At 38.9% G+C, this 72,089-nt stretch overlaps 1 pseudogene; it reads left to right on the forward strand.

The window, feature by feature from the left end:
• Positions 1–13,587: 13,587 nt before the first annotated feature.
• On the forward strand, positions 13,588–38,698 carry LOC101835156 (annotated as a pseudogene).
• Positions 38,699–72,089: the final 33,391 nt, after the last annotated feature.

Genomic DNA, 72,089 nt, shown 5'->3' on the forward strand with positions numbered 1-72,089 from the left:
GGAAAAACCAAAGAATTGACCTTAGGGGTACAGACGAACTTCAACCTCTGAGCTAAATCATCCTCTCTTTAAAGGTTTCAGATTCTCACAGGACCAGTTTCTGTGTGTGCCAGATTGTGGATCAAAACACTGTGGCGATGGGCATCAAATGAGTTAGCATGACAAGTGGACACGATTCAGAAAGAGTCAAAGTGAGTGCAGGTCACACCAATGGCCTCTCAGAGTGAAGTTCTTCTTCTAGGAAACGATAACAACATCTTCACTTTGGGAGAAAGTGGGTTTGATTAAAATAGTTACCAAACAAATGTGTCAGTGAAAAACAGTAAGAAGGGCTGGTGAAGGGTAGAGCCCAGAGATACTGCAGGATGTCATTAAACAAGATCAAGCAAGAGCAGTTTGAGCCACATTAAAATCAGGCAACATGATAAGAGACCCAAAAGGTCAAATGGCATGGCAAGGAGAAAAGAAGCCCATACAAATACTTCCTGTTTGAGCATCCGGGGCTGGAGTCAGCAGAAAGCGACTTTAAGGTTTCAAGTTCAAGTATGTTCAAAGAACTGGGGAAAAACTGGCCTTAACAAAGTATGACCACCTTTCAACGAACATTTTAAGTACACTGAAATCATACTAATAAGAAAAATAGGGAGTTAGAAAGCATAGTAACTGAAATAAAAATCACAGAGTGACACAAAGTGATGGACAGTGGGGTCACAATGGGTTTGATGTGCGGGAAGAATGGATTGGTCAACAAATGTAGAAATGTAGTGACATATTTCCAGGTAATCAATGACAAAAATCACAATAAATCAGAAAATGCTTTCGGAGAGATGAATGTGTGGCTGTATTTGACATGGAGCTTAGAAATGTTCAGAACATAATGCCGCTGCATATGCTTGCTTTAAAACTGAAGAACAAAACTGGTGTTTTACCTTGAGACACAAGAACTGTGGGGCACTGTAGTTAGAGAACTTGCTGCTCTTGTAGAGGACCCAGGTTCTCTTTCTGACTTCTACATCAGGTACTTCAACAACCTTCAACAACTGCCTAGAACTCCATCCAGCTCTAGGGGATGTGATACGCTCTTCTGACCTCTAAGGACACTGCATTCATCTACATAAAACCACAAATACCCACAAACATAATTTTATGAATAAAAAAATAAAAATTTTAAATATCAACAACGTTGACAAGCTCACTGGAGGGGGAGGGGACAAGAATGTCCATCTCACAATATCTATTCAGCATTGTAGGGAGTTCCTAAGCAGAGTAAAACAAAGAAAAATATAAGAATTTGGACAGACACTAAACCATGCCTGTTAGCAAATAATAACATCATATACTGAAAATCCACTTCTAATTCATTCAAGGTTTTCATTTAAAAGACAAACACCCAAAATTCCAAGTTACCATTATAAGTTTGTGATAAGCAGTGTAAAAATAAAATCATGGTGGCAGCTTCATGCACATTAGCACAGAATGAACAGCATGCTAAGTCAGGAGTGGAAAAAGAAGCTGGAGTACTTTAATCTGAACATCAAAATGAACTGATAAAAGAAACTGAGGATCCAAAAGATGAAAATAAAACCACTCATTTCCTGTCTGAACATCAATCTGTCTCCATGCAAGGCTCAGAGGATATGACCTAGAGAGTAAGAGAAAGCTTAAAAGAGCCAGAAAATGGGGAAGAGGTCTGTGAATTGTCTTCTGGACATGATTTGATTGATGCATCATTAAACTCATAGCATCTTTTGTTCCCCCGCACAAGACCTGTACAAGACCAAGCCAGTCTAAATTCTACCATGGGTAGAGAAGGGGCTCCTCAGGACCCACCCCAAGTCTAGGGGATATTTGCAGTTCATGGTTTCTTAGGGAAAGAAACTCACTTCTCCATGGGGATGTGAGTTACCCATGACCCAACAAAGGAGCCCATACTCATTTACACATGTCATCACAGATTGGACTCAATGGGATGATGAAGATAATGATGGTGATGATGATAACGATAATGGGAATGGTAGTGATATTGGTGGTGGTAGTGATAATGATAGACTGAACTTAGAAAGGAGAGGTTTGAGGTATCCCAACAGACACTGGATGGAAGCACTGGGGAGTTGAAAAGATAGAAAAATAAGCATTATGTATAAGCAGGATATTCAAAGAAACAAAAAAGCAAATATTTTTAAGTAGTGATGGTGTCACATATCAAAACGGCTGAGACTGCTTTGAATTGAATAATTGGCTAGGGATGGAAAGTTCTGGATGGGTTGTCATGAAAGTGTTTTTTTAATCAATATTGAACACAAAATGGATTTATGATAATGTTCACAATTATGACAGGTGATTTCCCTTTGTTGGGATGAACTTTTAAAAGCTTTGTCTGTTGCCATGGTTTGTGTTTTAAAGTGGAACATTAATTGGAGATAAGCACAATCTCTATTTAATTTTCTGTTCATACTGAAATAAATGAAGTATAAATCCAATGTTTGGATAGCCTGTCTGTTAATGGTGCTGGCTCATTAAAAGCTTTCATTTTACTTATATTTAAGCACAAAAAGAACCCTCATTATGATTTTCTCAATGAAAAAAATGGCTTCTTATGAAAGTCTGGGATTTGAAATGGTCTTGCCAATGATGGCTCTTCAGCAGATTTATATTCTGGTTTCCATCCTTTCAATGACTCAACTATAGCCCCAAAGGCAGACTTTTAAATGTCAGTGAATACATTATGTAAATTACACCTTAATCACCACATTACAATTATTTAAAATGCAGTACCTAAAGTCTTATTTTTAGCTTACTATCTAAAAGTGTGAATGGTAGAATAAAAATGTTTTCCTAAAAACTAAACTAAATCATGCTACAAAAATGATCAAGTACTATTTGTGAGATCTATAGTAGACTATTTCTCCTTAAATTTCATGTAAACTCCATGTGTAAGCATGCCTTTAATTCCAGTACTTGGGAGGGAGAGGCAGGCAGATCTCTGTGAGCTCGAGGCCAACCTGGTCTACACAGGAAGTGCCAAGATAGGCTACAAAGCTATACAGAGAAACCCTGTCTTGAAAAAACTAAAAAACAAAACAAAACAAAACTCAAAACAAAAAACCTCAGTGTGTAATTTCCCTCCTTCCCCTTCAACTGAATAAGAGTCTGGGGCATTCGGACCCTTTGAAAATTGTAACCTGTGACAAACCTGTCAATTATTGAGCAAATGTCAATAGCACTGTACCCTTCCTTAGGTCTCTGAACTTACTGGACAGGCTGTGTCTAGAATAGTTGGAAAAAAGGATGAAGTTGTTATTGTTGTCTGGACAACCACCCTCAGAGAAGCTTGCCTATAAAAGCCTTCAGAGTACAGGTTGGTTACTTCCATGCAACTTTACGGACATACCTTGTACCCAACCGTTCTATGTTATTCAACAGTGAGATTTTAGGAAATGTTAAATTGGACATTTCCTAGTACAATGGTTATAACAGGCAAATGGTTTGTATGGATATATTAATATTGGAGAAATGTGTGAACTCACTCAAAATATTTAATCAAAACTGGCACTTATTTTGAAGGCTAGAGAATGAGCCAACAGAATTGAAGAGCACTCAAGAATGGACTTGAGCTTCCAGAGGGGCTCAGTCTAAAGAGGCATACTTCTTTGCCTGCCAGCTCCCTGTAGGATTTACACTGTTAACTTCTGAATGCTTGACCTTAAGAGGAATAATCGCCCTGTGGTGACAGCAGAGGCGATTTGAAAGCTTCATGTAGATGAGTTTATGAATCATGTTAAAATATTTCAATTTACCCTACAGGCAATAGGGAAATAAGGAGATGGAGGCATGAAAATCAGCTTCAACTGAAATGTCAGAAAGATGACTGGGACTGTAGGGGATTTAAAAAAAAAGGCCTTGAGATTTTAATTTTCTAGCCTTTAAAATCAAGAGAATAAAACACAATGTTTCTTTTCCCCAGATTTCTCGTGCCTCAGCACCAGCCGACATCCAGGAAGTCAGTTGCTTCCAGGAAGTCAGTGGCTTCCCAAAAGTAGACGTCTCAAGTGTACAAATTAAGTATTTCTTCCTATCCAATCTCACTGGCACTAAAAACAATCCTCAAAATTGTACTAGTGTTCTCCATTATGACCCAGGTGTTCCGATTAGAGGGAAGCAGCTTCCTGTGTGAAGAGAATTTGGATACAGAGCCAACCAGGGATACACAGAGTGCCGGAGAATGCAGATGTTTCCTGAGAAGAAAAATTTCCCTTAAGCAAAATCAGATGAGGGCTTGGAGTAAAATTGCCATTATGTGAATGCAAGCATTGTTAGAATACAGAGGGGATGGCACAGTATGCATAATTATTAAAATTTAAAGATGTGACTGCTAATTATGAATGCTAGGTACTGGTTTCTGTCCTGTATTTTGTCTTTTTAATATTTCCCTTAGAATTTGCAATTCAACTTTGTATTTCTTGTATACTTCAATCACAAAGAAGACATGGTGGTCACAGGAGACTGTAGTTGTAAATCTTCTCTTTCAGATTTTGTTACTGGACACGGTGATTATTTAATTATATTCATTCATGAGGATACATTAGGGGAACTCTCTTCAAATATTAAGCACCGGGAATACTTCACAAGTTTTTGTTTTTGAACATGATGATGTAACATGTTTGTCAAGTAATAATGAACAATATATCAGAATATATACTATATGTACATATATGTATACTTACATATATATATTTAAATATTCTGAAATGTAAGGTAACAATGACTGTGTATTCTGAAAAAACATCACTATTACACACACACACACACACACACACACACACACACACACACACCATCTGAGCTGCTACTTAGTAATCACATATTTGTCCATAAATTTCTTCTCCTCAGTGCTTCTAAGTCAAATGTAAAACTGGAAATGTCAGGTTATACATCATAGCAGACAGTGAATCAGAACACACAGAAACCCTTTGGCAACCAAATGCAGAACCACTCATATAAGATTTAGTGACAGTTTCACAGAGACACTCTGGCCTCAATTGTGTCTTGCATGATGACTAAAGGGAGAAGTATGTGGGCATCAAAGCCAGGACAGTGGAAAAGACTATGGGGGGAAGGCTTCATGGTAGACTACTCTGTAATCTGAGCAACTCTGGAGTGAGGCAAGAGTATCCCAAACTCAAGGCTAGATTTCTCAAAATAGAAAGGAAACAGTGCCAGAGGCATGACAGTCGCATTCATAGGGGCCAGGAACACACAGACGTAATGAAACAGCATGAACACCTTCAGTGTCACATAATGAACAATCACATTCAAATTCGCCTGTGTCATTATTCCCCTATTTGGCACGCACACAATGCAACCTTGTGCTACTCTTTTTTGCTGCAGTGGCATAAATACTTGCAGAGGTTTTATTTGTAAGACGCAAATGGAAACACCACTGAAGTCAAACTTGGCAGAAGAACAAAAGAGATGAAAAAAACAATTAAAACCTAAGTAAGGTGTTAGAGGTCGTGGTCTCTAGGAAGAGCGCTAATCATATTTTCATAGTATTTCCCAGGGGCTTCTTCTATTGATCCAGGGCAAAATGAGCAGGAACACGCATTAAGGAATGAAGACGGGGAATAGGACGATCAAGTTGTCTGTTAGGAACAACTGGAGATTTCCCTTTTATCACAGAACCCATTGGCTTTTGTTTCCTCCATCTATTCTTAACCTTTTCTAGAAAATAAAATTCCCCCTTACTACCACTGTGCTGTTTTTGGGATGTAATTGCAAGGTTGACTATGTGTCTGGGCACTTTCCTCTTTGAACCAAATCACTTAAGAATAAAAGGTACTTGCTGGCATGTAGAAGTATGCAGATAGATACATGTCTATCGCCATGTACAAAACGTAAGTCCAAATGGATCAAAGACCTCAACATAAATCCAGCCACACTGAACCTCTTAGAAGAGAAAGTGGGTGGTACCCTTGAACAAATTGATACAGGAGACAGCTTCCTGAACATAACACCAGTAGCACAGACAGTGAGGTCAACAATTAATAAATGGGACCTCCTGAAATTGAGAAGCTTCTGTAAGGTAAAGGACACAGTCAGCAAGACAAAAAGGCAGCCCACAGAATGGGAAAGATATTCACTAACCCCACATCTGACAGAGGGCTGATCTTCAACATTTACAAAGAACTCAAGAAGCAAGTTTTCAAAACACCAAAGGATCCAATGAAAAAGTGGGCTACAGAACTAAATAGAGAATTCTCAATAGAGGAGTCTAAAATGGCTGAGAGGCACTTGAGAAAGCGCTCAACATACTTAGCCATCTGGGAAATGCAAATCAAAAAAACTCTGAGATACCATCTTACTCCTGTCAGCATGGCTAAAATCAAAAACACCAACGATAATGTATGCTGGAGAGACTGTGGTGAAAGGGGAACACTCCTCCACTGCTGGTGGGAGTGCCAGCTTGTACAGCCTCTTTGGAAATCAGTATGGAGATTCTTCAGAAAAATGGGAATAAGCCTACTACAAGACCCAGCAACTCCACTCTTAGGCATATATCCAAAAGATTTACACTCATACAATAAGGACATCTGTTCCATTATGTTCATAGCAGCATTATTTGTAATAGCCAGAATTTGGAAGCAACCTAGATGTCCCTCAACCGAAGAGTAGGTAGAGAAAATGTGGTACACAATGGAGTACTATTCAGTAGAAAAGAAACAATGGAATCCTGAAATTTGCAGCCAAATGGATGGCACTAGAAGAAACCATCCTGAGTGAGGTGACCCAGTCACAAAAAGAGAAACATGGCATGTACTCTCTCATATATAGATTTTAGACATAGATCTGGGGAATGCCAGCCTACAATCCTATGACCAGAGAGTCTGGGAAACAGAACCTTCATTCAATGACTGATGGAAGCAGAGGTAGCCTCCCACAGCTAAACACTGAGCTGAACTCAAGGAATCCAGTGACAGAGAGGGAGGACTGATGAGCAAAGGGGTTAAGACTGGGCTGGTTTAACCTCCAGAAACAGCTGGTCTGACAAGGGTTAGCTCTTGAATCCCAGACTGATGGCTGGGATTCCAGCATGGGACTGATCAAGACCCCATGAACATGGATGTCAGTGAGGAGGCCTATGCAATCTATTGGGCCTTGGGTAGTAGATCAGTATTTATCCCGGGTATACAAATGGACTTTGGGTGCCCATCCAACAATGAGAGATGCACTCTCACCCTGGACTCCCAGGGGAAGGTCTAGGCCCTGCCCTGGATGAAATGACAGACTATGGACACCCCCATGGAGGACCTCACCCTCCCTGAGAGAAATGAGGGGATATTGGGGGGGGCTGGTGGGTTGGCGTGGGAGGAGGGGAGGGAAAGGGAAAGGTACCTGGAATTTATATGTGAAGCAACCTTGTTTCTAATTTAAATTTAAATTTAAAAATAAAAATTAAAAAAAGAATAAAAGGCACTTGAGTTCAATGGTGAGATTTCAGAAACTTCAAGGTAGTTTATCAACTTCCATGCTAGGGAATCTGAGTGAGGAAAATCTTAATCTTTGGAAGGAAATATGTGTCAAAGAGGGGAGAAATAGTTTAACTGTTTAAAGGGAGGGACGGGTCAAGCTTTGAAGAATTATGGATAGGCTAGTGTGTGCACAGATATTCATGTGTGTGTTCATTCGTGTTTATCTGAGCATTCGGCATCTGCATGTAACTGTTCAAGGGATTTGACATCATTCTGTCTTTCAAAAACTTGACAGTGATAATCATCAGAAGGCAAATATCTCTCCTGTTATTAAACTGAAGCTTTGAGTCCTATGCCTGTACTCGAAGAGGTATGATTAATATATTGATGGTTAAAGGTCACAAAAAGGTAGCTTTTAAATTAATACATTCACAAGACACATACATTCATTTGTAGAGAAGAGGAGGCATATATAAGCAGAGTCTAATGTATTATTATGCTCAAACCCTATTGAAAAAATTATAAACGTTATATAAGAAAAATACAGGCCTCTGTCTCCAGGAAGACACAAATAGGGAAATGAACTTGTTAACAGTATTGCAAGCAGATCGAACCGAGCCATCGGAAGCCTTGCTTAGCTGACTCCTGATTTACGTTTTCCCTCGAAGGGATAAGAAAGGCAATGCCGGGTAAAGAATGTGAAGGGGATAATTTATATAATTAATCACAGTACTGCGATCAATAGAGCATCAGAGGCCATTTTCGATACTGAATAGAATGGCTTGTCGGGTGTAATGGACCGCTTGGAAATCTATCCTTCTGATACAGCCTATAAAGAAGTAGCCTGGGCTGGGGAGCAGGAGCAGGAGGGGTGATCGGAGATACAGAAATAACAAAGCGGCCATAAAACAACAGCATTGTCCTTAAACACGGATACAAAAGAAGCCCAAGCCCATCTTTGCTCTAAGTGATCATGACGATGTACAGGCCTGCCTGTGCCCACTGATTTCCTTCCCCCTTTGTGTCCTTCCCTTTTTCTTCCTTGGCGTCCCTGTCTCCAGGGCGATTTTCAGATAGCGTGCCTCCCGAAAATTCTCCAGGTTGCAGTTTCTAAGCAGGGGTGAGCTGAGTTACACGTGATCTAATTTATCGAGTGGCTACTTTTGCTTTTCTTTGTTCTTTCTGGACCATTTTCACCTAAGGTATCAGTTAGTGTTTTCAAAATGAAACAGCTTTTGGAGTAGAAGACTGGCAGGCAACCAACGTGCTTTTTGACAACTCTTAGTTGAGAAATGTTACTTTTTACGGATACATGTGAAATGAGGCTTTAGGTGGTGGAGGTGTTGTTTCCCTAAGCTGAAAAGGGTCAACGCTTGTGTCCCTGAGGATTTCTGAAGAAGCTGATAGAAAATTGTACTGATGTAAAACAGGTAATCTTAAGCTGTAGGGAGCTGCTTACATCCTAAGAACCACTGGGCTGACCAATGGGAACTGGGGTAGGGAAACAGAAAGCCTGTAGGTGAACTGGGAAAATAAAGTCAATACACCTAATCGCATTTTACCATGATCTACTCATATAAATGTGAGGCTTTACTGTTGTCTGGGCATTCTAAGTCTGCTTTTTTGTGATGTGATAAAGCATTGACTGAAACCAATTTGGAGGAAGAAAAGGTTGATTATGACTTACAGGGTATTATAGTCCATCACCAAGTGAAGCAAGTCCAGGAACTCAAACAGGAACCTGGTACAGGACCTAAACCAGAGGCCTTGACAGACACTGCTTATTGACTTGCTCAGCCCCTTTTGTTAGACACTCCAGGTCCACTCAGCTTCCTGGGGATATTTTTGCCCACAATGGACTGGGCTCTTCCACATCACACAACAGTCAAGAAAATGCTTCCACAGTCATAACCACAGAGCAGTGGGATGGAGGCGATTTTCAGCTGAGGGTCTCTCTTCCTGAGTCACTCTAGTATGGGTTATACTGACAGAAACCAACCTGAGGATATGCTTACTAACTATGAAGTAACTGTCAAAACTTCTTTACAGAATACATTGGGAAATTTGCCCAATTTTAAATCAGTCTTTTTCACATGAGCCCCCCTTTTCAACAATAATGCTCTGTTTGCAGTCCTACTATATCCTAAAACATACATATGTATATGTATATGAGAGAGAGAGAGAGACAGAGAGAGAGACAGAGAGAGAGAGAGAGAGAGAGAGAGAGAGAGAGAGAGAGAGAGAGAGAGAGACTCAGAGACTCAGTCATGGTGACGTGTTTGTACATGTACATACGGTACCACATTAAATGCTGTGTAAGATGCACCATGGTCTGGGTGGCAATCAAGGCTTTCATAGCCTGGAACATTAACTGTTTCTGGGTTGGAACATTTCATTCTTCTGGTCACTTGAAATACAGCACAGATTATCATGAGTAAGGAGCACAGCTATGCCTTATATAGACAACCATAATGAACTTCTCCTGTCATTTGATGCCTTTTAACCCGTTATCTCCGTCCTTCCCCCTCCTGACCTTTCTGGTATCTAGAGGATTCTTCTTATGGTATCCTTCCATGAGATAGACATTTTGTTTTTCATAAATGTGCTCTATTTGTCTTCTTTCTTTTAAAGATTTGTTTTTTATTTTTTATTATGTGTTCCTGTGTGTTTGTATGTTTCCGTATGTACTCATGAGAGCCGGGGCCCTTAGAGGTTAGAGATGTCTGATACCCTTGTGGTTGGAGTTACAGGCAGAAGGAAGCTGCCCAGTGTGGGCCCTAGGCATTGAACCCAGGTCATTATGGGGTCTTAATCACTGAGCTGTTCCTCCAGCCACACATTGGTTCTCTTTTGTTTGTCTATAGTACCAACCCCTGACTTCGTCCCTGTCACTGTAAATGACTGGATTTGGTGTGGTTTCCTTCTTAAGGGTGAAGCACAGGCCACTGCAAACACACAGATTTAAATGAATTTAATGCAAGCTGCATGTATTTCTTTATCAAAAAGCACAAATTTGGAGTTTTGTGAAACTTGTTTATCGATTGAAATTGTAATGCATGGCTTAATGAAAACTTAAAACATCAAATTATCCTTTGGAGAAATTAAATTCTATACCATCTCCCACTACAGAAAAAAACGTGACCTACCCAGGAGATGGAAATTGTTTGTTTGTTTTTTGAGACAGGGTTTCTCTGTGGCTTTGAAGGCTGTCCTGGTGGCACTCTGTAGAACAGGCTGGCCTCAAACTCACAGAGATCCACATGCCTCTGCCTCCCCAGTGCTGGGATTAAAGGCATGCACCACCTACATGTGGCAGAAATTTTAACTTACATGTCAAGTCTTAACTGAAGACTGGAAACTGTATCAGGCCTCTAGACTTTGCATAGGTCATATAGATTCTCAACATATATAGATCACAGCAGAATTAGATCAGCTCTGAGAGTTCCATCCACCAAAAAGGTGGCCTGGGGTGGACACAACTGTCCTTGAGCACAGGCATCTGTTGGCCTTGGGCATGGAACTCAAGCACCGTGTCATGTTGATGACTTCTCTGGATTTTAATGAGTGCCTTCTATTAACCTGCTGAATTCACTTGTACCATAAAGTGCATGTAAAGTAATAAGAGAGGACACTAAGTCAGCCGTTGTGGGAGGAGTCAAGGAGCAGGTGATTTGAAACACTTCCTAAGATCAGGACACAGGCCTCAGTCTTTCAGTAGGAGTGTATAGGATGCAGTGTCCCGGAAGGCCACCATCCAAGGACTGGGACTGGAGGGGAAACTGAGCGTTATGGACATAGTGAGTCATGGACAGTGACATTGAAGCTTGACCTTGTCAACTATGGGATTTTCTCAGATTGTCACACAGAGATATGATAGGAAGGGATAAAGTTATCATTAAATATGTAAGCATTCACAATGGTAGCAAAGAGAAAGACCAACTAACAATCACTCTCCAAAGCACACATACACATAGACACACCTGTACACACATACCCTATACACACACACCCCTATACACACACACACCTACACACATGACACACATACACACTTACACGCATACCTATACATACTTATACACACACCTACACACACACACCTATAAACACACACCTATATACATACCAACATACACACCTACATACACACATGCCCACAAACACCTAAACATAGACCTAAACACATACATACACACACACACACACACCACAGCTTGGAAATCATATGGAAGACTTAGAAAGAACTGCAGTGCAAAGACCTTCAGGTCTTAGACCCAGGATACCTGTGAGCATCTCTCACTTTACCTCATGGAGGATGTTACAAACATGAGAGAAAATGTTCAAAAGTCCAGTCAAGATGACAACAGGCACTCTCTCCTGCTGGGGCTGTGACTGACCATCCATTCATGGATGACAGAGTCTCTCACAGCAAAGGATATATGCTTTAGCTCACTTGCAAATGATCATTTTTCCATACTAATGTGCAGCACTACTCCATATTTAAAATTTATAAATTGGTCTTTAAATCATATTTACAAGCACATGTATATACATGCAAATTTGTAAAACAAAAACACTCTGATCCTATTAATATTTCTCTACTTTTTTACTTTATTGTTATGTGCACTCTCTGGGAAAACAGGTATGAATTTAATATTCTTTTATTACCAATACATACTATTTCATGTTGTTTTTATGATGAAGGTATTAAGAATTTCCAGTTGGTGAATATTTGGCTCTTGCTAGTGTTTTCATGGAGAGCCATGATAAATAACTTTGTTGACATCATACTTTTTATAAAATAGATCATGTCTTTAGTATCCTCCCAGAAGAGAAATTGTTAGACAAAGTAGGTCCATTTAAAATATTCATATATCTTCACATTTTTAAAAAGGGATTGGTTCTTTTTCTCGATATACTTTGTTTGACTTTTGTTTTTTTGTTTTCTTTTCCTTTGGAGTCTTTTACTTACAAGAAACACAACCTGATTCTGACTGAGTTAAACAAGAACAAACTCACTAAAGATATTGAGTATCATAGTAGCACATGAGAAGAGTTAAGCAGCCAAAGACATTATTCTAAATCATTTCACAGAATTATAAGCAGTATGGAGATTCTGGTGCAAAACCAACAGAAAGGCAGGAACTTGTCTCTGGTACTGTGTGGGGAGTCTCATCCTTCAAGTTCCATAGTTTAGCTTGAGTGTGTCGGATTGGGGAGGTTAAGCCACATGAAAAGATTCCCAAAGCTCGAGTTCTAGAATGGCCCTACATAAATATGCTAGAGATGGAAGCAGAAGGACTAATGGAAAGGAAGTGACAAATACAACAGGAAAAAAGAAAGTGAGGGGTACCCCGTTTTAAGAAGCAGAAATCACAATTTTGTGTAAGACATCTATCTCCCAGGAGCTTCTTATGAATATATAAGCTTCTTATGAATATATAAGGGTAAGGGAAATTGAGGCCCAAGAATCCAAGTGCCACCCCCACCCCCCATTGTGCTCTTGCAGAATCACATTAAGTCAAAGCAGCCAGACTGAGAAAGACAAATACCTCAAGCTTCCTCCTCTACATGGAATCTGGGGTGGGGGAAGGGACAGTCATGAACCAGCAGGGGAGAGTAAGTGGGTGCCAGGAAGTGAATAAAAGGAAAGGATTCAAGAAAGTACATTGCCAAGGTGCACAATGTGTATATATTAAAATGTCACAATAGAACCATTGTTCTGTGCAACTAATATACAATAATTTAAAAATAAAGGGGAAATGAAGACTGTGACTCTCTGGTGGCACAGTACTGCCACCTGCTGGACAGAGTTTGTAAACTCTGTATCAGGATAATAGACCCGCAATGTTCCCAGCTGTGAGCCCTGAAGTAGGTGAGTCCAGTGGGGAAGTATGTCACATGCCCACAGCAGGCAGAGGCTTCCAACCCCTAAGAAATAAGTTGTGGATTTGGCTGAATGCCAGTATCAAGACCCTGACAAGTGTTGTTTTGGAGTTATGGAAGTAAAAGGCTAATGACTGTGTTTTGAAGAAAACTGGAGATAGTGATGGTTTTACCATGAACGGAAAGATGACTTGGACATCGTTTAAAGAGAGCCGTGTAGGAAAATCTGGTAATGAAGGATGAAGAAGGAAGGGTTGAGATGGCCTTATTCTACAGTACCTATGGTGAGAAGCAGAGCCCATTCCCAGGAAGAGGCAGGATGCCCGGGAAAGACGCAGGAAGAGAGAGGGTGCGATTACGAACCCCAACATCAGTAGAAGGTGAGGCCGAGGTAACGGATCGGAGAGTGCCCTGGCTAGAACATCTCACTTTTGCTATTGATACACCCACAAGAGAATCCCAAAGCACTTTAGCTGGTTTTTTTTCTTTTTAAAGTGATTATTGATTCACACTTTTCTGAGGCTACATTATTTAACAGAAATTGCTCCTATATTTTTAACCCTGCACTCCCAATATTGCATTTTCAGCTCTTATTTTTATGTAATTATTACAAAATTTTCCTATGAGAATATATTGTGTGTTGAGCTTATTTCATCCATGCTTCTCAGTGCTCCATTTTCTTCCCTCCCATTAGTCTCCTTTGTCCCCCACAGACAGCTTCCTTTGTCTCAAGTCGTATATACAGACATACATTTTTATACTTTTATATACAATCCAACAATCACAACTGATAGAAAATACATATTTCTGCCTGAGATTAATTTAACTCACTTAATATGATTATGACCAAGCATTATAGGACTCGCAGCAAAACAGTTTCAGCTCATATTTTTATCAATTAATTACCTTAGGACAATTTTACCATGATCACACCCTGTTAACTTCTCTTGTCACCATCTCGCATCTAGTGAACCCCTTTCCTTCCCAACAAGCACCCTTTTCTACAGTCTTACTGCGCGCACGTGTGTGTGCACACACATGTGTGCGTGTGCTATACTGCTTGTAATTAGCATGGCTTGAATGAGTACCAGAGCTGGAGGTGGTGGGGGTTGTGGGTGGTGGGTGGTGGTGGTGATGGTGGTTGTGGTGGCTGTGGTGGAGTTATCAATACCGGCACAGCAAATTGCTTGTTCTACACCACAGAAGATGGACCATTGCATCCATGGCTAACTACTAACATCTTGATGATTGCTTGTTTGAGACTATCTCGAAGCAGACTCCCTCTCCTCAAGTCAGGCATGATTATATGCTCTTGCCTGACTTTCTCTCATTATTTGAGGGACATATTACAATTCAATTGTCGAACACATGGGTGATAATCAGCTAAGCGATAAGACAATCGTTAAGCTGCCATGTCTACTTAGAAATGTAACTTGTGCCTCCTTTGTGTGATGCTAATCTCAAATTAAAATTAATTGTCTGCCAATTCTATAACCCTCCTCACGCCCAAGACAATGTGCTAGCTACATCATTGTCATCTTTTCCCTCGGTACTGTCTCCTGACTCCTCTTCCTTCTAAGAGGGATGACTTTCACACACTCGGAAAATATAAGATTAAAATTTGGTTGATTAAATAAATTATTAAATCAATACATATTAATCTATTCAAGGAGAGTCAATGTCTTCTTATCTCCTTTGCCAAAATGGCAATGAAAAAATCTCAGTGGAGTTTGTGACTCCAGATTTCACCCTTGAAAGCCGTAGTTCTCCACTATGAACAGTGTTGCCAAAAGAAGCCAGTTGTCAAAAATATCTAAGGACAATATTGGTAAATTACCCTGCCCATAACCTCCAGCCACATCTGTGTTATTCATAGTCACACATTGCTTAAAATTAATGTTTTCTTTTTAATTACAAAATTGAAATGATATGACCCAAATTTAATCATTATGGTCAGTTTTGCCATAATGTGGCACACTGTTACCACCGGGCAATATATGGAATTTTATAGGTGTTTCTCACACATACATTGTTTTTCCTGTCATTCTGTGTGTTCATCCTATGACCTGATGCTAGGTTTAAGTTTTCTGTCAGTTCAGTGTCTATGACCCATTTTTTGTTGTGGTTTTAGTTGGGAATTTCTGGGCTGTTTTCAGGTTTAGCTTTTGTATCTATTTCCGCATATAATCTATTGGTATTCCTACACATTTTTTCTCATTTTGCAGAAATTTTGTGCTCATAGAATAATCATCTTCTGGCAGTTTTTAATCTAATCCAATCTTTGGTTCCCTCACTTGGAATTCATTAGTGGACTTTATCTTATTTTGTCATATTAACCTGACATCAAGATTATGTCTTCTTAATCTTTCTTTCTTTCTTCCTTTCCTTTTTTCCCTGATTTTAATTTGTTGGTGGTAGGGGAAGGACACTGAATTTCTATGTTCATTTTTTTCCAATTATTTTTTATATTTTTAATTTAAATTAGAAAGAAGCTTGTTTTACATGTCAATCCCAGTTCCCTCTCCCTTCTCTCCTCCCCTCCCTCCCACTAATCCCCTATCCAATCCCCTTTCTGCTCCCTAGGAGGATGAGGCCTTCCAAGGGGGATCTTGAAAGTCTGTCATATCATTTGGAGCAGGACCTAGGCCTTACCCCATGTGCATAGGCTGAGAGAGTATCTCTCTATTTGGAATGGGCTCCCAAAGTCTATTTGTATGCTAGGGATAAATACTGATCTACTACCAGAGGCCCCATAGATTGCCAAGGCCTCCTCACTGCCACCCATGATCAGGGGGTCTGGACCAGTCCTATGCTGATTTCCAAGCTATCAGTTTGGGGACCATGAGCTCCCCCTTGTTCAGGTCAGCAGTTTCTGTGGGTTTCACCTGTCCATTCTTGACCCTTTTGCTCATCACTCCTCCCTGTCTACAACTGGATTCCAGGAGTTCAGATCAATGTTTAGCTATGGGAGTCTGCTTCTGCTTCCATCAGCTACTGAATGAAGGCTCTAGAATGGCATATAAAGTAGTCATCAACATCATTATCAAGAAGGGCATTTAAGGTAGTGTCTCCACTATTGCTTGGATTGTTAATTGGTGACATCCTTGTAGATCTCTGGACATTTCCCTAGTGCCAGATATCTTTAAACTTATAATGGCTCCCTCTATTATGCTATCTTTTATCTTTCCCCTATTCTTCCCCCAACACAACCTTCCTGTTACTTCATGTCCTCCTCTCCCCTTTTCTTCTCCCCTTTTCTTTCTCCTAGCCTCCTCCCCACCCCCTCCCCCATGCTATGAATTTGCTCAGGAGATCTTGTCCCTTTTCTCCTTCTCCTGGGACCATGTATGTCTCTCTTAGGATCCTGCTTATTTCCTAGCTTCTCTGACGGTGTGGACTGTAGGCTGGTAATACTTTGCTCTATGTCTAATATCCATATATGAGTGAGTACATATCATGTTCGTCTTTTTGTGACAGGGTTACCTTGCTCAGGATGGTTTCTTCTAGTGCCATTCATTTACCTGCAAATTTCAAGATTCCATTGTTTTCTTCCTCTGAGTAGTACCCCATTGTGCAAATGCACCACACTTTCTCCATCCATTATTCATTTGAGGGGCATCTATGTATGAACATGATTGAACAGCTGTCCTTGTATGAATGTGCATCCTTTGGGTATATGCCTAAGAGTGGAATGGCTGGATCTTGAGGTAGACTGATTCACATTTTCTTGAGGAACTGCCAAACTGATTTCTAAAGTTTACACTCCCACCAGCAGTGGAGGGGTGTTCCCCTTTTGCCACATCCTCTCCAGCATAAACTGTCCTTGGTACAGGTACTAGCCATTCTGACAGGAGTGAGATGGTATCTCAGAGTTGTTTTCATTTGCATTTCCCTAATGGCTAAGGATGTTGAGCACTTTCTTAAGTGTCTTTCAGACATTTTAGATTTCTCTATTGAGAATTCTCTATTTAGTTCTGTACCCCACTTTTTATTTGGATTATTTGGTGTTTTGGTGACTAGCTTTTTGAGTTATTTGTATATTTTTAGAAATCAGACCTCTGTCAGATGTGGAGCTGGTGATTATCTTTTTCTATCCTGTGGCCTGCCGTTTTGTCTTGTTGACTGTGTCCTTTGCCTTTCAGAACCTTCTCAGTTTTAGAAGGTCCCATTTATTAATTGTTGATCTCAGTGTCTGTGCTACTGGTATTATGTTCAGGAAGCAGTCTTCTGCACCATTTCTTTCAATGGTACCTCCCACTTTCTCTTCTAAGAGGTTCATTGTGGCTGGATTTATGTTGAGGTCCTTGATCCATTTGGACTTAAGTATTGTTCATGGCAATAGACATGGATTTATCTGCTGTCTTCTACATGCCAGCATCCAGGTATGCCAGCACCATTTGTTGAAGATGCTTTCTTTTTTCCATTGTATAATTTTAGCTTATTTGTCAAAAATCAGGTGTTTGTAGGTGTGCGGGTTAATATCAAGGTTTTCAATTCAATCCCATTGATCTACTTGTGTATTTTGGTGCCAATACCAAGCTTTTTTTCAGGGATATAGCTCTTTAATAAAGCTTGAAGTCAGGGATGGTGATGCCTCCAGAAGTTCCCTTATTGTACTGGGTGGTTTTGGCTATCCTGGGTCTTTTGTTCTTCCATATAAAGTTGAGTATTGTTCTTTCAAGGTATGCGAAGAATTGTCCTGGTATTTTGATGGAGATTGCATTGAATCTGTAGATTGCTTTTGGCAAGACTGCCATTTTTACTATGTTGATCCTACCTATTCAAGAGCATGGGAAATCTTTCCAACTTCTGGTATCTTCTTTAATTTCTTTCTTTAAAGATTCAAAGTTCTTTCTGTACAGGTCTTTCACTTGTTTGGTTAGAGTTATCCCAAGATATTTTATGTTGTTTGTGGCTATTGTAAAAGGTGACATTTCTCTGATTTCTTTCTCGGCCCATTTATCTTCTATATATACTAGGGCTACTGATAATTTTTTTTAGTTAATCTTGAATCCTGCCACTTTGATGAAAGTGTTTATCAGTTGTAGGAGTTCCCTGGTGGAGTTTATTGGGTCCTTATGTAAACTATATCATCTGCAAATAGTGATAGTTTGTATCCCCTTGTTCTCCTTTTGTTTTCTTATTGCTCTATCTAGAACTCCAAGAAAATTTTTAAAGAGATATTAAGAGAATGGACACCCTTGTCTTATTCCTGATTTTAAAGGAATCATGTTAAATTTCTCTCTATTTAGTTTGATGTTGGCTAGGTTTATTGTATATTGTGTTTGTTATGTTCATTTATGTTCCTGCTATCCCTGAACTCTCTAGGATCTTTATCATAAAGGGTTGTTGGATTTTGTCCAAGGCTTTTTGAGCATGTAGTGAGATGATCATATTGGGTTTCTGTAGTTTGTTATATGGTGGATTACATTGTTAAATTTTCATATGTTGAACCATCCCTGCATCCCTGGGATAAAGCCTTCTTGATCACAGTGGATGATTTTTCTGATGTGTTCTTGGATTTGATTTGCTAGTAATTTATTGAGTATTTTTTTATGCCTGACTATTAATCTGGAGTTAACTTTAGAAAATCTGAGACCTGCTGTAATACTCAAGGTGATTTAGCAAGAACATACATGAAAAATAAATACGTATTTTCTAAGAAATTGGTTTCCTCTATGACCCAGAAACACTTCATTCCATCCAAACACTGATTTTTTTTGTATTTTTTATTTCACCAGCATTTTAAAATTTAAATTAGAAACAAGCTTGCTTCACATGTCAATCCCAGCTCCCTCTCCCTCCCCTCTTCTCCTGCCCTCCTTCAACCCATTTCCCTTCTCTGGGTTACCATGCATATCTCTCTTAGGGTCCTCCCTATTTCCCAGACTCTCTGGTGATGGGATTTTATGCTGACACTCCCTGTTTCATGCCTAAAATCCATATACGAGTGAGTACATACCATGCTTGTCTTTTTGTGACTGGGTTACCTCACCCGGATGGTTTTTTCTAGTGCCATCCATTTGCTGGCAAATTCCAAGATTCCATTGTTTTTCTTTTTCCTCTGAGTAGTACTCCATTGTATAAATGTACCACATTTTCTCTATCCACTCTTCAGTTGAGGAGCATCTAGGTTGCTTCCAGGTTCTGGCTGTTACAAATAATGCTGCTATGAACATAGTGCAACAGATGTCCTTGTTGTACGAATAAGCATTTTTGGGACATATGCCTAAGAGTGGAATTACTGGATCTTGTGGTAGACTGATTCCCATTTTCCTGAGAAATCTCCATACTGATATCCAAAGTGGCCTTATGAGTTGGCACTCCCACCAGCTGTGGATGAGTGTTCCCCTCTTTCCACATCCTCTCCAGCATAAATTGTCATTGGTGTTTTATATTTTAGCCATTCCGACAGGAGTAAGTGAGAACTTTCTCAAGTGTCTCTCAGCCATTTTAAATTGAGAATTTTTGCATCAATGTTCTGTAGTTCTCTTTCTTAGTTGTATCTTTTGTGTGTCTTGGGTACTAAGGTTACTGTAGCCTCGTGAAAAGAGTTTGGCAATGACTCTTCTGCTTCCATTGTGTGGAACAATTTGAGAAGAATTAGTATTAGCTCTTTTTTGAATTTCTGGTAGAATTCTGGACTGAAGTTGTCTGTCCCTGAGCCTTTTTTGGTTGGGAGACTTTTGATGACTGCTTCTATATCATTAGGGATTACAGCTCTATTTAAATTGCTTAACTGTTCTTTATTTAAATTTGGTAAGTGATATCTATCCAGAAAACTTTCCATTTCCTTTAAATTTTGAATTTTGTGGGGTGTAGGTTTTCAAAGTATCTGAAAATTCTCTGGATTTCCTTCATGTCTGCTGTTATGTGCCCCTTTTCATTCATGATTTTGTTAATTTGCATGTTCTTTCTCTGGTTAGGTTGGATAAAGGTTTGTCTATCTTGTTGATGTTTTTGGAAGAACCAAGTCTTTGTTACATTGATTCTTTACATTGTTTTCTTTGTTTCTACTTTATTGATTTCAGCCCTCAGTTTGTGCTGTTAATTCTGTGGTGAGTATTCTCCAGTTTCTTCATGTGGGCACTTAGTGCTATGAACTTTCCTCTTATTATGCTTTCAAATTGTCCCTTAAGTTTGGGTATGTTGTGTCTTCATTTTCATTGAACTCCTATATTCACTTTTTTCTCAGTGGCTGTATCTGATTTTCTTACTACTTCAGTAGTGCTTTACTTATCTAGGAACTTTGTGTAAATTGAGATTCTACATACATATAAATATGAAAACTCCACTTCTGCTGGTTTCTTTGTTTTCTTCTTGATCCATGATGCTTGGCCAATTCTTCACTTATCTACTATTCAGAAGTCTTGAGAGAGTTACTGTCTCCTTCCCTACAATTAAAGATGGCTTTTTTGCTTTGCTATACATTTTTTTGTCTATAGGTCAGGAAATTATCTTTAATTCTGACTATTCTCAGAAATTAAATTATGACATTTGTTTCCCATTACAAACATGCTTTACCATGTTCACCACTGTAAGTTTTTAGTTTTCAGTTAACTACTTTTAAAACTAAAACAATAGATTTTGTGAAACATACTCATCTTACTCGAGAGGACATGGAGAAAGCAGAAAACTCCTCCACTTATGGTGGTAGTGCCAGCTGGTATAGCCACTTTGTAAATCAGTATGGCAGTTCCTCAGGAAAATGGGAATCAGTCTATCACAAGGTCCAGTAATTCCACTCTTAGGCATATACACCCAAAATTCACATTCATACAACAAGGGCATCTGTTCCACTATGTTCATAGCAGCATTATTTGTAATAGCCAAAACCTGGAAGCAACCTAGATGCCCCTCAACTGAAGAGTGGATAGAGAAAATGTGGTACATTTACACAATGGAGTACTACTCAGAGCAAAAAAAAAAACAATGGAATCTTGAAATTTGCCAGCAAATGGATGGCACTAGAAGAAACCATCCTGAGCAAGGTAACCCAGTCACAAAAAGACAAACATGGTATGTACTCACTCATATATGGATTTTAGACATAGATCAGGGGAGTGCCAGCCTACAATCCTACTGCCAGAGAGTCTGGGAAACAGGAAGGACCCTAATAGAGATATGTGTGGTACCCCAGAGAAGGGGAAGAGGACAGGATCTCCTCAGGTGATTGCGAGCATTGGGGGAGGGGAGACAGACCTGAGAAAAGAGAGGGGGAAAAGAGGAGGGGAGAGGAGGACATGGGGAAGCAGGAAGGTTGAGTCATGGGAAGAATAGAGGAGCAATACCATAATAGAGGAAGTCATTATAGATTTGAGGAGAGATCTGGCACTAGTGAGATTTCCAGAGTTCTACAAGGATGGTACCAACTGGAAAACTAAGCAATATTGAAAAGGCTACCTTAAATGCCCTTCCTGGATAATGAGATTGATGACTACCTTATATGCCATTTTAGAGCCTTCATCCAGTGGCTAATGGACTCAGAGGCAGACACCCACAGTCAAACACTGAACTGAACTCCTGAAACCCAGTTGCCGAGAGGGAGGAATGATGAGCAGAAGAGTCAAGACAGGGCTGGTGAAAACCACAGAAACTGCTGACCTGAACAAGGGGGAGCTCATGGACCCAGACTCATGACTAAGAGGTCAGCATAGGTCTGATCCAGACCCCCTAAATTTCTGTGTCAGTGAGGAGGCCTCAGCAATCTATGGGTCCTTGGGTGATAGATCCATATTTATTCCTGGCATACAAATGGAATTTGGGATCCCATTCCACATAGAGGGATGCTCTCTCAGCCTGGACACATGGGAGAGGGCCTAGGGCCTGCCCAAGATGAAATGACAGACTCTGGAAATCTCCCATGGAGGGCCCCACCCTCCTTGGGAGAGGAGTGGGGATTGGGTGGGGGGTTTGGGGAGTTGGTGGGGGCAGGGGAGGAGGGGAAGTTGAGGGAGCTGTGATTGACATGTGAAGCAAGCTTGTTTCTAATTTAAATTAAAAAAGATTAAAAAATCATCTAAAAAACATATTCATCTTTCCACTCCTGAAATTTGTGTCATACATATCTTCATTAATAATCTCTACATTTCAGGAAAACTTGTGTTTCATTAATGAGATATGAATGCAAGTGGCCTGTGGTATTCTTTCTCTCTGTGTTCTGATATATTATCAAAATCATACTGGCATAAAGCATGAGATAGAAGTTTGAGTACCATCAAATTTGAGACAATTTCTGGTCTCTATTCCCTTGTACTTGAGTTTGAATATGTGGTCTCTGTATGAGACACTATAGAATAAGTCTTGATAGGGAACCCTTAGCATTTCACTGGTACTCAGCACCTACCAGTAACCTCCAGCTCCTTTATGGGTTATGATTTCATTTTAGACACAGATTTTAAAACCACTCTCAAGATATGAATTGAGGTAGAGGTAAAACCCTGACTTGCTATATTTTGATAGTTTCAGCCAGTCTAAAACGATCTTATATCAAAAATATACAAATTTGCTTTGTGATTTTTGTATGAGACATTCATGCTTTTGAGTCAATGTTATAAAGTACTTCAGAAAATATTCCTTATTTCTATAGGTTTGGATCTGAACTGGAGGAGGAATCATTTTAAGTGTAACATCAAGTCACATGTGGCAATGACATTTGCTAAAATAGAGAAATGGGGAAAATAGTCATAATGTTTGATTTGAAGAGATCAGGGATCTGGGATCAGGTTTCTTGAGCAACAGCAGTAGGAATGCTTTGTGCATCCCCCAAAGCTAAGGCCATGCCAGAAGGGAGAACTATGATAAGAATCGTGTTTGGCCAATAAAAGTAAGAAATTAACAGACCAATGGGATGGATTGGGCTCATTCAAGAAAAATAACCGAGTGCAAGGACTATAATAAAACATAAGTTACATTATGTAATAGAAATAAGGACCCCAAATGGTAGGGATGCAAAAATATAGAGTGGGAGATGGCACTCATGTGAACCCCAACATGCAGGAGTCTAATAGATGGAAAAGCTAAGTTAACTTTGTATCACAGTGATCTCTAGGGGCTTGCTTTGATACGCTAAGCAAGAGGCCCTAAAGGCATTTGCATAGAGCCTAAAGAGGATCAGCTTAATTGTTAGCTCCTGATTTTGGCTTCATTCTCACCTGGGAAAGCAGACATGCAGTTTTTTAATTCTTCTTTCTTGTCTGTACTATACTGGGAATTGAACCTAGGACTTTTTCACACTCCAGCCAAGGACTCTATCACTGTCTGAAAGACATGTTAGTTTTGTGAGAAACACAGGGCATGAGAATGAGATGGGTGTGGTGTACTGTGGTCAGTGTATCTAAATAAGAGACTGGTGGGCAGGTGGGTCTGGAGGTGGGCCACCATGGATCGTCAGGATACAAGGCAGAAATGGAAGCAGTCTGTATTTCCAATGCAAACCCTTCTACAAACCAAACACCCCTCCTTTAAACCTGTCCAGTCATGTCTAAGTCATTAGAAAAACTGGACCAGCACTAAGAGAGCTCAGTGGGCTTGAAATGAAATCAACAGTAACAATGTAGAGTTGGGAGAGACAGCAGTTGCAAGGATGGAGAGCACCTGGACAGGAGACATAGGTTAGATTGAAATAAAGTGTGTATGAAATTTCCAAGTAACAAAAACAGATTTTAAAAATCTAACATTAAAACATTTTTTAAAAGAAAAAAATACGATAGACATGAAGGTAGCACCATTAGAGACCAGGCAGATAATTGCCAAATGAAAAATTATTTATTAAGTTAAGACTCTAAACAGTTTGTTTGCTCTCTGAATATATGGCATCATCATTTATTTCTGATGTGATATATTTCATTCAGAGTTAGTAGGTATAGGTGTTACTTATGTTCAAGGACAAAGCATTGAAATCATGTTAGATTTGGTATAGAGAAACAGCATGGCTGAAACCCTTTCAGATTTAATATATGTATTATCTACAAAAAGATAAAACCAACGATACTACTTTTTATATGATTGCAAAGGATTTAAAAATACCTAATAATTCTAGACTTGATCTGAATGGTTTCATTAGTTTTTAAAACATCAATGCAATAAGAGATTAAAAGAGGTGGCCCAGTTACTTTAAATTAAATTGTGCAATACTTAACAGACTACAAGCTTAAAGCTGATGTTACATTTAATTCTACAAACTACAGAAGATAGAGGATAAAATAATACGTACAATCATAAAACTAATTATCTCTTATCATTCTTTGCTCAAGTTGGACATCAGTTGCTTTTTTCACCTTTGATGAGTGATGCAAAGCTGTCATAATCCTAGCCTTGATAGTATGATAAAAATGCTTATTCCAAACGTGAACTTAAATTCTACTTATCATGTGTTGGCCTCAGGGTAGAAGAATCATTTTTTTCTCTGCTAATTGAAGTTGATTGAAAGGAATTTCAGATGCAGAATAACTGAGGTCACAAGCAAAATTAAGTGTAAATAAAATAGATTTTGTCCCTTTTTTTGCAATGAACAGCTCTTTCAGACAGCCATGATCCAAGAGATAATGTCACTTCCAAAACTTTAGTTCCATGAAATGAAAAGATTAGGAAATAATTTCTTATAAAGCAAATATAATCAGTTTACAAGAAAAAAACAAAATTAACATGAAGACTTTAACTTTTGACAAGGTCAATCAATAATTAGTAGTAGTATATTGTTCATTTGAATTACTTAAGTCTCTCTTACACACACATAGAGGTGACTATGTGTCATGATGAATATGCTAATTTAGCTGTGGTAACAAGTTCACAGTGTGCGTGTGCATTAAAGCCATAGTGTGCATGTTGAATACATTTAGTATTTGTCATTTGCAACCCAGAGAACCTGGAAAACTGTTAAACACTGTGTGAGTATACTCTATTTATGTATTGAAATCACTGCACCCAATAAATAGTCGATCAATAGCTGACACTCTGCCTTGGTTGCTTGATGGCTGTGAACACACTACACAGCATCTCTTAGGCTCTGTCATATTTTTTTTACTGCATTAATGACTAGCAGAATTCTTGTTTAAAAAGACATGGTGTAAGATTAGTGAGTGTCAAGCAGACAGAGTCACTTAATGAGTTTTTTTCTTTGTAAATTTAACCACCAATACTTACATGTTGTTACTGGGGTTTTATAGTTCTGCGGTTTAAAATGTGCACAGTAGTTTGAAGATATCAAAATTTATGCTTAAGTGTTGAATATTTTAATAGGGTATGTTATACTGATGCACAAACGGCTCTTAAGATTATAAATAAGTGGCTTCCCTTGTCTTTGAATTGAGCAATTACATGTGACTATCTCTCCCCTTTAACCAGCTTCCTAAGTGTGGTTTTGACTCCCAATTTAAAATCTTTTCCTTTGTCTCACACCACAGCACATAACGTCATCTAGCGTTTCTACCCCCAGACACTTTGGTTAGCTGCCCTTTGTTTTGAAGCATCTGCAGTCAGCACACATGTGCTGCTACCACTGGACTCTGTCCTAGGGTTTCAACAGTGGGCTTCCTTGCTGCTGGTTCAGTGCCTGCTGGCACCCTGACCCCCAATCTCAAATTACTCATAAAGATATATAAACCTAAAGTGCCCACATGGTCTTTCACCTTTTGTCACCAACCCATGAAAGCAAAATTGTTTCTGTTCTAGGGAGGGGTTATAGTAAGAACGGTGCATGACTGTAATGAAAGTATTATGATGCTTAGGAGATAACCAGCCACATACAACGGAAAAAATCAGATTTACACCAAGGCTGGATTTTCAGCTGGTGCTATTATCAGAAAACAAACACACAAACAAAAACCTGCTTGCAAGCACTAATAGCTCAGTGGAGATTGGGTTTTCCTGTTCTCTACAGTGCCGCTTACGAGCTGAAAGGCTAGCTGCTGGGAAATGCCCACCGCTTTGTGTATTCATATTTGGTGTGATGCTTTCAAAATCTACGCCTCCCCTGATGTTACACTGTGTCATGGGGTGGAATGCCCGCTGCTTCTGCAGTTCTTATACTGTAGAAGCTTCCACACCTTGTTCAATCAGCCAATCCAATTGAAACATTCAGCTGTGCCCTTGCCTCAGGGACAATTAATTGCAAACATTCCCACAAGGCGCCAACAATGGACTTGGCTTCCCCATGCTGTCGGTTTTCTCACTTTCTCACCATGTTCCTGTTGAGCAACACCATTCCTGGAGAGACATGAACAAGCATTTACTAACGTTAGACAGAGAGCCTGCCACAGATGAAAGTAAAGATACCACCAAGGTCTAGTTCGGTGAACCATTGAGTTTCATTGAGGTTAATTACAGAAAGCCTGGCGAGGGGTTACTTACAGGAGCAGAAATAACTCAAAGATAGCTCAGCTCAGCAGAGGTGACAGTTCACAAAGCTGGGAAGCTGGAGCATCTGTACAACCCACAGGCACTCAACAAGTTAGACAGTGTCCTCTCCAGGTCCCAAGCAGCTTGGCTGGTATGTGATTCTTACAGGCAACTCAGCTGGTCTGTGGACATCTTAGGAATCCTTAAAGCTCACATAAACTTGGGGGAATTTGGGATCTAGTAAACCTGGTCAGTTACAGGGACTTCCTCATGCTCTGGTTGCTTAATTACTAAAATGTAAGGAACCTTCCTGCAAGGTGGAAGGTTTCGCCTTTCTTTAAAAGACCCCATGTCTTAATAGGCATCCCTCTAAGATGGAAGATTTTCTATTAGAAGAAATTGCTACACTGCAATTCCCTACAGTTTTAAACCCCACCCCACCCCACCCCTTCACTGCCCCATTGAAGGCATGTCATGGCAGATTCTGCATCTCTGGAAGTTGATTTCTCAATCAGTAGCCAGGTGTGGCTATGGATGTGGCCACAACAGAGGTGCCATCGCAGACCAGTAGGGCCAATGTGATTATGTGTCAATTATCAGCTGTTAACACCAATGAACTATGACCGTATGCAGAGTGACCGATGGGAAGTTCATCCAGGCATTCAGAATATCATGGCCCAACTTGCAGATAGCAATCACATCCTCAAGAACAGCATAGAAAATTTATTAGCACAGTGGCCAATTTATAAAAGAAAACTTTCAAATCTGTAACCTACAGCTTGACTTGTATCACCAGAAGAGTGGTAAGGAAGATAGAACCTACTAGACCTCTCCTGGACAAAAGGGGGCGCCATCACTGTTGCTGCTCTGCCTCACGGAGTCTTTATTCCAAAGGGTATGTATGACTCTGTGGTATGGTGGTTCCATAAAGGCATGGTGTCACGAACAGCTTCTACTTGAGTCACGCCCTCTGTTGAGGCTGTCTTATCATCTGTACTCAGGGTGTAGTCTCTCACCCATGCTCTGTGATCTAACTTCTTTTTCCCCTGTGCCCTTTCTGTTTATATTTACCATACTTTATTAGGGCAACACAGCACAAGTGAACATCATAAGAATACAGCTTGATGAGTTTCCCAGACAAAATGACTTCATGTAACCCACCCGCCACATTCACAAATAAGTAAGGCGTGTTTGGTACCTCAAATTTCACTCATTAAATCTTGTCTATTATGGCCTCTCATGGCGTCACTGCTGTGGGGTTAACCCTCAGTATTGCCTTCTTAGTTTCATTGTAAACATGCATTACTGTATGTATTCTATTCTTACTCGCTGCCTTCACATTCTAACTCTATTATTTTGAAGGCTGTGTGCAGATAATTGGTTTAAAATAAAGCAATCTATGTACCTTTTTGAATTATTTGTTCTTATTAAGATATACACAGAAGTTCTGTGCTGCCTGATCCCAGAGTAGTTCAGTTCCAAAAAATCATATAGAGGCTTATGAATGGCTTGGCCTTTTGCCCAGGCTTATTACCAGCTAGCTCTTATGACTTAACATTCACCCATAATTCTTATCTATGTTTAGCTACGTAGCTTGGTACCTTTTCTCAGTAAGGTATTCTCATTTCGCTTCCTCTGAGTCTGGCTGGCTACCTTTCCTCTTCCCAGCATTCTCCTGGTAGCCCTGCCTAAACTTCCTGCCTAGCTACTGGCCAATCAGTATTATATTAAACCAATATGAGTGACAAATCTTTACAGTGTACACAAGCATTATCTCACATCGTGAAAGTAAATTTCTCTATTTATCTGATACATTAAAAGTCATAAAATTCATATATATCTTTGAAAGCATGTATTTCTATAATTTGAATCATGATAAACCATCAAACTCTATTCAGATATTCTTTGTTTCATTTGTAATCGTTGGCTTTTAATAATTCTTAATTCACACATATTCCTGTTATTTATTTCTTTTTGTTTGTTTTTTGTGTTTTTTCAACCAAACATTCTATTGGTGTTATTATCATTTTGGTTTTTTTCAATGTGAATTTGACAGTACTTCTTGCATCTATATTATTAATATATAGGATATAACCATTGTAAATTTTTTAAATTCTGAAAACTGACTTATTTTTTCTCTCCTCTCTTTTTTAATTTAACTTAGAAACAATCTTGTTTTACATGCCAATCCTAGTTTCCTCTCCCTCCACTCCTCCCCTGCCCACCATCAACTCCCTTTCTGCTGCCCAGGGAGGGTGAGGCATTCCATGGGGGATCTTCAAAGTCTGTCATATCATTTGGAGCAGGACCTAGGCCCACCCCTGTGTGTCTAGGCTGAGAGAGTATCCTTCTATTCGGAATGGGCTCCCAAACACCATTCATATACTAGGGTTAAATATTGATCCACTACCAGAGGCCTCTTAGATTGCCCAAACCTAGACACCCATGTTCAGGGGGCCTGGTTTATTCCTTTGCTGGTTAACCAGCTATCAGACTGGGGTCCATGAGCTCCCTCTTGTCCAGGTCAGCTGTTTCTGTGAGTTTCTCCAACCTGGTCTTGATCACTTTGCTCATCATCCTCCCTCTCTGCAACTGGATTCCAGGAGTTTGGCTCAGTGCTTAGCTGTGAATCTCTGCTTCTGCTTCCATCAGCTTCTGGATGAAGGCTCTAGGATGGCATTTACGGTGGTCATCAGTCTCATTATAGGGGAAGGGCATTTAAAGTAGCCTCTCCACTATATTTTAGATCGTTAGTTGGGGTCATCCTTATAGATCTGTGGAATTATCTCAGGAGATCTTGTCCCTTTCTCCCTCTCAGGGGACCATGTATGTCTATCTTAGAGTCCTCCTTTTTCCTAACTTCTCTAGTGGTTTGGATTACAGGCTGGTAATCTTTTGCTCTATGCCTAATATCCATATATGAGTGAGTACATACCATGTTTGTCTTTTTGTAGCTGGTTTCCTCACTCAGGATGGTTTTCTTCTAGTTCCATCCATTTACCGGTGAATTTCAAGATTCCATTGTTTTTTTTTTCTGCTGAGTGTACTCCATTGTGTAAATGTACCACATTTTCTATATCCATTTTTCAGTTGAGGGGCATCTAGTTTGCTTCCAGGCTCTGGCTTTTACAAATATTGCTGCTATGAACATAGCTCAACAGATGTCCTTGTTGTATGAATGTGTATCCTTTGGGTATGTGTCTAAGAGTGGAATTGCTGGATCTTGAGGTAGACTGATTCACATTTTGCTGAGGAACCGTCATACTGATTTGCAAAGTGACTATACAAGTATGTACTCCCACCAACAGTGGAGGAGTGTTCCCCTTTCTCCACATCCTCTTCAGCATAAACTGTCCTTGGTGTTTTTTTATTTTTGCCATTCTGACAAGAGCAAGATGGTATCTCAGAGTTGTTTTGATTTGCATTTCCCTGATGGCTAACGATGTTGAGTACTTTCTTAAGTGTCTTTCAGACATTTTAGATTCTCTATTGAAAATTCTCTATTTAGTTCCATACCCCACTTTTTAATTGGATTATTTGGTGTTGTGGTGAGTCACTTCTTGAATTATTTGTATACTTGGGAAATCAGACCTCCGTCAGATGTGGAGTTGGTCTTTTCCCATTCCGTGGACTGTGTCCTTTGCCTTACAGAAGCTTCTCAGTTTTAGGAGGTCCCATTTTTTAATTGTCAATCTCAATGTCTGTGCTACTGGTGTTATGTATCAATTTGTTCAATAGTATCTCCACTTTCTTTTCTAAGAGGTTTAATGTGACTGGATTTATGTTGAGGTTTTTGATCCATTTGGGCTTAAGTTTTGTGCATGGCGATAGATAAGAGTCTAGCTGCACTCTTCTATATGCCAGCATCCAGTTATGCCAGCATCATTTGTTGAAGATACTTTCTTTTTTCCATTGTACAAGTTTATATTTTTGTGAAAAATCAGATGTTAGTAGGTGTGTGGGTTAATATCAGGGTTTTCAATTTGATTCCATTGATCTACTTGTCTATTTTTGTGCCAATACCAAGCTGTTTTTAGGACTATAGCTTTATAATAGAGCGTGAAGTCAGGCATGGTGATGGCTCTGCTAGTTTCTTTATGGTACAGGGTTGTTTAGACTATCCTGGGTCTTTGTTTTTCCATATAAGTTGAGTTTTGTTCTTTCAAGCTCTGTGAACAATTGTACTGGTATTTTGAAGGGGATTGCATTGAATCTGTAGATTGCTTTTGGCATGATTGTCATTTATACTGGGTTGATCCTACCTATCCAAGAGCATGGGATATCTTTCCATTTCCTGCTATCTTCTTTAATTTCTTTCTTTAAGACTCGAAGTTCTTGTTATACAGGTCTTTCACTTGTTTCATTAGAATTACCCAAAGATATTTTATGTTGTTTGTGCCTATTGTAAATGGAGATGCTTCTGTTTTCTTTTGTAGCCCACTTATCTTCTGTATATAGTATGGATACTGATTTTTTTTGAGTTAATGTTGTGTCCTGCCACTTTGCTGAAGATGTTTGTCAGCTGTAGGAGTTCCCTGGTAAAATGTTTTGGGTCACTTATGTAAACCATCATATCATCTGCGAATAGTGAAAGTTTGGCTTCTTCCTTTCCAATTTGTATTCCCTTGGTCTCCTTTTGCTGTCTTATTGCCTACCTAGAACTTCTAGTACAATATTGAAGATATAAGGAGAGAGTGAACAGCCTTGTCTTGTTCGTGATTTTTGAGGAATTGTATAGAGTTTCTTTCCACTTAGTTTGCTATTGGCTATTGGTTTACTGTATATTGCTTTTATTATGTTTAGGTATGTTCCTGTTGTCCTTGATCTCTCCAAGTTCTTTATCATGAAGGGGTGTTGGATTTTGCCAAAGGCTTTTTTAGCATCTAGTGTGATGATCATATGGCTTTTCTTTTGTAGTTTGTTTATATGGTGGATTATACTGATGGATTTCTGCATGCTGAACCATTCCTGCCTCCCTGGGATGAAGCCTACTTCATCACAGTGGATGATTTTTCTGATGTGTCCTTGGATTTGATTTTCCAGTATTTTATTGAATATTTTTGCATCAATGTTCATGAGGGATATTGGTCTGTATATCTCTTTCTTTATTATTTACTTATTAAATATTTCTGTAAACTTTCAAAATTTTCAATATTTCATGTGCCTTGCTCTTCAAATGCAGGTCTTTCTACATGTTTCCTTAGATGAACATGTCTTGACACATGCCATGATTTTAACATTTTCCTCATACTCAGTTATGTCAAGAATCAGTTTTATTGATTCAGAGACATGGCACCTTGCATCTGCTTGAACTCCTGGCCATTTTTCTGCCATAATCTTTGTTTTCTCTTCATATACACTTAAAATATTTATAAAAACAATTTTACAACAGTAATGTTGGTGCCCAGTGCAGTAGGCTCCAGGGCCTGTTGAAATCAGCCATGCGGTCTGTAAGTCTCCAGTCTTATTGTGAATTTCCAGCACTCCAGTATTGGGGGATGGAGTAACAATTGAGAAAATGGAAAATACTGAGTTTCAAGAAGTTAGAAAAGAAAGAAAATCCTTGAAAAATCTTTCCCTGTGCCTGTTGGGTTGACATGTCCCCTGAAGAATTAATGCCTGGTGCCTGTGCCTCCACATAGATCTAACCGAGATAAGAAGGGACCTCCATTATAGCAAAACAGATTGATCCTCTGGGTTGAGGCAGATAATGTGCATCTTCATCACATTCAAAAGATCTTGGCTGAGCCAGGCAGTGATTCGGGAGATAATAATGTCTGCAGAGAGAACAAAGTGAGGATTCCAGGCTTTATATAAAAGAGGATTGGGGATAACACACCATTAAAATATGGAGAAGTGCAACTCCACAGTCACAGTCACTACAAAGACTGCCTTATGGAAAAAGAATGTATCTGAGTGTGAAGTTTTATTTAAAGACACTGAAAATGTAAATGCTATATGATTGGTAATTTATTTTAAGTACTATTGGCTGCTTGTATGCATTTTTCCACATGTATTTGTGTATCCATGTGTGTATGTTTCTAAATGCTTGTGTGTTTTCATGTATGTGTATGCAATTCTGTGTGTGCAAGTGTGTTTGTGTTTGTATCCGTGTATGTGTGTCCATGTATGAGTATATTCATATGTGTATTCTTCTAGGATTCAACATACAAATTTCTCCCAGGGTCATGATCTTTTTATTACCTCTTTTCAAATGGTAAAAAATTCTGGCTGAGTATTTATATTTAATAGTTTATGAGAACTCCAAAGTTTAAGTTCCACCAACCATTGGATTTGCATATAATAAGCATTTTTGACACAATGGCCTTCATCAAAGAGTTTAGTTTCCTTTTAGTCATTGACTATTGAATGGTCCATTGGTCATGATTTCAATCCTGAAGCTAAGCCTCCGTATTGTTGCTTTATTTTCAAAGTATGCAGCCTTGGGTCTGAAAGTTCAGTGTTTTAAGAAAAAATAGTGGCATTTTAAAAAGAATTGTTTCTAAGTCCATTGTCAGATTTGTTCACAAGAATTTTCAGAAACACAGTTAACTCAGTAAGGAGACTGATACAGGCTCTTTAGAGACCATTCTTCCAGAATACCTTCCCATAGCTCACTTTGGTTCTCATTCAATCTTTCCCTGTAGAGTGCATTTTAATTTATAAAACAATGGTGAGCCTTCATTTTCCTTAAACATGCTTCAAACGTTGATTAATTAACTGATCACAGTTATTTAAAAGACATCTATATGGTATCTAATATAAACTGCATAATGTAAAGCATTTTATAAATACTAAGCCAACTTAAGCTGTGCTATACACCAGGAGATGAAACTGTGGGCTATTACCTTTACCAGATGAATAAATGCACAGTTGCTTTTCTACTTCCAGGCCTTCAGAAAATGCATGCTTAATTAAAATCCAAGAAACATGTTTTAGGTTAAAGGGCATTACTTTTTCAAATCACTTGACAGCATTTTGAAGAATGTCGATTGCTAAATAATATGATTCTAAAACTTGAGCCAGTGTCAAATGTATAGCCTGATAAGTAATTCAAAAAAGAGAATGATCTTATGGAAAAAGATGACTCAGGTGGTAGCCAGCAAGATGGCTTTGTGGGTCAAGATATCTGTCCAAGCCTTCCAATGTCACTTTAATCCCTGGAAGCCACATAAAGGACAGAGGAGATAACAGATTCAGCAAAGAGGTTTAGAGATCACTAATGCAAACAGTTGTGCATGTGTGCCCCACATCCTAAAACAAACATAGAACATGCAATCATAACCACAAAAGTTAAAAACTACCCAGGTAAGGCTGCTTTTGATAAATGCTGCTCAACACTGATGAATGTAAATTGTGAGTCTCTATAGGCAATTTTACATCTTCAGCATGTTTACTTACATGAGCATGTGCATGTATGTATGTATGTATCTGCACATGTGTATGAGTGTGTAACCCAAATCCCTGAAAATGTACTGGACTATGAGGTCATAAGCCTGTGTTTAATATTTCAAAAAAGAGTTGTTCCAGCAATTTTATGTAGTAAAAAGTAACTTCTGAGTAAAGTGCCCTTATATTGGATTATGGACTTTCCTTACTTGTTCCAGTTAGAGTTGCATTATTTAAGCCTAAAAAAGGGCTATTATTCAGGATGTGTTACTCTATGATATGTAACTGAATCAAAATAGGCACTGTCCATGGGTCTGTTTATGTCCAAAGAAATATTGTTTTAAGAAAAATATGCTTAATTATTAATAAATGAAAACATTGGGTGAATTAATTTCTGTAGTTTTTATTTTAATGCAACAACCTAAATTAAATGATCATTTTGTGGAAACAGATGGTATAATGGCCTTGGCATGCAATAGTTCAACTTGGTCCAATTAAACTTTATTGAATTTCATTTACACATATTTAATTCATCTGTTTTTAAGCCAAATAGCAAAAACTAAAACAAACATGCAATACCTTTCTTCTATAAAAAATGTTTACTCTAACTATTCAAATATACAAAGATTTATAAATTCATCAACAGTTTCATGTTAGCTTGTTACTACATTTTATACATTTCAAGATACATACATCTACAGAAAATGCATGATATGATATAGATACACAATGACTTTCTTCAACAAGCATCTATTTGGTTGTAGGCAAATGCAAGGTGCAATGATTTTGTGGCCATTGGATGAGTTTTCCTTCACAGACTGAGTTAGTTAAACGAAATCATCTGAACATATTGCAACAAATATTTGTTTTTGCTATGGCCAAACAAATGTCCATAATTCTCCAGTTCTCCATGTTATTGCAAAACCAAAGCCAAATACACCAGAGAGTCTTTTATGGGTGCTGTGGAAATGGGGTTTGTATATTTTTAAAAACACAAAGCAGCTAGTTTCCTGTAAAAATATTTATTGGTTCTGAAAATGTGCTAGCAGCATGTAACAAACTTTTCAATCTCTTAGAGACTCTAATTTTGTCTAATAAAGTACTAAATGGCTTAGTTTGAGGATGGAGATTCAATCCTCAATAATCCTCCAGGGTTATTTTAAAATCAAGCAGGTGTAGTTTTTCATTACTATTACTTTAAAATATTTTATTAATTGTGTGTGTTGTGTATGAGTCTATGTTTATGTTCACATGAGTGCAGTTCCTTAGGAGGCCAGAAGAGGGTGTCAGATCCTTTGGAGCTGGAGTTACAAATGGTTGTGTGGTATACTCATGTGGGTGCTGAGTGCAGAACTCAGATCTGCTGCAAGAGCAGTTCTTACCAGCCCCAGAATTACCATTCCTACAGCTGTTTTCATTATCAAGTAGGGTACTAGAATATCTACCCTTGGAGTCCAAATACCTAAGACAGTCCCAAAGAAATCCCCAAAAGAAATGAGCAAGCAGCAGTGGATATGAATACATAACAATACATTTCTATGGTTTGTAGGTGATATACTACAACAATATACTTTCAAATTTTATGTCTTTTTATGGATTTTAACTCCAAATTTATTAACTAATAAGTGTGTGGAAATACAATGCAATATAGCAACAGCAAAAGAAATATTTCAATACATCTTTGCCGTAGGAAAAAAATATTGCAAATAAGTACACCCAACTATGTTTGCTATCTAATCATTTGGGAAATGCAAATAAATGAGATTTTACTGAGTGTTACGTAGAGCAAATGCAAACCAAAAGATTGACCACTATGTGTGGTGTGAGAGACTGGGTTTCTCATGGCCTCATCCATGGCGTGAGGTAAAATGGTGTTATCATTTCAGAAAAAGCAAACTTGAATATGTACTACTCATTTTCATGCATCTGTTCTATGCCTGATGTTTTGGAAGAAGCTGTAACATAACCATAAGATGCATGTACACAAATGAATAAGTAAAACATTGACTTTCCATGAAATAAGGTTAATTAAAAGTGAACATCTTTTGACAAGTGATGCTGGAACACCTGCACACTGACACAGAATATGAGTTAAACAATAGCCTTCTACTACTCTGATAGTGCAAAGGATAAAGAGAAGAAAACTAAGGCTTCCTTTGGCTTAGTGATAAATTTCCAATAAACACAAAAATTACAATTCTTACAGAAAAATATTGGTAAACTGGGGCAGTGGTTTGAATGAGAACGGCCTTCACGGGCTCATGTACTTGAGTGCTTGATCTCTAGTTGGTGGAACTACTTGTGAAGGATTTGGAGGCGTGGTTTTGTTGGAAGAGATGTACCACTAGGGGTGGATTTTTGAGGTTCCATAAACTTATGCCATTCCCAGTTAGTGCTGTCCATCTGTCTGTCTGTCTGTCCTCTGCTGCATGCTTACAGATCAGGATTAAGCTCTTAGCCACCGCTCTAGCACCATGGCTGCTTGCCTCCTGCCATGCTCCCCACCATGATGGTCATAGACCCATTGTCTGAAACTGTAATGAAGCCCCAATACAATGGTTTTTAAAAACATAACTTTCCTTGTGTCCCGTCACAGCAATAGAAAGCAACAAAACAATTAGATTTTTGTCAAAATTCTAAATGAATTCAGACAAAGACCCAGTTAAGATAAAAGAAAAGCTCAAACTGGGAAATAATATCATTGCTTTCTTACGTAATGAAGGACTGGCACTTACAATATGCAAAGAACTGTTAAACTTACGAGTAAAAACAATTCAATCAAAAAGTCTTTAAGAATCTGCAGCAGTGTTTCTCAACCTGCAGGTCATGACACCTTTGGATGTTGAATGACCTTTCATGAGGGTTGCATATCAGATATTACATCACGACTCATAACAGTGGCAAAATCTCAGTAATGAAGTACCAAAGAAAATGATTTTATTTTGGGGGTCACCAAAATATGAGGAACTATATTAAAGGGTCACAACATTAGGAAGGTTGAGAACCACTGGCCTAGACCAAGACCTAATCAGATCAGGTTTATAGATGGCAAAGGAGAGAAGGAAAGTGCGTCTGAAACTAATCAGAATAGGAATGTGAGATCACCACCTGCCTACCCAGGGAAACTCTAACACAGTGACAACTGCACAATCTGAAGGGACAAGGAGAAACAGACCATTGATTGTTTGTGAGGGTGCAGAACAGCACAAAACCATTAAGATGACGTAAAGATAAAATAGTCTGACCACACAACCTAATTACTCCATTCTTAGATATTTTACATGACTTGGCATTGAAAATGCTGCCCCACAAAAACCCTCTAACAAGTGTTTATGGCATCTTTATTCATAATAAAACTAATTCAGAAAATGCCAAGATTCCTTTTGACAGGCTAATAATGACTAAACTGGCGGAGATATTATTGGTTAATGAAGAACGAATTACTGAGACATGAAGTGTAGTTTCATAAATGAAAGAAGTCAAGCTCATACATCTCCCTACTTGCCCAAATACAAAGATACCCTGGTCTGTAAAAACCCAACTGCAAATCCACAAAAATATCTCAAATAGACATTGATTGAGGCAAAAGGAGGTGGGATAAGTGAGGAGATGGTTTTAGGACAGTGGGACTGTTATTCAAACACCATAGTAAAAGCTGAATAGCTCTGTGCAATTATCTAAATGCACATTGTGTAGTACACCAAGGGGGAACTCTGTTATAGACACCATACTTGAGTTATGAACCATGCAGCAGTATTGATACAGCTATTATAGCAAAGGTACACTGCACAAGAGACTATCCATGGGGGCGGTCACGGGTGTGAACTGATGTGAAAACTTGTATCTTATGTTTCTTTGTCTCCATTAGCTTAACGTTATTCTAAAATAACGTCATATAAGACTTTTAAATGTGTGAGCTTCATTCCATGCATCAGCATATTGCAAAGTAATTACATTGGATCAGAAAGATAGATCAAAGGTAACAGATATTTTGTGACTTCTTATATGTATAAATTATATGCATGTTTAAATCTATTTAAACCATTATATAGTATCTGAAGTATGTTAGGATTTAAACAGAGCTTGGGTGGTGGCAGAGTGTATCTTAAGGCATGGAGAAGAAGTTCACCATCCTAAGAGTCATGATGTTTTTCAGGTTTAAAACATTTAACTGCATATACTATAGAATTTATATATGTTCAGTTGATTTTTGGTCAATTATACCTTAATGGAAACATCTTTAAAATTCATTTGTCTTAGCGCCCTGGAGTCCTGAGTGCTAAGGCCGTAGTTTCCATGCTCCTTGTCTAGTCTGAAGGTCCTGGAAAAGGAAGATTGGAAAGCAAAGTCATAGCTAACCACCTGAAGTTCATTGCCAGGACTATGATGGTTCAGGAGGGGAACGTGGAAGGTGCATACAGGACCCTGACCAGAGTCCTCACTACAGATGGGCCTACTGAAGACATAAAGCAAAGGTGCTGCTACTATGAGAAGTCTGCTGCTGCTGCCAGTGGGAGAGCTATGAAACATGCTGGAGGATCTACAACATGGAAATGGCTCGAAAGATTAACTTCTTGATACGAAAGAACCAGGCAGATCCCTGGCAGGGCTGCTAAGGCTGTGGATAGAAGACCCACATTAATTCTATGTCTAACTTTTCTTTATCTAACCCCATTTTCTGTTACCTTTCTCTTCAGTAAACTCAGTCACACATAAACAAGAAGGCTTAAACATATAAAAGCTTTCTCATTAGTCCACAGTGAACCCTTTATTAAAAAAATTAATTAAAAAAATGGAATAGGAGCAGTAACATTGGCTGCCAATCTAGGAGAGGGGCCAATCAGGAGTTATATGTAATGGGTACAGTTTCTGTTTATAAAGGTTTGTAAAAGTTCTAGAAACCATGGTGACAAAAATGTATGTGTTAGGGTTGGAGAGATGACTCAGCAGTTAATAGAGCTTGCTTCTTTATAGAGGACCTTGGTTTGGTTCCAACACCTACTAGCTGGCTCACAGGGTCTTTAACTCTAGTTCCAGGGGATTTCTTGTCACCTTCTGGCCTTTGGATGTATGTAGTACACATATTTACAAAAACTTTTTTTGTCTTTCAAGACAGGGTTTCTCTGTGTGCAAAACACTTTTATACAGAAAATATAAATAAAATTTTAGTGAATCTGGAAAAAACATTAATTTGTCTTGATTGTATATTTTTAAAAAATTTTTTATCTGCAATATAAGTTTTGGCACAGTACATATATATCTGTATCTGTATAAACATGGTGTTTGCACTATTTATACTTGTGTGAAAAGCATAGTTTGCTGGATTTTCAATATTTTTTATTCTTCATACTTTCTAGACATTAACATTGATAACTGCACATAGAAGGTATTATTTTAAATTAATATTTTAATGTGATGATTGATAAAAATGTATCAGGACTTTATTTTTACTAAAATGGTATAGGGCAGGGTTGCATCGGCCGGTTGTAGTGGGAAATACAAAGGTCTCCCTGGGCAAAATGACTTAGTAAGAATGCTGAATTCATCGACCCTGGATAATTAAGACTGTACTTACAATACTAACATAATTCTAGTTAATCAGTTAAACTGTTTTCCAAGTATTTGTTATTGTGTCAAAGAGTTATACATTTCCCAGAAAGAATGCAAGCTCAAGCAGTATTTTAAAAACCATTCAGTTCCATAAAGTGGAACTTTCAAGCTTGCTTCTCCCCCAATCTTTCCTGAATAAAAGAGCAAACAATGTACAAAGGAGAAAAGAGTAGAAGCTTATAGATAATTGAATGTCCTAGAGTTTCCCTGGTCCATAAAACCAGATAAAGGATGCTATGTTATAATGTACTTCCATGGATACCTTAAAGGTCCAGGGAACTGTGTGAACACATCACTTCTCAGTGTTATGCTTTTAAAGGCAGTGCCACTGAGATCTAGTATGCACATGTTATTTGTAACATAGCTTGCATGTGTGCTTGAAGTGGTTGACTGAAGAAAACAAATGCAAGGGAAAGAGACTAAGTAGAAGCTGCATAGCAGCTATGGCTAATCCAGTCAGTCTCTGGGACCTGAGACTTCTGCCCGGGATAGAGAACACAACAGGTCCAACAGAGACACTGAGCCCTGCTGGATAGTCACTGAGTCATGTGCAAGTGATGGGACCTAGACAAAAACAATGAGAGGTTCTGCAATCTACACCATATGTATTGTGTGCAATGCATTTTTTATTGCGTAGATTACACAGTATTTTGTTCTGAAGTGGGAAATAAATAAAAATTACCATCTGCATTCCACAGAATATCTCAGCTTTCAACCCTGAATTCCTTTTTCTCATCCTTAAAATCATCACCAATCCTCTCTGGACAAAACAGAACACATTTACATATTAGCTGAAATAAATTTTATTACAAAATGATTCTGATTGGAGGAGAGACAGTGTCTGAGTGAGTTAGTAATGTTTTGGAGAGGTGGAGTAAAGCTTTATGACTTTTCCAAAGTCAGTCAGTTCTGAAACATAAATAAGGCTAAAATATACGGTATATATCTTTGTAGCCTTTAGAAGGGAGCAGTCCGAACCCTACTATGTATGAGACCTTGGAATGATCCATAGAGTCAGCCATGCTCAAACTACTCAAGCCAAAGAGTTACATGTTGATGTTTCACTTAACAGTTTGCAAGTTTATTCGCAATTTCTCCTCAATTGCAAAGCATATGTAGATTTTTATTGCAAAAGTCTCCCAAGCCCTCCTTTCACTTCTCAGTGTGTGAGTTAACACATCCAAGGGTGTCCTTTATCCTTGGTATGGGGTTCAGTCTACTCTAATCTTAAAGGCTCAAGTCACTAGAAAAATGAGTGGAGGGGATTTGAGTTGTAGGTTCTTTGTAGGGGTACATATGTGTAAATATATACATCAGAGAGTTCCCATGTGATAGGCTCATACTGTATCTGCAGATTCACACATGTGAGAAAGTTCGGACAAGTTTATTCACTTGTGTGCACACCTGAACTTTTGTGTCCATTCATGTGGAAGCCAGAGAAGTTAGATGTATTCCACCATCTCTCTGCTGTATGTATTGGGGCAAGGATTCTGGCTGATCTGGGAGACCACGGTTCCATTCAGTCTAACTAGCAGCTTGACCTGATAATTGCCTGTCTCCCCACTTTTATGTGGGTACAGAGGATGTGACTTACAGTCCTTACACTTGCGTGACAAGCATTTTACTCACTTAGCCATCCTTCCATGCCTCGTGTTGGACTTTCAGAAAGAACAGGCAGGAAGGGAAATAATAAATTCCCTGTTTGAAAATACAACATGCTCAGTGTCTGATAAAATGCTTACAGTTTGAAGACAGCATTCATCCGCTCAAATTAAATAGCCACTGCGTTTCATATCATATTAATAAGAATGGATGGGTGTATGGGACACTTTGTACAGAGAAAGGGGTAGGGTATGATTATTACAATCTCAAAAATAAAAGAAATAATTAAAAAATAACCACTGGAGAAAGAGATAAGTTTCTATTGTGAGCTGTACTACAGTGAATACACAGGTAATGGATTGGAACTTAAAGACTTTCTTAGAAACTTGTAGAGGAAAAAAAGGAAAAAAAGAAAAACCATGTTAAAAACAAGGTATTGCAGAGTGAAAATGTAATTGAATGTTAAAGAAGAGGTTTAGGTAACAGCTCAGCTGGTAAAGCACTTGCCGTGCAAGCCAGAGAATGTGAGTTCTAATCCCCAGCACCAGTGTAAATATTGAGTATGGTGGCGAATTACAGCAAACCCAGCAGTGGGGAGATAGCAACAGAAGTGAATCTAACGATGTCCAAATGATTGGACTCCAGGATTACTGAGCGATCCTGTCACAAAAATAGGTACAAAGTGATTAAGAACGATGATGATTTACATTGAACTCTGCCCTCCATGTGCACACACAAATGACCAAACTAGAACACACACACAGGCCAAATATTTTTGAGAAGCATAAACTCAATCATTAATGCAAAAAGTACACTGAGTAAAATCAATACTATGGACACACTTGACTTGCTATCCCAACCTATCCTTAATTTCTCTGTATGTCTCTCTCCCCTCTCCCTCGTGATTTTGCCTTTTAATATGGTCCCATTGAAACCATCTCAAAATATGCTATATGCTATAACTTTTAACTTGAGTTTCTCCCCTGGATGCCTGGGATCTCTTAAAGACGCACACTGCTGAGTGGAAAATGAGGTCCCTTTCTCCTCTGAAGTCCAGCCACACACCCTGTCTTTGTTTGCAGTATGCGCCGAGTTTCCATCCAGAGACTCTACCGTCTGTACCCCTCAAGCTGAGAAAACTCCCACTCAGGATTGCTTGGTTCACTTTCTCTCCTGATTGATGCAAGCACCACGTGTTGAAGAAACCTTCCCTATGAGCGGCTCACACACAGCGATGCCCTTCCTCTGCCCACACACTCTCCAACACCCCGTCTACATTTGGTACAATTGCAGGGACTAGAAACCTAGGAAAACCAGGCTGTGCCAAAAGGTTACCTAGCCAGAGCACGGCTCATAGTCCATTTTCAAGAAATATATAATGAACAAATGTGTAAATCAAAGAAAAATAATAGATGCTTTTGAATTGCCTCCAACTTTGTAAAAGTCAGTTAAATACAGATAAAATAGAGTAAAATATGTGAGCAAAATAAATGTTATAGTCATGGTGATAGTAAACTGTTGTAGAAAAACTTAACGGAACATTTTCACAAAGTCCTTTCCATAAATCAATACATAGTCTGACTCCTGCTGGCTTGCCTGGACAATAATGCCTGTGTGCACCAGAGAAGCAGCCTGTCTGTATTGCATTTCTTTTAACATGATGGAAGAATCAGGAAACATTTGTTAACTAGAGGTGATCCAAAGTCACAGAAGTCTCACCATGGCTAATGTCAGGCTTAACACCCAAGGCTCACTTTCCGGGGGGAGGGAGGGGGAGGGGGAGGAGGAGGGAGAGCACAGAGAGAGAGATAGAGAGAGAAACAGGGAGGGACAGAGAGAGAACTCAATCCACTGTGGGTTTTACTGAGGACACTTTTTGTGTGTGTCCGTTAAGTTCCCATGCCTGTCAATCACTCATCACAGCAAGATAATCTGAGCATATATGAAACAGAAAGGCAAGACCCCACAGTTGGATAAAGTTGGTCCCTAAGTCCTCCAGGCACATCAGCATAAAGGAGACGTTGATCTGGACATGGACATCACTGTTTCTGGAAGCATCAGGACCCTCAGAAGAGCTTCCATAATAGCATGTTTTATTATGAGGTGCAGTGATCATTTGTAATCTAACAAATAAAATTAGCCTGAAGATCAGAGTGCAGAGTTAAGCCACTAGCAAGCCACACACCTAGTTAAGAACTAAGACATTAGCCACACATACTAAGCTACTACTTAGCCACACACCTAGGTCACTAGTTAGCCATAGAGGACAGGTAGTGGAAGTTATGCGTTTAATCTCAGCACTCAGGAGACAGAGGCAGATGGATGTCTGTGAGTTCAAGACCATCCTGGGCTACATGAGAGTGAATCAGTCTAAAAGAGAAACAGCTCACACCTTTGATCCCAGCACTTGGGATGACATGCTTTTAATCTCAGAGCTAGAGAGAAATATCAGGCAGGAGCTCAGTGCAGTCTCAGTGCTGTGTGAGGGTTGGTGGAGAGCATAATAGTCTGCAGTCACGATGAGGACAGATTGCCCCTCCCCTTTGGTCTGAGCCTTGGCAGATGTAAGAACACTCTAGTGGTTTGGTTGCTTAGCTTTTCTGATCTTTAACTTGAACCCCCATATATGTCTCTGGGTATTTTTATTCATGCTATAACATGATAGAAGAAAACAACAGAAGCTGAGCTTATTGCATGCTATGGTTCAGAAACTGCACTAAGCTTTTCCTTTAGAGGATTGTCTTGATCCACAAAGTAACTCCTGGAGGAATACACTGCAATTAATTTCTTTAATTCATAGGTTTTGAAAATGATACATTTGAAGACAAAGGGTTTGCTTCCAAGACCAAGCAACAGGAAGGACCAAGGAAGTGAGAGAAAAATACGACTATAGGTTTTTTAAAGGAAATGGGAAATATGCATATCTCAGTTCTCCTTTTAATCAATAAAAATATAAAAGCCCAACTGTAAGTTCTCCTTAAAGCAGAAATCAGCTTTAATAAAACTGAAATAAAAATGTGTGAACTTTAATGTTTAACATCTACGTGTGTTGATAGAAAAATAGAAACACAGAGAATGCTTTAGCCACAGTTGGCCAAAGATGAGTCTACATGGAGGCTAACTAGTGAGTCAAAGAAGTGAAAGTAAATATAATTTGATATCACGTGTGGTTATAGAATATGTTTGACTTAGGAAGATCGATACTCTTGCAACATTTTAAATTAAAGGTATAAAACGTCTTTGGCACTTGAATTTCTTTTATAAGACCACTGCCAAATTAACGTGACTTTAAGATAAGTTTAAATAATACCACTCTGTATTTTTGTTATTTCATGTTTTAAAACTTAACAAGCACTATACCATGGGCATAGAATATGCCTTTAAAGGACAATTGTGTTACCATCTCCATTTGATACAACAACAGTAGTAGATCTCTTTTGGGGCCTCTCTGTTCCCATCCAAGGGTTCTTGGCCAGATTTACAGTAGCAGCTATGCTTCCTCCTGTGGAGAGAGCCAATCAGAAAGTGGTTTGTCACCCTGAGATATCAACTTCCTGTCACTGACCTGGAATTTTTTTACCTGTGGCCTAGCTTCCATAGGGTCTCTTCTAGTTACTTCCTGTTACTTTGATAAACACCATGACCAAAAGTATCTTGTGAAGGGAAGGGCTTATTTGGCTGTCATTGAAGTGTCTCAAAGGAGGAACGTGGAGGCAGGAACTAAAGAGGAGACTCCGGCAGAACACTGCTCAGTGGCTTGCTTCCTGTGCCTTGCTCAGCAGGCTTGCACTTTAAAAACCTCCTTGGATCAGGTGCACAGGCACCACCCACTGTGGGCCATACATCTCACATCATCAATAAAAACACACACACACACACACACACACACACACACTGCCCCACAGACTTGCCTACAGACCAATTCAGTTTTCTTCTTCCTACACGACCCTAGTGTATGTCAACATGATAAAAACTAATGAGCACGATATTAGGGTATTAGAAGTTTCTACGTGGGTTTCTGGGGCAAAGTCATCAATTGTCTTAGGAGCTAAGAACTTCGTGAACTATAATAATGACTAGAGTGGCAAGACATACCCATGGGGCAACGGGGACATGCAAGTTATATGCCCAGTGGTCAAAGTGTGGGGGTGTCTACGGCTTTGGATCCTAACATCAAGACTGAGGGGAGGGGCAACCAAGAGTATTACCAATAGGCTGTATTGTTTGGGGGTGTTTCTGGAACATTCAACAACTCAAAGTGCAGAAGAAGCGCCAGGGGACACTCAGGGGACATCTAGAACATGCTTTCCTCATGAGGCTCAGGGACCATCTTGGAAGAGGGAGCACAAAAAGAGTGAGACCAGCAGACAGACAGGATCAGAGTGAAACAGGGTCTTGTAGGCATCAGACATCTGCAATGATCATGTGTTCATGGCAGCTATGGTTGGAAAAGATCAAATCAGTCAGCGTGCTGCCATGGAGAAGAGAGGGGTGCAGAGACTCTCAACCATAGCTGAGGAACTATTGACCACTGATGTCTCTAGGGGAAGGGAGAGTCAGTGCTCTTTAAAGGTGAAACTCTTGGTAGGACAACAATGCTTCAGTGGATGGCCCCAAACGTGTGAGTGTAGGAGCCGTACAGAACAAAATAAGGTGGATTATTGAAACAACAACAAGAAATCACAGGATGTCAGGAGGATGGCATAGACTGGGAGGAGTTAGGGAGAAGACAGTAGGGTGAATAAGATTGACATATACTGTATGACTCTCCAAACATCGCAATATTAAATTAAAAATGAAGTTTCAAAAAGTTAACAAGCACGTTTTCTCTTTCTCTTCAGTCACACTCCCTATCACTTCTTTGATGATTTTTGCTATTATTTGGGGGCAAGCTTTTGGGTGATACTTAAATTTAAAGTAACTGAAGTATCTGTGATAAAGACTAATGCAAAAGATAATGAAGTATTCCTGTGCTCCATCAGATAGAAGGAGAATGTGGAGGAGAGCAGGTAAAGCTTTGGAATGATGTCCTTAGCAACGCCTTCTTGTGTGTTGAGGTGGATGGAAAACCCTGGGGCACAGCATAGGTTCAGGAAGACATGTGTCAATAGCTTTTGCTTAACAGAAAACGGGTATCAGTTGTACAGAGTCCTGCCCTGCCCAGATCACGTCTTCCTGTTTCCCTCTGGAGGTATTGAGGAACAAGGGACTGAGCCCTTATTCTAGGGATGTGATTTCTGGTGAGACTGGAATTCACCACAGGCATTTAATGTGTCTCCTCTGCCTCATTAATGAAATCCACATCCAAATAAACGTTCAACCTTCTAGAATATTTCCATATTCATTGTTTGCTGTTTTGTGATTGAAAAACACATTTCCATAGCGATCAAGTTAAGGCACTATTTATATTTAGAAAAATACTTTCTTTGTCTAAATGCTGGTTAGGAATTCAGTGGCGCTGCTGTGGCTGAGGGTAACCATGCCGATCTGCCTGGTGCTCTTGCCCAACCCATGCTCCCAGCTGAGAATCCTTCTGCAAAGGCCTTTTGCAGGATAATTTAATCCCTGGGCATGGAGAAAGAATGGAAAAGGTCAGCCCCCAGTGGTTTGTATAAAACTTGAATCCGATACCACACAAAAGCCAGAAAGTATCAGCATTTACATGGCTATTGGCAGGGAACCTCTTGTTCAGCTTTAACTGGTTTTAAGCTACTTTTATATATGATTTATTTTCTCAGCTTCTGTCTTAGTATTCAACCACAAATGCTGTTTGCATTATAATATATCCCAACACCTTCAACAGTAGTCTCTAATTATCATTTAAGTACATCAGTACATGACAAAAAGCAACAGCAATTTTCTTCTTCAGTTGCTTACTTAGGATAAAGGCATTGCTTAGCAAAGAACAAATCAAAAAGAAAAAGAACATGTAAAGATAGGAACTGAATATTAATTTTTCAGATAAAATAAGCAGTTAAAATATTGCTTCCAGATTTCCACAGACCTTCATGACTAAAATAAGCAATTCAAAGTCAAATGGTTTAACCTAATGTTTTGTTCCTTGGAAATTTCAGAATTTGGATGATGCATTTATTTCTGTCATTAAAAAATAGGTGTTCAGCATTTATTTGAATTCACACTTAATATTTGCAAACAATGATGCCATTTTTTAACTAACTCAAGGTTTTGAGCTATTTAAAAAAGAATTTGTTAGGTCTTCATTCCATTCAAATAGGTATTTGTGGCATGTGTAACCACTGCAAAGTAGATGTGGAATTCTATTCAGAGTCCACAGTCATAGCTTAGTGAAGTCACATTTTCATTTAATTCCAGATGTGATAGAATTCTGCCTGAACCTCAGGATATTTATGAGAAGGGTGAGCCCTGCTGAGATTTCATACAATGGAAAACACAACAAAATATATTTACAGATTTCAGGCACTCACTCACTCTAATTTTTCTTTAACAGATTTTAGTCTTTAGTATCCATTGTGGCCAGTGTTGCTAGAAGTAGGCTTAAGCTTGCCAGGAGGTGAATAAGCTGTGATGTTCAACATTCTATTGAAACTTCAAGTACACATTGTTTATGAACCTAGCATGCCAGCTTCTAAGCTAAGCACATACTAAACACAGTGGGATCTGAAACTTAGTACCTGCTTCTCCAAATCACACCCCTTTACTGCTGCCAAGATTAAGTAACTTGGGGTAGACAATGCTTTACATCTTTTAGATGGTATCTCAAAAAAGAAGCTTCAGTGTCTCCTTGCTCTAGTTACATGCAAATGTAACTTATTTGAAAATAGAGCTGTAGATCTTATTGATAGGAACGGAGTCAGCATGGATTTAAGGCTTCTTAGATCCATTAGGTAAACCTTTATAGGAAGTAGATGGAGACAAAAGCTCACAGGGACAGGGATAGCAGGTCATGTGACTGAAGCTTGGAAACAAATGTAGCAGAGGGCAGGGAGTAGCCAGAGATAGAAGAAGCCAGGAGCTTTCTTTGTCAGAGCTTGCAGTGTCCTCCAACCTACACTTTGACGTCTAGAAATCACAAAGAAAATAATTCTGTTGTTTTATTGTGCATACGTCAGTATTGTGCTTTTCTCACATGCCTAGAGAACTAACAAAAAGCTGTACCTCGCAGCCACACTAAGAACATTATTTGGTGTCTTAAAAACTGTGCACAACATGTTCATTGTGACAGGCATGCTGCTTATCTGCTGATAGTTCTCAACTTACAGGAGCATCTTGTTAAACTGATTCTTACATTCTGGGCTATCTAGACTTATGTGGATCTGGTACACTGAACACCGCCCTCCTTCCTGACTCCAAGCCTAATTTAATTTGGGACTTACGCCCTAAGTGTTTTTTGTCTCTCAATTCTATCTTGAAATCCTAAAACTCAATGTGGTGGTATTGATAGGTAAGGCTTGGGAGGTAATCATTTTCAAATGAACTCAATGGGAGTGGTCTTGCCAATAGGCTAAAATGAAACTATCATTCTTTGACAGGTATTTGGAAGACATTGATGAGCTCTTACCTAGAAATAAGTCTATTAGTGCCTATGTCTTGGACTCCCAGTTTTGAGAACTGTAAGAAACAAATGTCGTTTGAAGTACCTAGTATATAACATTTCATTATATACGTCCCAGAAGACTAACGCAGTTCTGAACAGAAGACAGAGATGGTGGAAATCTAGCACATTACAACTAAAAGTTGAAAGACCTTATCCAAAAATCATTTCCCATTTCTCCATTTACCTTCCTAAATTAAGGAAGTGTGAGTTTTAATCAAGCTTTCTAAATGAGCATATTCTCCTGAAGAAGTAATTAATAACCCATGAATGTTAATTACGTTTGCCAGGTTAATTTTCACCAGGGATTGTAATGCACAAGAGATCTGAAGTTGATATACCATCTTCTACTTGGAGTGTCACCTGGAATAACTGATTGAATCTTGGAGATACATCCCCAGGCTGAGATGCAACCTTGTTATGCTTTCCAAACTGAAGACTAGAACTTAGTCAGCCAAACATGAAGGAACATGAAGTGAGTCTGTTTCACAAGTGAGTTCTTCCCTGTGCCATTCTAACCTGTCCTTAGAGAGAAAGTGTTTATTTGGAGGAGGTGTCTCACTCTCTGCTCCATCAACTTTATTAAATAATTTATATATACAGTCTCCAACCTTAATCAAACATCTCCCAAGTCATTGGTTAAGTTGGATCAAACTTAGTAATTAACATAATGATAGACAGGCTTATCTGTGGAGTAACTCAAGCCATGATACTCTTTAGATGCCCGTAGAAAACCATTGCTGGCAATCAGATATTGGTGGTTATTGTGTTCAAGGGAGGGAAGGTTGAGACAGCCCTCATGACATCTTTTGAAGATTCCTGGGAAGGTACAACTGTGTCTCCTCCACTTGTGATCAATGATGTCACCAGGTTACAGCTACCAACCAGGTTACATGTGTGGATGGAGCTAGTGTTAGCATGAGGTCATGGTTGATTCAAATAGAGTAGAACATCAGAGCAAGCCTGGCTTCCTGATGACATCATACAAAGTCTAAACCTCAGTTCTGGGGTTTCTCATTTTTTCCTTCATATAGTAGTGATGTTTTATCTGTACAAATCAAACCTGTTACAGAAACTTCAAAACTTAATTATCTTTGATGACTGGATAATAATCTTCCATTATGTATATCTACCATACTTTGAGAAATCTGAATTTGTTTTTCCCTATGGTCCACCAAATGATAGATATTTCGTATCTAAGGTCTCAGTACATTTAATTTTTGAAACTGAACATAGAATTTAGAAAAAAATTGTAATTCCTTTTCAGTAAGAAGCCTGGTCCAGGGTTGCCTTAGTGGTTCACATAACCACATTATAATTGCATTAGGCAAAAATATGGTTTCAATCCATTAAGCATTAGAAGATCTCCATGATTTTCAACTCATTAAGAGAACAGATTAATTAATTACTAAACAAAAACTTTAATGGCCTTTTTTTCTGAAAGACATTTTAAATTCACAATGTTGAAAAATAGTGAACACATTACTTAGAAACAGACCTAGATTGGAGACCTCCTAGTGTTATTTAATAATTGTGTAATTTTAAGCAAACCAAGTTAAAATAATGGAACTTTAATTTAAAATGAAGGTTGACATTTACTGAAATGATATTTACTTGTAATGCTATTAATCATTTATCAATAACTTACCCAACTTAAAATTTATAGTTAAGTTTTAAAAGGAATACTTAATCTGAAACCACAAAGACTTAGTAAATATGCAAATGTAAGTTATCATTCATATTTTAATAAATATAAATAGTGAATTATAGACTCAATAAGGATGCTATAAGTAACTAAAACTAAATTTCTAGTTTTTTTGTTTTTTGAGACAGGGTTTCTCTATATTGTTTTGGAGGCTGTCCTGGAACTGCTCTGTAGCTGGCCTCGAAGTCACAGAGATCTGCCTGCCTCTGCCTCCCGAGTGCTGGGATTAAAGGCATGCGCCACCAACGCCCAGTTAAATTTCTATTTCTTAAAACCCATAAATATTTTAAGTGTTAATGATTAACTTTATCTGTGTATGTAGTCTTCACAACACCCATGGCAGGTCAAAAGCTGAATCTGCCTCATAGATGGAGACAGGAAACTTTCCTCCTGCCTCTGGCTGCTGTCCCAAGCTCCACCCCACTTAATGATCAACCAGTGATAAAACTATTTAAATTTATATAATCTGTGATCCGGGTGTTTTCTCTTTCTGGCCTATTTCTGAACATATTTACCTGTGGTTCTGTAGCACTTAAGTTTTTGTACCTGAAAGTTTGCCCAAGGTAATATAATATATATATGTATATATATATTTGATTTTATTTCTTTTTTATAGCTATGGGAATTGAACTCAGGGTCCTATGCTTATACACAAACACCTTGTCAACGAGACACATTCATAGCCCCCTTCTGTTTTCATGCACTTACAATATCTATAAGGTGGAGGAAGCATTAATGCCTGATATCATCCCAGAAGAAAGCTAGTGTTTATGATTGTATATAAGTCCCTGAGTATATGACCCTATAACTCCTATAGGGAATGTAGCAATCACCTATGCACTACCCTCCCAAACCAGTGCTGTCCACTGAAAAGCTTATCTATTCCTTCAGGTGACCTGGATGCTGTTTAATGCAGATAGAACTGTGAGCATTAAGTGTACATCCCAGTTCATCACTGCTGCATGATCGACAGGAGCTCAGAGGATGATGGATGACTTTAATTACTGGGTCAGTGCTCAGCCCCACCCACATTAGGTATTTCCTGTTCAAAGAACACATGACATATTTCTGTCCATCCATCATCATTTAACTACTAACGTCACAGGTGCACCTCTGAGATATTTCTATTATGATGGAAGAAAAGATAGACAGAAGAAACTAGAAGACTTATCTGTTCAGTGATTAATACACACACACACACACACACACACACACACACACACAGACACCTGGGTCTTTGAAAGTTTAAAAAAGAAATACATTGGTCTAAGCTCAACACATCACTTACATCAACCATGGAAGGAATAAGTTACCAAGCCAGCAAAACAGAATATTTCCAAACATATGTGTGCCTTCTCTTTGGAGAGTTCTGTAGATGCCTGTCAAGCAGCAGGACTGAAGCTGGCTCCACAGCCTGTCTCCAGACTCAACACTCAGTATTTCAAGCATGCTAATAACAGGTGTTACTTGGAAACCTAATGAGTCATTAGTACAGTCCATCAGACGCCCACAGGCAGCCTGCCAAGCTCTCGGCTGTGGATGACAATCATGCTGGTGCAAAGAACGAGAGGAAAGATGGTTTTCAGCAGGCTTTTATTGATGCTACGTTTCAAAATCCAGAGAATTTCCATTTATCACTAAAAATGAAAGGGGCACACCAAAGACCATATGGCCTCATACCTGTGTGTTTGAGCAAGTACATTCAAGGCAGAAAAAGAGCTAGAACACTCATTGCAAAGGGCCCAAGCTCTCCCTCCAGGGGAGGTTTCACTGCTGAGCCATTCTCTGCCATTTAGTGTCCTGAGAAGAGCACAAATGGCTTCTCTCAGTTAAAATTTCTCTTTCTGTCTGTTTGTAATCTATTTTGTTGTTGTTATTTTTGACTGTTAGAGAAGTAGCATTTAAGATGATTTATGGAACTGTTTATGAAAATAAACATATGTAATGCTTGACAGAACTGAATAGATATTGAAATATTAATTTTGAGTGAGGGGTTACTCTTTCAAGTAGACAGAACTAGATTCCATTGTGTCAAACTTTGCATCTAAGATAGATAGTTTTTCTAAATTTTTAAAATACTATTGTGAATTTACCTTTCCGTTTTTTTTTTTCTGATCCAGGGATATAGGACGTCAGTAAGGATGAATGGTACAACTCTACTCCTATTCAGGATCTAACCCTGTTGTAAGGGTGAATGCCACACTCTCTGTCCACTCCACACAAACTTAGACACATTTGGTCAGGGGGAGTCTCAACTGCTTCCAGCAGATGGGCCTGTAGACATGTTTGTGGGTCATTTTCTTGGATGCTGATTGGTGTGGAAGGACACAGACAACTATGGCAGTACTATCCGGAGGCCAGTGGTCCTGGCTTGAATAAGAAAGCAGGTTGAGCAAGCCACGGGCAACAAACTGATAAGCATCACTCCTCCAATGCTTCTGCTTTGGTTCCTGCTTCATGGTTCCTGCTTTGCCTTCTGTAGTTGATTGACTTTTGTCCGTAAGCCAAAAAAATAAATAAATAAATAAATAAATCCTTGTTGCAGTTGGGTTTGCTTGTTTTTTTTTTTTAATCATATCAACAAAGAAACCTAACTAGGGCAGTGCAATAAAACAGTGACAAGGAGGGGCTGGAGATATGACTCAGCTGGTAGAGCATTAGTCTGGATTGAGCCCCCCCCCCGCTCCCCGGCACTGGGACAAATAGATCCTGAAGGTGGAGGACTATAGTTCCAGCACTGAGGAGCTAACAAGTTCCCTAGGTACCTAGAGAGTTCATGGCCCATTTAGGACATGTGAGAAGCTATTTTGTGAAAAAACAAATCATAAATAAATGGTTTAAAAGAAAGAAAAAATTGGATGTGAAAAATGATAAAGAGGGGCAAATGCATGTTTATCACGTGCCTGGTATTTGGGAAGCACTCCACACCCTTCTGAAGCTCCGTGACAACTTCAGTCCTGAACTGTTGATGGTGTTGTCATGACTACTCAATTCTGTCTTAAGGATGTAAAACAGCCTGTACCCCAGAGCTACACTACTGGGACATGTAACCCAGCATTTCTGCCCTTACAGCAAAATTTACCAACCCAGTACTAAACCTTGTGAGCTTGCCCCCTTTGGATGGGAGGTTCTGAGAGAAAATGGTATATCCGTCAGACAATATCTCACCTCCGACCTCAATAGCTTCCATTATTTATCACATGCAAAGGGAGGTACTTCAGTAGAAAATATATACCTAAAAGGCATGAACGAATAAGCAGATGCCAATCTCAGGTCACAGAATTCAGTTTAAGAGCCTGGGTTTCAGAAAATACTCTTAGAGTGGGCAAGAAGTACAGTGAGACAATGTAATCTCAAAAAAAAAAAGTTGAGAAGCATTAATGACCTTGAAAAGTACAGGGATCTTAGGGAAAGGACACTGTGTTTGTTCCAACTGCTGTGAAACAAATTGTTTGTTCTACCTTGAGTCACAAGCATGAGAGACAATCATAGCTGCTTCAAAGGATTCATTCTATTCAGGAAGAGAGGGTGGGCTGCAGTTCAGAGGGAGTTAGGCGCAAGAGAGAAATGGGCTGTGCCTTTTAAAATGCTAATGGTGCCTCTGCAAGCATCTTGCTAAACATTATTTACTTCTGAATAACTACAGTTTTTCAGACTAAACTGAAAGAAAATTAGTTTAGTGTTGCAAAACCAACTAGGGCATAATCTGAATAATCAGACATTTCCATAAAAACAGAGACATTTGTATTCAGCAGTGTTTGTGGTATATGAATGTGACAGTGTTTATGGTATATGAATATGGAAATTATTTGTGGTATGTGTATGTGGCAGTGTTTGTGGTTCATGTGTGAGACAGTGTTTGTGGTATGTGTATGCGGCAGTGTTTGTGGTACATGTATGTGGCAGTATTTGTTGTATATGAATGTGGCAGTGTTTGTGGTATATGATAAATGAGTGAACAATGCCAGATTAGGACTTAACTCTACAGTTCTAAGCTACACATATTGTATTGTGCTGGAGGAACACTTTGCATGGAGAAGAAAATCCAATCCTGCTGGAAACTGAAGGAGGGAAGTGAGCACTGAGGAGAAGGGCATACAATATAGCAAGGGCCCATATGAAATGATGCAAGCAATCCCTTGTGATGCTATGGAGAAAACTCAAACAGTAAGTGCAAAATGGTCATGGGTGGATGGCAGAGTGGTGTGGAGGGCAGCATAGGTGCTTGAATAAATACCATGGCTTTCTACATGAACCAGGTTACTTACCAGATACAAAAGTGCAACATTTCACATCAACCTCTTTTTTTGTTTCTTTTCTTAAAATTTAAATTAAAAACAATCTTACTCTACATGTCATTCCCAGTTCCCCCTCCCTCCTGTCCTCCAACTCCCCCATCCCACCATCTCCCCATCCCACCCCATCCACTCCTCAGAGAAGGTGAGGTCTCCCATGGAGAATCATCAAAGTGTGTCACATCATTTAGTACAAGAGTATATCTAGGCTGAGCATGGTATTCTTGCATAGGGAATGGGCTCCACAAAACCAGTTCAGGCACTAGAGATAACTATTGGTTCCATGGCCAGCAGCCCCGTAGACTGTCCAAGATCTCTCAATTGACATCCACATTCAGGAGGTCTAGCTCAGTCTTATCCAGGTTTTCCAGCTGTCAGTTTGGCATTCGTGAGCTCCCAGTTGTTCAGGTCAGCTGTTTCTGTGGGTTTCCCCAACATGGTCTTGACCCCTTTGCTCATCACTCCTCCTTCTCTACAACTGGATTCCAGGAGTTCAGCTCAGTGTTTAGCTGTGAATCTCTGCATCTGTTTCCACCAGCTACTGGGTGAAGACTCTATGATGCATTTAAGGTAGTGATCAGTCTCATTATTGGGGAAGGGCATTTAAGGTAGCCTCTCCACTATTGCTTAGATTCTTACTTGGGGCCATCCTTGTGGATTCCTGGGAATTTCATTTTTAAATTTTAGAAAATTGATTAGTAGACAAATATTTATATACTTCACCATATACGTTAGCTATGATATAATTGAATGATTCTATCTTTAGTTCCAAATAATAGAGAAGTGTTTTGGTTTGGGCATTTTATTTTTCTTTGGTAGTAGATCTTTCGTAAGGACATTGCCACCAAAACTGGAACAGAACTTTGATAATTAAATTGTCATGATCAACCTAGGAATCATGTTTGATAATATGTATTATCATTTCAAATACCATTCTGAAATGCCTTTGATGGGGTTCTATCTGAACATACTGTGCATTACATTACAATGGTAAAAGTAGGTTAAGAACACACAATTAACCCTTAGGAAACACTGACAACTCATTCAACACTTTAAATCATTTTTATTCGGTGTAATTTTCCTGAATATCATGTGGCTACAGTTATTCTTGCTTTTGTTGTGTAACATGAGTATGTAAGTTAATATTGTGAAGTTGATATGATTTAGAAGCCACCAGAAGACAATCTTCTGGGCTTGCATATGTACTATACAGTGGGGAGTTTCTAGATAACTAAGGTAGAAAGACCCACCCTAATTGTTAGTAGCATCCCATGGTCTGGGGTCTGTGAAAGAATAATAATAAGGTGATAGACTGAGGACCAGCATCCACTACACCCTGCTTATTGACTTTATACAATTGCTTATTGTGTTCCTGACTCTTCACCATCCCCACCATGATGGACTATACCTTCAAACTGTGAGCCTAAATAAGCCCTTGCTTAATTGCTTCCTGACAGGTATTTGCTTACAGAAATAGGGAAAGTAATTAATAAACCAAGTCATTCACAAGATTAAACAAAACTTCTAAAACCAATGATGAATAAGGTAAGGACCTTTCCATATTTATGAGCTAATTGCTGTTTCAGTTTGGTGTGCTGCAACATATTATCATAGACTTGTTAAGTGAAACAAAATATCTATTTGTGCAAGTTCTGCATAATGAAAAAGCTAGTGACCTTATCTCTCCTGTCATAGGATACTCTGCTTGTAGGTTTCGTGATTACCATGACTTCCTTTGTACTCTTGGAGAGGAGAAAAGAGAAGCAAAGTCAGACCCCCACCCCCATCCTCAGTCTCTTGATATACAGTGGTTGATCACCTGACCTACAAAGGTCAACTTCCCCAAACTACCACATCAGGGGCAGAGGGCTGTAGCAAACACATTTTGTGAAGACACAGAAACTGGTAGGTGGTGCCTTATGCTATCCTTCATTTAAGTATTTCCTTTCAACAGCTTCATGAAAGGAAGCAGGCAGATTGCCGTCAAATGCCTTTTAGAGAATATTAGTGAGAGAGGGTGGACAGTTTGTGAAGTGGGTCCACTTAACTCACATGCTCATGGATCAGTAGAATTGACATACTAAAAATAGTCAACCTACCAAAAGCAATACATATATTTAGTGCAATCCACATGCAAACATCATGATCTTGAAGGGACAATTTTTAGCTTAATATGGAAAAACAAAAAACAAAAAAAGCAAAATAAAACAAAAAAACAGGATAGCTAAAACAATCTTGAGCAATAGAAGAATTGCTGAAGATCTCACCGTTTCTGATTTGAAGTTGTACTATAAAGCTATAGTAATAAGAACATCATGGTATCGGCATAAAAACAAATAACATTGATCAATAGAATCAGAGACCAAAACATACATCCACACACCTATGACCAAACTGATTTTTGATAAAGAATCCAGAAAAAACACTGGAAAAAATACAGCATCTTCAATAAAAGGTGCTAGTAAAATCTTAAGGACGCATGTAGAAAAATGCAAATAGATCCAGACTTATCACTTTGACCACAACTCAAGTCTAAGTAGGCCAAAGACCTCAACAAAAAGCTACATACTCTGAATCCAAGAGAAGAGAAAGCAGAGAATAGTCTTGAACTCACTCATATAGGAGAATATGTCCTGAACAGAATATTACTATAGGCAGTAAGATCAATAATTAATAAATGGGACCTCATGAAACAGAGAGGCTTTTATGAGACAAAGGGTATGTACCATCAGTCACACAAAGTGGCAGCCTACAGAATGTGAAAAGAATTTACCAACTTCACATCTTATAGAGCGCTAATATCTAACATATATAAAGAACTCAAGAAACTTGATATTAAAAAACCAAATAATCCAATTAAAATGGGATACAGAGCTAAATATAATTCTCAAGAATCTGGATAATGGTAGATATATACCATACATACACTTATTGTATTGGTTACATTTGTATTGTTATGACAGAATGTCTAACAAACTATAACTCAGAGGAAAAAAGAGTTTCTTTTGGGTTTATAGTTACAGAAGGATAGAGTCCATCATGGTAGAGACATCATGACAGCAGAAGCACTAGGCTGGCTTGGTGGGCAGAGAGATTGTTATGCACACAGGAAGCAGTAATATGGAACAGGAAGTAGAACTGAGCTATATAATCTCAAAGCCCATCTTGAGTGATGTATGACTCTGCCTTCCTAAAATTCCATGTTAATTCCAAACAGCACCAGCAACAGCAGACTGAATGTTCAAATACATGAGTCTTTGGGGAGATTTTTCATTCAAACTATCACACCAATATTTTGTTATTTTAAATTAGTATGTAAGTTACTCCCATGCTTTCAATTAGCGGGTTTCACTTCTAAAAGTGTTAGAGACAAGAAGAGAGCGTCATAACTAAATTGAGACCAGAGAAAGAAACCCTGAATGTGAAACATACTCTCATATAATCCATTAATCCATGTGTGCATGTGCAAGGATATGAAGTAATTTAAGTGAACACATTCACCACTGAAGTGCAAAAGTCAGTGTGGTTTTGCACGTGTGTACATGTTTATGTGGTTACTGGAGTTGCTATTGGGCTTTAATAACATATTCAAGTACAGAAATATAGTATTGATGCCTATATTGCATTAAAAACAACAAGTCATTTAAATAACCTTTGTGGAAATGTTGGAAATAAGTATAGAGACTTAGCATTATATTTAGGAAGAGAATGCCTGAGTGCCTTACAGTTCTGAAAAAGTAATTAAGTGAAGAAATTGCTTTTAGAGCTTAGAAGGATTTGAAGTATCACCATTAATGTCTGAGTTGGATTTGCTCCATTAACAAAATATGTTCTAGAAGGCAGCAGTCCCAGGCAGCCATTCATGGTGACTGCATATTTGAAGGACAGGTTCTCATGTTGGAATTATTGATCATTAGAAATGTTTCAGACACCCACAGCTGTGAACTGAATTGAACTCCTGGAACCCAGTTGCAAAGAGGAGTGATGACTAAAGGAATCAAGATCGGGCTGGCGAAACCCACAGAGACAGCTGACCTAAACAAGGGGGAACACATGGACCTCAGACTGATGACTGAGGGGCCAGCATGGGACTGATCCAGATACCCTCCCACTGAACCTGGGTGACAAAGAGGAGGCCTTGGCAATCTGTGGGACCTTAGAGAGTAGAGCAGTATTTATTCCTGGCATACAGAGGGACTCTGGGAACACATACCACATGGAGGGATGCTCTCTCAGCCTGGACACATGAGGAAGAACTTAGGGCCTTCCCAGGATGATGTGACAGACACTGAAAATCCCTCATGGAAGCCCTTGCCCTCCCTGAGGAGCAGATGGGGTATGGAGTGGGGGTGAGGGGTTGGGAGGACTGGGGGTTGGGGAGAAGGGGAGGGAGAAGGAACTGAAAGTGACATGCATAAAAATTTAAATAAAAATATGGAAAAAAGAATGACCAATCAAAAAAAAAAGAAATGTTTCAGATTTCACTTGTAAGCAGTCTGCACTGGAAATTTTCTCAATAAAGCAATTGAGTCTTTGTGCTCAAATATCTATATCTATATCTATCACATATATATTATACGTGATATTTATATATACAAATGATAGATGATATATACGTATATGTATATACATACACAATATATACACATATACGTATATATAATCTATCATTTATCTCACCCATTTATCTGTCCATTGATACATGCTTATATTTTCTCTTCCTTTCATTCAATTTTCTGTTACTTTTAATTTTTAGTGGACAGACCATTCATTTCATCTGTGTTGATGCAGACCTGGTGTGGATGTAAGTACAGACAAACATCTCTTTGCACAGAATCCGGCATTTGATCAGCTTTGTGACTGGATATATCTATCTGAGGTTCTGATCTGTGACCAGGCAGAACTTTAATCTTTGCTCTTGCCATTAGCTGACTGTGATTTGGATTGGCCACAATGTGCTCCCTCATTTATTAAGTATTATGAATAACGAGCTGCTTTAGTGACCACTGCACCAAATTTCTTCAAGTACTTGAAGAAATGAACAGATAGTCATTGTATTGGACATTTCTAATAGAAACTTGCAATTCCACGAGGGATGCTCACAGAGCTGCTGAGGAGCCTGGCTGTTGGCTGGATGTATGGCCTTGCCTCTGACTCCCTCCTGGGTATGTTCTATCTCGCTGCTCTAGGCAGACTGCCTAGCTGGTAATGTCACATTACTTACAGGCAGCAGCTGCAACACTATGACATAAACTAGGGAAGAAGTAACTTCCTCTTTATATCTGCTCCTCAGAGTCACAAACAGCAGGAAACCTCCAAATGTGAATGAATGTCATCAATAAGAGAGGTTAAGAAGTAAGTCCCAGTCAGTCATATCTCAGAATTATATGTCACCCACTTGTCAGACCTACTGTTGTGGCTTAATTACAGAAGCCACCAGGAAACCATAGCATTCATCTTTCCCACAGACACATTCAAGAACGCATCCATTCATCTTACTTTTAAATCAATAGTTCACCTTACAAACTATTATTTCAATGGTTATTTTACCACACAACTTTGCAGATCCTTGCTTTTCTCTCCTTAGTCATGGGAAGACTCAATGTCCCTGGCCTCTGATTACTGAGTTGTTTCACATTTCCAAGAGTCATTTCTCGAGGTCATTAGGGACACTTATTACTGCAGTGATAACGGGACACATTTGAATTATAAACTTCCAAATTTCCATTTACTACAAATTAGTTCTACAGAACTTAAGGCAGAGTGGGTGCATTGGATATTAAGTTTCCCTAAGAATTCTCAGGCTGTATCTCAGCTGTGATTCTGGTTTATCAAACTAGATTTTGAAAGAGTTGAATCCTTTTCTTTGTTAATTTTTTTCATTTTACATACCAACCACAGTTTCCCCTTCTTCTTCTCTTCCCTTCACTCCCACAGCCTCCATCTATCCCCCCATCCACCCCTCCTCCATTCAGAAAGGGGCAGGTCTCCCATAGGAGTTGACAAAGCATAGCATATCAAGGTGAAGCAAAACCAAGCTCCTCCTCCTACATCTAGGCTGGGTAAATGAATAACTCACAGAAAAAAAATATAATCAAAAGTACCTAAAGGGATGCTTTATCCACCCTTTATAAAGGCACTTTTGATTAGAGTTTTCTTCTGAGTTATTCATCTGCTCTTACATTAAAATTAGACAAGGCAAAATTATTCTATAGTGTACTGGTTTTGGCTTATCCCTTTAAAAATTTGTGTGATTAGTATTTATAAGATTTCATGGAATTTTGTTGGAATCCACCTCCAGACACAACTGTAGATATTCACATTTATTTAGTTTATCTGCTTCATGAGTCAAATAACTAAATGACAGCACAGTACAGAATAGTAAGATATGTGATATCTTGATAGTGCCTTTATACCCACAACCAAGGGTAATTATGAATCAAGTCTTTTGGGATGTCAACTTTACCCAAATGTATGCTTAAATTGATTAGAACTTTGACTATAGAATAAGCCACATCTATGTTTGAATGTTTTCTTTAAGGTTCATTGCCTTCCTAAGCCAATTCTAAGATATTCACAAGAACAAGATAGTTGTATCTAAACTAGTAAGTACCAAGTAATAGAGATGGGCACTCACTGAATATGAACATGTAATCAGGACAATGAGAGTCTAAAGAGAGTTTTCTAATAGGAATCTTTAAGGTTTACCTTTAATCATCCATAGTATGTGTCAGCAAGCCTTCTTGCAATAGACTAGTGTGTGTGTGTGTGTGTGTGTGTGTGTGTGTGTGTGTGTGTGTGTGTAGTTTGTACTTTGTGGGTTATATAATCCTTGAACAATTCAATTCTTTATAACATAAAAGTAACACTAAACTACAAGTAAGCAAGTTTGTATTGGAAGAAGGCAATAAACAAACAAACAAACAAACAAACAAATAGATATAAAACAAAAGTATGACTGCAGATCCCTGAAACCAAAGACTGTAGCTAAATTACAAACAAGACAACCAAGGTATAGAAGCAGAGGCTGATGTATTTCTTTGAAATATATAACAGAAATTATCAAAACTTTTAAAATCTTAAAATAAAGTATTTCAGCCGGGCAGTGGTGGTGCACGCCTTTAATCGCAGCACTCGGGAGGCAAAGGCAGGTGAATCTCTGTGAGTTCGAGGCCGGGCTGGACCGACAGTCTCCAAAACAACACAGAGAAACCCTGTCTCGAAAAACCAAAAAAATATTTCAACATTTTTTCAAAATTAAAAGCCTAGGGGAGTTGTAAACTTCCTTTTTCAGAGCAAGCCTAAACTCAGAGAAAGCCTACCTAGTACTCAAGGATTGTAACACAGAGTCAAGAGGATAGCCACTGAGGGGTGTTTGCTTGGGTGGTTGGTTTTAGCTCTTGGTGGTCAAGCATTTCTAAAAACACTAGCTGAGGTGAGCTAAAAGAAACAAAACATCATTAGCCCCATAGACCACGAAATTCATAGTCTATATGAAGCAATGGGTTTCAAATAAGCAAAATCATTTTGGAAATATAAAATTAGAAGACTCATACTTCAAAATTTCATATGTTTCTAAAAGGTTACAGCAATCACGTAACTATAGGGAAAAAATGAGAAAGAGATGGGTGGGACTGAATTAATCCAGAAGCAAGCCCATATATCAATGTCTAACGTTCAGATGAGGATAGAGAAGTAGAATAGGGAAAGAGAACTCAGCAAATGCTGAAAAGGAGTCACATGCACAGGGGATGGAATCAGTTCTCACACGGTACAGTGATACCAAGTCCCACCTCATACAAGAAATAGCTCAAAATTTACAAAGATACAGGTAAAGAATTAAAACTCTCACACAGGAAAACCTAAGTTCAATTTGGCATGATGGCCTCTGAAAATATTTAGATAGTTGAAATAAACAAGACAAAAGGTAACAAGTATTGTACAGTTCCACAGAGACAGGATACTTAGACTAGGGACTTTCACAGAGGCAGACCATGTTAATAAGGTTAACGAGGAATGAAGAGAAGGCTAAACTGGAGTTCCTGCCTCACAGGCATAAACACAGCATGGAAACTCAACATCAACAGAAGATGGTTAGCATGGAATCGCTCAGCACAACCAGCCTGAGGCATGCAGTGTGGCGTGCACACACGTATTAACACTGTAAAGTTTTACAACAGAATTATCAGGTGAGGAGTAAAGATTTAGTCCAGGAGTACTCATTTCCATTCTTTCCCAGAGCAGAAGCTAGATCACTTAATTAGGATTCACACAGGTTCAATCTGAAGGCTCCTTGGAAGCCCACCATTATTTTCCTGAGTTTTCAACTCAACCAGCTTTGTGGAATGGAACCTACAAAGGGCAGTTTGAGAACCAGTGGACTCTACCCAGATCTACCCAGCTCTGCAGACGAGAATTTGCTTATTTTCAACAAAGGAGCCAGTTACATAATCCCAATCTAATCTAATCTAATCTAATCATTAATCACCTCATCTGGCCTGGTTACAAATGGTCATAAGAAAACACATAGTTAACATCACTGGGCCAAGAAGAACCCATGTCTCCAAGTTCAAAGGTGAGTTCTTGTGTCTGCATTGGATTAGATCCATTTCTGTCTCGGTTCTCCTCTCTCACCTTTGGAGCATTTGAAACACTTCCTAGAGGCTCGGTGTGGATGGAATTAATTAGATAAATACCCCCAGAGGACATTTCAAATATTAAATAATATTTAATAATTAGACATAAGTTGCTCATCATAAAACTGCTAGCACCATCACTGGCACACAGAAATCCTGGCAAACATTTACAGCAAGAGCAAAGAACAATTGGAAATCAGTCTGGAAAATGGTTGTGTGAGACATCTCATTTCAAACTCCTAGGATTACTTCCCAATTTCCATATTTTAACATAAACTCAGCCTAGACTTTTGGGCATGTCTTAAAAATGGCAGTGGGGTGGGGTTTCAGAGACACTAACTAGCAATGTTTAGCTTCAGATTATCAGCCTACATAATGTGGAATTATTAACTGAAGTGGGGAGAACATTTGAGCTTATGAAATATTCACACTTTTCTTAGTAAAAACACTAAGCAGGGAAATAACTGTAAGGCAGTCTCTTTTCTTGGGCTCTGCTCTTACTCATTTTAAACTGGGAACTGTGTTAAATACATGCTCTGCTGCTGGTAATGACTTAGTTGAGTGTTGGACTTCTAGATTGTTCTCTGAGAAACAGTCCACTATCCTTACGCTTGAATATCAATTTTCATACTTATTCTATTACTACCCAATGAAAAATTTTTTAAAAAATCTGTTTAAATGGACTCACATTTTTGTTTCCCACAATTGACAAAGAAAATTTACATTATTGCTTTTTCTGTGTTATCTGGAGGATGTGTTACTCTAAGAATTCAAGTTTCACAGGAGACCTGAAAACATCTCATGGTGGCATGCTGCCATCATCCTGTCCACTAAGCTGCAAACTAAACACTAATGGTAGGAAAATTAGTGATTGCTTTTTTCTCAGATTGCAGAAACATTCCCAGTCTATGTTTTCCTGGTATGTTCTATTCGGTCTATTGTATTTACCTCAGTCACACCTTCACTTCCAAAGAGACACCAGACAGTGTAAATGTATAATACCTTTGGATGACTTGTTCAAAGCTCATGATGCCTTTATTAAACCCATCAAATCCAGTATGGTGTGGCTTTTCTTGGGTTCTACGTGGAATCTAATCCTCACCCATTATATATCCCTAGTATGGTTGAAAGGCATGATGTATACATAGGCACACTGTAAAAAAATTCCTTCCAAACACAGGCTCTAGAATTTATCAACTAATTAGGTGTACAGAAGTGAAATACAGTTAAGTAGGAAAACAATTGTGGTTCTCTAGAGCGCAGTGTGGTGACTGTTGATTATAATCATATACGATTTTCTTCAGGGTAGCTGGGAAACTGAGCTTCAGGTATCTAGAAATGAGCAGCATTTGAGGGGCTGGGCATGTTCATTGTCCTGATTTAATCATTGTCCGTCTATCAGATGGCCACACTGATTACCACAAAGGTGCATATTCTCAGTAAAATAACAAGGGTGATGACTCAACCATAATAAAGAATTAAATAAAATTAAAAATAAATTATCAGGCAAATCCACTAATATTCTCAAAATCTAAGGAAGCTTTAGCATGTTTCTGAAGCCCGGGTCACCTGCCATGGTGATGAATTGTCCATGGGATTATATCGTGAAGAAAAACGTGTTTCCCTATATGCCACGTGTTATCCATAGCCACCTGCAGAGATCACTGCTCTGCCTTTTTCTAAGCCATCATAAGTCATGAATTTCCCCCAGAATGGCCATTGGCTCTGCTAATTTATGCATGCTGCGGTTTTTAAGAAACTTGGTAATATTTCTGTGCTAGCACTTTCTTTGTGAGTAAAATAAAAGTGCTAAACATGTCTACATCACAAACAGGAGGATTAGATTGGTACCTACACTTAACATGACCATAACAACCCTATCTGAAATTCATAAGAATAACCTAATATTACTGAAAATTGTCAATACCATAAAAATGTGAAAGATAAAAGAATAATAAGGACATTTCTCAAAATATCCCAATAAGGAAACAAAAAATATAGTCAACTCAGAAAAGAAGGTATCATTTATGAATGACCAAATAAAATATTTTGACAATTCTCCTAAAATGTAAAGTATTTGCTCCGAAGTAATTCTGCTGAAAGTGAAAGGCATGCATCATTGTTGGGCATTTTGCATAAGGACGAATTGCTTAGTTTTTGTCAAAAACATATTTGCATTACCCAGCAGCTAACCACCATCCTCATTCGTTCAGGTGCCAACCCTTCTATATGAACCAGCTTCGAAAAACAAAAGAATAAACATGGTTTTGATGGAAACACTTTGTCCCCCACTTGAATTTTCTTTCATTGGAAAACACAAAAGTATTTAATTACAACATGCATATTAAGAAATGGGGGAGAAACAGGTATAAGGTTTGTTTCACAGCATCAGGCAAAACAGAGATACACATAGGCACTTATATGGAGTACTAATGGCTGCTGCTGTATTTAAGTTAAAAAAATACTGCTGGGGAGGGAAATTACAGGGTTTTTTTACAGTAAACTAAAATGAGTAAAATCCATACTTTAAGGATATAAAAAAGATGGAAGTGTAGATGTTGTGAAAGAGATTTGCTTGAAGTCTTAAAGGTAGGTGAGAAAAAAAAACAGCAAACTAAGAAGGGACAAAAATGTGCATGGCTTCAAACCAGCATAAACAGCTGACCCAGAATAAGGCAGAGCTCTTGGATCCCAGACTGACAGCTGGGAGGCTAGCATGGGACTGATCCAGACCCCCTGAATGTGGGAGTCAGTGAAAGAGGCCTGGGCAACCTATGGGGCCCTGGGCAGTAGATCAATATTTATCCCTGGCATACAATGCACTTTGTGTGTCCATAGTACAAAAATGGATGCTCTCTTAGCCTGGACCCTTAGGGGAGGGCCTGGACCCTGCCCTGAACAAAATGACAGACTCTGGATATCCCCTATGTGGAAGGTAGTGGGGATAGGGTGGGAGGCTGGGGGTGATAGTGGGGAATGCGGGAGGAGGAGGAGGTAGAGGGAGCTGGGATTGACATGTGAATCAAGCTTTTTTTTTCTAAAAAATGTAATAAAAATAATGAAAAAAAAGAATAGGCACCAAAAAAACAAAAAAACAAAACAAAAACAAAATGTTCATGTCTCGACATGCACAAAGCCACACCTGCAACCACCACAGGTAAAATTGTTTGAAGAAAAGCAGATATAATGTGTAGCATACCTAAACATAACCATTACTTATTATCCCAGTCTTTGCTTCTCATACAGAGATTAGTGTCCTTTTGGCTTTGGAGTGAGAGTCTCACTGGACAGGTTTGTCTTCAGGAAATAAACATACTTTAGATTCACAGAAAATGCAGAAGTGAAATGGCATTTTTAACACTTAATTTCATTGCATGTGTAGGTGTATATCTGAGTGTAGACACACATGATAACGTGTGTAAGTCAGAATACAACTTTAGGGCGTCAGTTCTGCCCCTCTTCTATGATCTCTGAGGATTAAACTCAGGTTCTCGGGGTTCCAGAGCCTGAGACAATTTGCCAGTCCTTAATAATAAAAGTGTTGAATGAAGCCTACATAAAACTCGTGCTGCTAGCACTGACAATGCGTCTTTTATCTAAACATTAGTTTTTTTAAGGTCTGTAATTGCTTGACAGGATACCCCGTGTTTTAAAAAAAATCCAGATTTTTCAAAATCCACATTAACAGTTGGTTATCCTGATAAATCCATACAGTCACTGGAAAGTACATGTTTATGCACGTGTATGTGCTGGAGTGTGTGTGCATATCTGTGTGCACACATGTGTGTTTGTGTGGGTGTGATCAGTAACATGCCATCACAGCATTTGGAACCGACAGGAATAAATCTAAAGCAAAGCACAAAGGATAACAATGGACATTTCTCAAGGAAGCAAAGTGAAAAGAGAGACGTGTTCAGGAATTGCGTTACCTTCGGAAGAAGTGAGTCATAAGAGGAGCAGGTGCACATGCTAACACAAAGAGACTGTGTTTTAATTAAGCAGCATTTCCCCACAGAATAATTACATGTGTTGTTTACTCAAGTATTTCCTAGGGGGCATTAACACTTCTCTAATGTACTTTCTTTCCTACATCATAAAAGTTTTAAGAACATTTGATTTTGTTATAAAGGGAATACTTAACAGGGGTTTATTGAAAATACTTGCTCCCCCCCCCAAAAAAAAACAGTGCACCAAAGAATTAAGATACACATATGTATAATCTTCCTTTTGTTACATATAAAGCCCGTTGCAATTTTATTCTAAGGTCTTTTACCTGGGAATACATTGATTGAAAAAAATCCTTGCAGATACACTAATGGATTTGGGGCACCAAAGGAAGTCTTGCAACCAAGGCTCATCCTCATAACTGGTGCCTTGAAGGGAAGGTGATGAAAGCTGGCGTGTGCATGTCTGGGGACTCACCATGCAAGCTCCTTTGAAACGGGTCTCTCTCAACAGAACATCAGCCTCCCACAAGGAAACATTCAGATGGAAGGCATTGTGTTTCTTTGGGAAAGCCTCTTGAGAAACCATTACAGAATTTTTTTTATAAACAGAAGAAATCAGATATACTTAAAGCCTTGTAAAGGGCTTGACAGAGAGGGGAGCAATTTTCTAACCCCGACAATCAAAAAACCCACAGCGCTTTTGAGACAACTTTTTTTGAGTTTGTGTTCCTCAGCTGAGACAAAAATTTGATTTTTCCAAAGGATAATGTTATCAAAAGTCTTATGTGGAGGCATGGATAATTATTCATGGGACTAGACTCAAATATAGGTTAAATACAATTCATTTTGGGGAGAAGTCACAAGAAGCAGATGGCAGCTGCAGGTTCCCGCTCCAAGGATCCCCACAGGGTGCTCCCTGTGACCCAGTTGGAGGCAAGAGCCACCCACTTGTCTGGACTCCAGACATAAAACTCACTCTCCCTCATGTTGGTACCTAGGACTTGGGCGTGGTCAGTCCTACAGGTGTGGGCAGGGTGGATATCTCACTACAGTCCTATGGGGAAGAAACCTGTAATACCAAGCATGTACTTGGTATTTAAATTTACACTGTTTGGGGGTCTCTCATTTGGGTTTTCATGCCGAGTTAGTGAAACAGCTGAATAATTCAACGTATTCACTGTCAGCCCACGGGTCTTACAGACAGAAGGAAAAGTACTTTATTGGATTTAATTGGGAGATGGAAAAGAAAAGTACCTATATTTTTTACCTCTTTCTATAATTTAATCAGTTACTATCAAAATAGTCATGGGCATGACTAGAAGAAAATGCTGGGCAACGAATAGTTTCATCAAAAGTCGTTCTGGACAAACTACTCCAACGCTGCCAAGATGGCTGAGAAAGTCATGGAGGATGTGTTGGAAATACCAGGTCTTTCATTTGCTCTGTTGACAACCATGCAGCAGTCACCAGTGCTAAATCGGTGGAGCTGTGAAATCTTGGGAAGCACAGATCATCCAGTTACACACATCAGAGATGCGGCTACTCGGACCTAGTACACTGCCCTCAACATCCTGCCTCCAGTGTACTTTTAATCATAGCTGCACAGCATTGTGAATAGCATGAATTAATTGCCACTCCTTTTTCCTCCTTTCTATATCAGAATGAGACAAACACTCCAACCCACATTAATAAGACTAGCATGCACACACAATGAGCTTGATATGGCAGGATCGGGGCTAGTTGGGAAGAAAAAGGGGTCATAAGTTATGGGAGAGGGTAAAACACTGGTTCCCAGCCTTCATATTGCAGTGGTACTTAGCACAGCTCTCATGTTGTGGTGATTCCCAACCATAAAATTATTTCATTGCTAATTCATAACCATAATTCTGCTACTGTTATAAATCATCATAGAACTATCTTTGTTTGGACAGCTTTGGATGACCCCTGTGAAAGGGTCCTTCAAACTCCAAAGGGGGTGTGACCCACAGGTTGAGAACCATTGAGGTAGAGTGAATAATGAGTGAGAATAGAGTGACTAGAATGTTTTGTACAAAAGCAAAAAATGTGCACCCCCCAAAAAAATAAAAACCTTGTTAAAATTTTAGTACTTTTAGTTTTCTGACTTTCTGTAATCTATTTACTTGACTTCAAGCGCATTTAACTGCGCATAAGTTGTTTTGAAGATGTCAATTTAAACTGTTAGTTATTAGTTGTTCTAAAACTGTCTGCCATTAGTTGTTCTAAAAGAAATTCGTCTGTGCGTCACAGTTGAGTACAATAAGGCAATTTGTGATAAGTCGACTTTCAGCATAATGGAGTCTACCAATAAGTGACATGAGATCCTGAGAAAACATTTAGAAGTTTTCACCATCATATATCTACCCTAGCGGCTTACAGAAGTATTGTTCAACTTTAGTTTCTTATTGTTGTGATTAAAAACCATAGCTGAAAGTAACTTTGGGTTGGACGAATGGTTTATTTTAACTTGCAGGGTATAGTTCAAGGGAAACCGAGGGAGGCACCTACAGGCAGAAACTTAAGCAGAGGACTAGAGAGATGCTTCTTTGTGTCATGCTCCCAGGTTTATGGCCAGTTTCCTTTCTCACGAAGCCCAGGCACACCTTCCCAGGGATGGCGCCCCTCTCATTTGGCTGCACCCTTCTACATGAACTTGAAATTAAGAAAATGTCCTACAGACATGCACATGTGCACAGGCTGATCTGCTGGAGGTGACCCCTCAACTGGAGTTTCCTCTTCCTAGGTGTCTCACTTTGACCAGTTATATCAGCTGTTCCAAGTATAATTTGAATTATTTATTTTAACCGAGAGTGAAAGTATTCCGGGGGTTTCAATTTTCTAACCCCAAGTGCCTGGGATTGCAAGTCATGAACAGCTGCACACATCTGTATGTTAGGCTATATGAACATTTCTTTTGCACTAAGTTAGTGATGTTAAGGCTCTTAGAAGTTTTTGTGTGTGTTTGTGTGTATGTGTGCATGTGTGTCACCATTAGTACAAACTAAATAAATGAAAAAGACAGAAAATATACATCATGAGGTAGTCAGTTAATGGGACTCATCATTCCTTTCTTAGGTCAACTGCTGTTTAATTCTTGTCCTGAAGGATATTGAAAGGCTGTTTCAAGTGGATCTGTGTAATTTGGTGTGGGAGCGATAATCTACCATTAAGTCTTTCTAAACTGATGGAAACAAATTTTTGCGTATTATAATTACACACATAAAAGTGTCAAAATGAATCAAATGAAAACCAAGAAACTGAATAAAATATTGATGAAAAAATTAAATGAGAGTCAGGATGTTCTGTATCATTATTTCCTTTGGAATGTGTATATGTTGCATGCTCTAAAATGGAATATTTTTTGAAAAAGTTTTGCTATTTATTTCCACTACATTGTGATGCCTTCCAGACATCACATGAAAACATGACAGGAATTCATCAGTTCCTGAGAATCAAGTGAGGAACAGAGGAAGTAGCTGGGAGGCCAGGGTGGTTGATGAGGGTGGGTAGGTTTAGGTTTATAATTTAGTTCAAGTAGCTTCAAAACCCAGTTCACAGCAGGAATCCAATCCCCTATGAAAATTTTCTAGACATACATGCAACCAAATTTAATTGGAAAGGCCTTGAATTTGGGAGCCAATCTTCCAGAAAATGCCAAATTAAATGGAAAAGTGGTCTGGTTTATCTTGGTGACAGCCTCACACTTTAGGAAATCTTGAAAGGCAGCTTCCTCCTGAAGAGATAAGGCAACCAGCATGACTGTAATAGCAGGCCACACTGTTGTAACCCCATTTACAATAATAAAATATTGCTGCATGCTGTAGCTACAGAAGAAAATATAAGAATGGTTTGAGTAAACTCCATGTGTTTGTCTTCAAATATTGAAGTACAGAAATGTAAGCATTCTGCCATTCCAGGATAGTCACCAACAACACTGTGGCCGGATTGTTTTGTTTCTTAATAATATACCTTTGCAAGCTCCAACACATACCATGGATAAATGGGGCATAGGCCATTGCTGAACCATTTTTCATTTTGTGGACACCTAGTTTTGCCTGTCTATGAATTGACAGGCTTCTAAGGGAAAAGAGCTTTCTTACTACTAATACACCCAGTCCCTGTTCTTCATAGAACTTTGAACCTATGTGCCTTCTCTGAAGCTGTCTACACAGAAGTTTCTATTTCTACTCCATCCTATTTCTAAGACTTTCAATAATGTCTTCATGACACATGTAGACTAATGTTAAATGTTAATCTACACTGTCTCTGCACTGACTTGATGATGTGAACAGGAACTCTTTATCCCAGGTCCAGGGGAGAAAGCAGCAGTGTTTATGAAGTGACCTCGGACTCCCTGTGAGACAACACATCATCCCACATCTTCTGACTTCACTCATCCCCCCCATACACCCTCCATTCTCCATTCCCCAAGTGTCATCCATGGCTGGAAAACAACATTTTCTAGCTCCTCCAGACTGTCACATATTTGAGAACAAAATCAACTTTACATATAATTCATTTTAGCTGGGCACATGGCTTTAATCCCAGCACTCAGGGGGCAGCCAAAGGCAGGTGGATCTCTGTGAGCTTGAGGCCAGCCCGGTCTTCAAGTTCTAGGACA

The sequence above is a fragment of the Mesocricetus auratus genome, unplaced genomic scaffold, assembly GCF_017639785.1.
Source record: "Mesocricetus auratus isolate SY011 unplaced genomic scaffold, BCM_Maur_2.0 Super-Scaffold_100027, whole genome shotgun sequence".
NCBI lineage: Eukaryota > Metazoa > Chordata > Mammalia > Rodentia > Cricetidae > Mesocricetus > Mesocricetus auratus.